This window comes from Terrapene carolina, unplaced genomic scaffold (assembly GCF_002925995.2).
Source record: "Terrapene carolina triunguis isolate 2854851 unplaced genomic scaffold, T_m_triunguis-2.0 Scaffold231, whole genome shotgun sequence".
Lineage (NCBI taxonomy): Eukaryota > Metazoa > Chordata > Testudines > Emydidae > Terrapene > Terrapene triunguis.
This window is the reverse complement of record NW_020664582.1, coordinates 18,878,816-18,950,904: the sequence shown is the minus strand read 5'-3', so window position 1 is coordinate 18,950,904 and position 72,089 is coordinate 18,878,816. Positions and strand designations below refer to the sequence as shown.

Below are 72,089 nucleotides of genomic sequence, written 5' to 3'. Positions count from 1 at the left end.
AGGGGAATAAAGACCCAGAGCGGCGCTGGAGCCAACGGGGCACAATTACAGTAATTAGTGAGATGGAAAGGGGCTGGCCTGGGCCTGCCACGCGTGTGTCTGGGCACCAGTTAGTGCTTGTGCTGCTACGTGGGAATGAGCGGCTGGAGCCAGAGCCCTGGCTGGGGGCAGGACCCAGGAAAAGAGGCCATTGGGGGTCATAGTCCCTGGCAGTCAGAAAGTCGCTATCAGCCCCGTAACCCTGAGGGCCCCAAGCATGCACCACTCAGTCGGTGACCCTAGCTGTGCCGCACACGGGGGGAGGGGACTTACCCAAGATCACCCAGCAAATCAATGGCACAACTGGAATAAAACCCAGGTGCCCTGGTTCCCGCTCAGTCCCCCACCCCACAGCTGCATGGAGAGAGGGAGAGGCTGCAGGGCCCAGCTCCCCACCACCCGCCTGCGCCCGCAGGTGTTCGCAGCTGTGCCCTCTCTGTACCCCAAGCACAGCCTGAATCCAGAAACCCCGCGTTGCACCAGTTTGGTTTAAGGGGGGGGCTTTAGCACGACTGAGTGAACCTGCTGCCGCCGGCTGGGTGGATGCGCTCACTCGTTTACATCAGGCTTGCATCAGTTTTCCTTAAACGAGGAGCAGGTTTAATCGAAAGCACAGTCAGCCACTCTGCCACCCAACCAAGGGCATCCCCAGCGCTTTCCCAGGCCGGTGAGGGGACAGGCCAGCCTGGGAGGAGGGCAAAGGCTCATGTGGCTGGCAGAGGAAATGCCCTAGGGCTCCATGTGGCTCTTTCAGCTCAGACCCTCCCCAGCGCCTGTCCCAGCGCAGAGCAGAGTTGCCGGGGAGAGCGAGGCATCTGCTCTGTGGCCTGTCTTCAGTAATAAGGCCCTGGGCATGGCTTTAGCTGGGCGTGAGGGGAGGCCAGGGCACCACTTCCCTGCGCTCAGAGCACTGATTAGGGAGCAGCCGTGGGAACACTGCTGGTCACCCCAAATACTCCCCCAGCCAGGCCCACTGCTGCTGGCTGGGGGGACTTCTCTGCTCTGCCCCACCCCCCTGGAGTCACAGGAACGGAGGCAAATGGAGGCAGGGTGGGCAGAGCTCGGCTCAGCTGGGGGGGTGTCACCTTTCCAGCCTGCTAATCCCACAATTGCATTAGTGCTGCCCCAGTTTAAGGTGATTATCCCATTATCCCTGGCGCACAGCACTCCCGGCTGGGACAGCAGCTGGAGAGAGGGCTGCTTCCCGACCCATGTGTGATCTCCTTTGGTGGGGGCCCGGGAGGGCTGAGGCTATGGGAGGGGCGGCTAGCAGCAGCGGAGGGGGAGAGGGCTGGGCTGGATGTGTTACAGGCCCAGCAAGGCCAGATGGCAGCCAGGTGTCTTCCCCTCTGCTGGTTGTGCCATGGCCTCTCCCCTGCTGGGTCCCTGCTGTGATACACCCAGCGTGGGGGCTGGGCTGGCAGCAGGGCGGAGCTCATCCCCCAGCGTGTCACTCGGTGCATGGCAGGCACGGTGCTGGGGGGGGGCCGTGTGTCTCTGGGGGTGTGTGAGTACGTGGTGGCAGTGCCTGGATCTGGTGAGTCACTGTCCAGCCTGGAGTCAGCAGGGCATGTGCAGGACGCAGGGGTACGTGCGCCCCATGCCCAGGGCTGGGAGTGCCCGGCTGTGCCCTAAATGCTGCCATTGGATGAAGGTGTGAGGAGCTGGCAGGGGGTGGCTCTGTTACCTCCGTGCAGCCTGGCTGGGAAGGGCGTGTGAGAGCCTTGTGGCTGGCCGGGATAATGGGGACCGGGGCACCGCCTTGTGAGGTGAGAGCTAAGCTTCATCCCTCTCTTCCGCTCCTAAGCCGAGCCAGAGCACGGCCTAGCTGGGTTTTCACAGCCTGGGCCCATGGGTGCTCCCGGCTCCCGCCAGTTCCGCCTCACACCCCGTGATGGAGAGCTCCAATGACGGCACTGAGGAGAGCCGTTTATCACTCTGAGTAATGGACTGAGAGGGGTTCATCGCTCGCCTTCCCGGAAGGGGAATTTGAGCCATCACTAAGAGCCTCTGCACACTGAATAATAAACGGCTCCTGGAGACAGCTGAGCGGGGAGCTGGCAGACGGGCATGGGGCTCAGACTTTAAAGGCACCAATCCCCCCCGCAACCCTGCCATGGGAGGGGCAGCAGGGGGGCCAGGCCTGTCTGGGATGCCAGCTCCAACGTGGAGTTGCAGTACAGCTCTGAGGGGACAAACACCTCTGCTGTCAAGCTCATTTCAGGCTGCCTGGTCCAGGCTCCACGCTTCCCATGGAGGGACACAGGGGGTGGCAGAATGCAGGCAGGACAGGGCAGGACTGTGCACTGTCTGCACATGGGAGGCAACCATGGCCCAGAGCATCTCTGGGGGGCTCCTTCTGACCCAGCCGAGGGGAGGTCTGTTGCTTGTGCACAGGAGTCTGGCTAGGACACCACTGAAGCGATAGGTTTGTTCTGATGCCCAGGCCCAGCACAGACACACGAGGAGCCCTACCCTAGACAAAGTGCTCCAGCTTACTGAGCCCTGCTGCTGGTTCCCGAGCCGTCCGCTGGCAGCCTGGGGCACAGGCTACGCCCACGCAGCTTGCTGGGGTGCTGGCGCGGCCAAGCGGGCTAGCAGCATTTCCATGCGAACAGGCGCGGGCAGGCAAGAGGCCCTCACAGCTCTCCCTGGCCAGGCATTCAGCAGTGAGCCCTGGGACGGGGGCTCCCAGCAGCATCTGTCCCCTCATCCCCAGACACATCGAGGGTACGGCTCCGATGGAGGCAACGCAATCGCGAGTGACAGGAGACGGGGCTCAGCCATATGGAGACAGGTAGGGTAATTAGGGTCCAATGTAAATCTTGGATGTAATGAGCACTAATTGCATTAGGATGGCCTGCATGGCTCCACAAAGGGGGCTGCGGCCTGGGGGAAGGAGGGGCAGCAGGTGCCTTGGAGGCAGCTCAGTGAGACTCTGTACAGAGTTACGAGACCAGCCGTGCTTCCTATAGGGCACCAGTAAAAGTCGCTGTGCTGGCCTCCCCCTCAGCTACGCCCCAACAGGAGCGGCTCCATGGCCACGGTGGCTCTCCCAGCAGTTGTCCCCCTTTGGTAGCAAGGCAAGACTATCTGACGTCTGGTGCAGGCTGGGGGCCCAGGACTCCCCCCGCAAGCAGGACCTGGGCCCTTCTAGGCTCCAGGGCAGGAAGGGGCCTGAGCCATGCTGGGCGTGGGTAGGAGCAGGCTGTGGTCCCTGCAAAGCCGATCTCAGCTCACAGCTGAGAGTGCTCGTGCTCTGGGGCCGGAGGCTGCAGCAGACTGGCTGGGTGGGAAGAGCTGGGAGGTTTGTGACTCAGGAGGGGATTGAATCAGGGGGCACAGGGGTCCTGTTTTGAGAAGATGGGGCCTGCTGAGGAAGGAGGGGAGACAAGGAGCGCAGCAGTGAAAATAAACAGAGAGAGGAAATGACTGTGAGGTGGGGGAGGAGAGAGACCAGAAGAGAGGCAGGAAATAGTTCTGCTGCTGCCCCGGAAAGTCCTGGGGCTGCCTGGGGGCAGCTCTCAGGATGTGTGTGTGCACGCAAAGCCCCAGGGAAGGCCGCTATGAAATGGCTGGTGAGCACAGGGCTGCGTGGCTTCCATCCTGACCTTGCTTCCTAGCTCTGGGGAGGTGATTCACTGCGGCTGCTACTGAGCTGGAGGGAAGGGAAGGAGAAAGGCAGCAGGTCCTGAATGCGCAGGGGGCAAGAGGGGGCAGAAAGCCGCCATGATCAGGACACACAGCTGGTCACTAGGCCGGGGGGCACCTGCCCACCTCCCCTGCCAACCCAGCTATTAGGAGGTGACAGACAGCCAGGGATCGTGTCACAAAACATGCCAGGGCCCTGAGCAAGAAGGGAAAGCTGCCCGTGGGGTTTGTAACCCCTGGGTCTGAGCTGAAAGTGCCCAGATGTGCCCTGGGTGTTCCCATGAGACATAACGGCTTCAGCGTGCCATAAAAGGAGCCGGACACTTGACATCAGGGGCTCAGAACCCAGCAGCAGCTGAAGAGCTCAGCTCCACGCCACATGGCAGAAGCCCTGCCCATGTGCCTCACCCTTCCCAACACCATCAGCCCTTCGCTCTCAGGCGCACACCGGCTCGGCTCTGCTCCGAGAAGGAAGCCGTCCTGCCCTATGACAGAGAATTTGGCTGTTTGAGTAGTGGCAGCACCAGCAGCCAAGTGGCATGGGACTGAGGCACCACAGGCTGGGCAGATCAGCTGTGCTGAGCGCGGCGATCTCGCCTGGGGCCGCTGCTTCCCTCTTTACTGCAAATGGGCTACACCCTGCTCTTGTTCCCAGGGAAAGTCCCGCAGCTCTTCCTGATCCCGCCAGGAAAGCTAGAGGAAAACGCAACACCCGCCCTCAGAATCCAGAGGCAAAAGCAGGGGGCCGTATTGGCTTGGGAGGCAGGAATACCAACCACCCTGTGAGATGAACCCCAGGTCTTCTCCCACACTCCACAGCTGAACCCCAAACTGTCCCCGGCCATCCCCCTGACTCCCAAGACTATCCCATCCTCCGAAGTGACCCCGGACCTCGCTAAGCTGTCCTGTGCTCACTTCCTGATGCCGGTGGGAGGAAACCAAGGTCCACTGGCCCTTGTGACCGAGCCGGGGCCTCAGCAGGCAGCTACGGCAATGGAAACGGCACCGCGCCGCAACACCCACCCATGGGAACAGGCGCGGCAGCAAGCCCCCATCCCAGTACAGCATCTGTCTCCAGCAGCATGACCACAGGGCTCCGGTGGAATCACCAGCCTCTCCCACTCAGCCGGCAAACGGCCCTTCCAAGCCTGTGTTTGGCCTTGTCAGGCTAATCCTCGCAGGGCTGGAGTGGCACTGAGAGCAGCCCGAGCGTGTGTCTGTCCGTTCACACTGTGGCGCTGCATGGCCTCCCTGGCTTTCGGAGAGGAAAATCCTGCAGGCTCCTGAGGCTGGAGCATGTGCAGGTGCCCGGGAGCAGCGGGCACAGGCTGCAAGGGGACCTGGGACAGATGCCTGGCGGGGCTGGGAAGTGCTGGCCCCCTGGGGTGGGGGAGCTCCCGGAGCCTTTGCTTCCCTGCCTTGTTGAACAGGGTGGGAAAACCTCTGAAGTGTGTCTCATGCCTGAGCAGGCGCAAGAACTGGTCAAGTGGGCGTAGGGCCTCCGAGTGCATGAGAGGCCCAGGCGAGTGGGTCCTGGGCTGCTCCTGGCCCTTGGCTGGGAGCATTCAGAGCACATACTAGAAGCAGGAGAGGAGAAAATAAACATATTTCCAGCAAAGAGAAACCCCCATCCCAGCCCCTGCCCTGGATGTCTGGGGATCCCGGTGGCCCTGCCTGGGGAGATTCTCCAGGGAGGCTGGGGGCCGAGGGCACACAGGGAGAGAGAGAAATCCACAGGGAAAGGAACATGAGTCAGGAGGAAGTGACTGGTCTCTCCGCCTGTGCTCCAGCCCTGCCGCCCACCCAGTCCTGTCCCGTCCCACTCCTGTGACTCACACCTGTGCCCAGACCAGCAGCCTCTGAACTTGGGGGGCGGGGGGATGCGGTGGACCAGGGCAGATGCAGGGATCCGTTAGGGCAGTGGTTCTCCACCAGGGGTACGCATACCCCGGGGGTTCGCACAGGGCTTCCAGGGGGTAACTCAACTCCTCTAGATATGGTGGAGTTTTACAGCAGGCCACATAGAACGCACCAGTGAACTCAGCACAAACTGACACTTCATCCAGACACACTTGTGTCCCCTGCTCTGGGTTCAAGTATCAGGGGGTAGCCGTGTTAGTCTGTATCTACAATAACAACAAGGAGTCTGGTGGCACCTTCAAGACGAACATTTATTTGGGCATAAGCGTTGGTGGGTTGTGCCCCCAAGTGTGGGCCCAGTGGCTGAGTCTGACAGTGGAGGCGGCGGGGGCCAGTGACAGGGCGCTGCCGGGAGGGGTTTTCAGTGAGGTGTAACTCGGGGTGCGCCGGGCAAATCACACCCCGAAGGGGCCCAGAGCCGCGGCCTTAGGGGCAGCCTGGCGCCCTGCGCAGACCCCCGCCCCGCGGGACCACAGCGCCGCCACGTGGGCACCGGGCGCGGGACAAGCGGCGGCGCCCCCGGCTGTGACGGGCGCTGACCGGACAGTCGCGGCCGGCGCACAGCGCAGGCGGCCGGGTCACCATGAGCTGCTGGGGCTGCTGCGGGAGGCCCGGCTCCAGGGGCGCAGGCGGAGCCGCGTCCCACGCGTGGGGCTACGGCCCCGAGGACGGCCCGGAGCGCTGGCATGAGCACTTCCCCCTGGCCCGGGGGCGGCGGCAGTCCCCCGTGGACATCCGGGCCCAGGACACCCGCTACGACGCCGCCCTGCGGCCGCTGCAGTTCAGCTACGAGGCGGCCGCGGCGCAGAGCCTCGCCAACAGCGGGCACACGGTGCAGGTGCAGTTCGGGGAGGGCGCGGCGCTGGCCGGGGGGCCCCTGGCGGGCCCCTACCGCCTGGCCCAGCTCCACCTGCACTGGGGCTCGGGGCCGGAGCAGGGCTCGGAGCACACGCTGGAGGGGCGCCGCTTCCCGGCCGAGCTGCACGTGGTGCACTGGCGGGCCCGCTCCCCGCGGCTGAGCGAGGCGCTGAGCCGCCCCGACGGGCTGGCCGTGGTGGCCGTGCTGCTGCGCCTGGGCGCGCCCTGCCCGGCCCTGCAGCCGCTGCTGGGGGCGCTGGGCTCCGTGCGCACCCGGGGCACCCGGGCGCCCTGCCCCGCCTTCCGGCCGCGGGAGCTGCTGCCCGCCGGCGGCGACTTCTGGACGTACCCGGGCTCGCTGACCACCCCGCCGCTGCTGGAGCGCGTCACCTGGCTGGTGCTGCGGGAGCCCGTGGCCATCGGCGCCGAGCAGCTGCGCGCCCTGCGCGGCCTCCTGAGCAGCGCGGCCGGCGAGCCGCCCTGCCCGCTGCAGGACAACTGGCGGCCGTGCCAGCCGCTGCACGGCCGGGAGCCGCGGGGCAACTTCCGCTGAGCGCCCGGCCCGGCCCGGCCCGGCCGGCGGCTGCTCAATAAACGCCCTGCCACGCTGCTCCCACGCTGCCTCCTTCCCCCGCGCAGGCCGGGCTCGGAGCGCCCCCCCGGACAGCGGCCTCTGCCCTCGGCGAGAGGGGAGCCGGGGCGGCAGGGGCACAGGAGAGGGGACGGCCGGGGTGCAGGGAAGGCACAAATCTCTGCCAGCCCTGGGACAACAGCTCTGGCCATACGCTAAACTCCCCCCAGTTGCGGGGTCTGTGGGGCACCCAGCCCCGAACATGGGGGGGGGGGGGTACAGGGAACTGCCCAGGGGCTACAGCAAGGGTGAAAGGGCCCTTCCCCGCACATTAGAAACCAACGACGCCCCCCCCCCCCCCTCATGATGAAGCTTTAACAAAATTCCCCCCAGGGCAGCACCCAGCACCCCCCCCCCCAGCAGGGGTAAAGAGCCCAGCCTACTGCCCCAGAATAGGTCCAGGTGTGACTTAAGAGGACAGTTTAATTAAAGGCAGCTCTGTATCTAAATAAACCCAAACAAGCTCCTTTTAAACCAAGCTGGGCATGGGTCCACAGGGCATTGAGTAAACCAGCTTGAAAACAGATGTAGGTTTCACTAGTACAGCTTTGACTCTCGCAAGTATCTTCCCTACGCCAGCACATGTGAGTTCTTCAGGGAGCTGAAGGACAGAGTTGTCCTTGCTGCCATTCAAGTGGCCTTGGAGTCCAACACTCTGCCAGCCCCCAGGCCAAACTCCCAGGCCTGGAGCACACAATGCTGGCACTAAGCAGCCCAGGTGGATAGTATGCCCCTCGTGAAAATGACCAGACATCGCCCCGTGCAGCAAGAAATGCAAGTCTTTCTTAGGACAGCGACAGCTAGAACTAAGACAAGAGGGGGAAGGGGAGAAGCACTCACACAGGTCTCTAACAACCTCCACACCCTGGCTGGTGAGTGTTTGAAAACAACCCCAAACAGAACTACGGTGATAGGCACCTGATAAGCTACATGGACAAAAGAGGGAGAGACACTATATATAATGAGGATGGCTTCATGTGACAATACCCACAACACCCAGTTAGCAGGGGAGAGATCTGAGTGCAAAGCTGTTACCATAACGCAGGCCTGCACAACATGCGGCCCGCGTGGGCTCTTTGTGCGGCCCACAGGGGGTGAGTAGGTGGGCTCACTGTGTGGCCCACAGGGGAAGGAGGGTTTGTTTCTGTGGGGTGGGTGGCACTAGGGGGGAGAGAAGGGGTTGTTTCAGGGGGGCTGGGTGGCACTGGGGGGGGTTGTGTTTCAGGGGGCTGCGCGGTGCTGGGGGGGGGGTTCAGCGGGGCCAGGGGGTTTCGGCCCTCAGCTGTTTTCTTTGGAGTAATACGGCCCTCGCCGCTTTACGAGTTGTGCAGGCCTGCCAGGGTTATGAAAGACTTAGACCACCAGGTGGCATCATAAGAAAACAAATGACAGAATTGGACCAGGAAGAGGCGCCTCAGAGCTAGGGCTGAAATGTTCCTCACGGTGGGGGAAAAGGGAACATTTGCTAAAGGAGAGAAAGAAAGAGAGAAGGAAGAGCAGGCCTCAGAGGTCTTGGCACATGCGCCAGAGAAAGGGGTTTGGAAAAGCCAGGCAGACTTGGGCTAGGAGACCTAGGGAAGATGGGAAATTGGGTGATAGGGACACATGCTAGAGCAGGCCTGCGAATGCAATAGGAAAGAAACCAACCCTAGCCAGTGACAGATCCAAATCCGCTTCCTCAACCTATTACAGCATCACCACCACTCTACTGACCTGAGACCTCAGCTGCGAGGGAGAAAGAGGCCAGATGACAGGCAGGTGAACTAGCTGGTGCAGGTGAAAGCAGGGCAGCCTGCAACAGGGACAAGCTTAGTATGGAAATATTGTATTACTTTGTACATCTGCCTTTCATCAGAGGAGCTCCAAGCGCTCTACAAACACCACTTAATTTAGAATCCGTATCCTTTTTTAGAGAGGGGGAACGCAAGGCACAGAAGTGACTCAATGGCTCACAAAAAAAAAAAATCTATAGCCCAGCCAGGAGTAGACCCCACATTTCCCAAGTGAGCACGAACACATCCTCCTCTCTGTGCATTCAAATATTGCTGTGATATCTGCAGCAACAGCAGCCTCCATTACTGTGATCTCCACTTACGTACTCTACTCCCCCCGTCCACCACAGCAGCTCCTTTTACACGGGTGTCGCTGGGGGAAGGAGTTACACGGCACAAAATGTGCCCAGTCAATTTGCCTTGGGAAACATCAGCACATTAACACCCCCCTCTTCAAATTCACTCCCTGAGCTCAGAGAGGCTTGTTTGCATAGAGGATTTATAAACAAACGGTCTAACTTAGGAGGAAAATAGCCTTTCTAAACCACACAGCAGTAGCAGAAAACCCACTTAGGTAAATGCCCAGAACAAAACCCAGACAGCAACAGTGGCATATGTTGTTAGAATCAGCTGTAGTGAGAGTCGGCTGAAGGCCTTCATGGTACAGGAGCAGTGAGGTTCCAATTATACACAGCACTGTGCAGAGACTTCAACAACTAACCCTCACAATAGGCTGGGGAGTGAGTAAATAGTGCCTCGAATGGCTAGGGAACCCACACAGGGTGGCTGGTCCAAGCTCACTCAGCAAGTCAGTGCAAGCAGGGCCGGCTCCAGCATTTCTGCCGCCCAAAGTGAAAAAGAAAAAGAAAAAAAAGCCGCGATCAGCGGCGGCAGTTCAGCAGCAGGTCCTTCGCTCCTAGAGGGAGTGAGGGACCTGCCGCCCCCGAATTGCTGCAGGTGCCGCCCCTCTCCCTTGGCCGCCCCAAGCACTTGCTTGTTAAGCTGGTGCCTGGAGCCGGCCCTGAGTGCAAGAGGGTGAGCGCGCCATCCGAACAGCCGCAGGTTTACCCCGATTCGGAATGAAAATGGATGGATTAGTGGATGAGTGTCTCATGTCTCTGCCTAGACCTAATTTACTCCAGCTAGGAGTTGCAAAGGCACACATACCGAGTGTGGGCTGGTAAGCGCCTTCCCGATCCTGTCATCTGCATGCAGAAGCTGCTCCTAGAGCCAGGCCAGCCGTATGAGGGGTCAGTCTCAAAGCGGGGAGGAAAGGAAGCATCAAGAAACAACTGATCATTTCAGACACAGCAGCATGGTTTGAGGATCTGTGGAGGCAGGATAGGCTGCAATGATCTGTCTGTCTCACATCTTCGAGGCTAGGCTGGCACTCCCCAGGTTGGAGAATGCGGTTCTAAGTCCCTAAGCCAGGCAGGGTGTCTTAGCCTTGCCTACAGTAGTTTTGCATCCTTTGCTCCAGTAGCTCAGATCCTGGAACCCTGACCAGTTTCCTCTCTAGTTCAAGAGAGCCAATGAAATTAGTTGCTTTTTCTGCAGTAGCCTGCCCTTGGAACAGAAACAGGCCAAACCCCATCCCTGCACAGGCCAAGCAATTTGAAGTACCCACCTCTGCTAGGACCTGGGTTCATCACCACGTAGAGAGCAGGACACCCAAGTGTTTTGGATGTGACATTGGACTGAAGCAGATGGTACGAACCCCAGCAAAGTGTGAAGTGCCCTGGTGCCAAGACCCAATTATTCAGGCAGTGTGGGCATCACTACAGGGATATGGCCATTGGTGGAGAACAGCCCCTCCTTAGTCTGCCAGGAACACACAGTTCCTATTATTCAACCCGTCTGTTTATTATACAGGCTCATACACCACCATCCCCCACCATCAGTTCACATGGCCAGAGCTCACCAACCCTACACTGGGTCTCTCCCCGCCTCCCCCCGGGGTTATCCTAGACTCAGAGCATTACAAAGTATTACCTCCACTGCTTTCCCTCTAAGAACTGCTGGGACAGTCTCAGCCAACTGCCTCCCCCAGGTTCAGCACAAAACCAAGCGAGAGGGAGAGAACGCCAGTGACCCCCTCAAGATACGATGCACACTTCCATAGCGTTTCACATCCTCACAGCTACCTCGCCCTTGGGGAGGGAGAGAATCACTCACCCCGACACTCTCAAGGGGCGTTTGGAGGCGGGAGGGGTAGGAATTACCTCCATTCACCATTACTAGTGGAAACCTGCCTTTTGTGTAAGGGTCTGTTTGCCAGGTCCCCTCCACTCCAAACGGGACTAGCTTGTAAGCCAATTGAGGAGGGAGGCAGGGAGAGGGGTGTGACAATCTCAGCCCCAAGTGAGAGATGGGGGGAGGTGTGGGGAGAACAGCTACCTCTCACATTAGGGGCCTGGCACCCCCAGAAGCTCTTCAAAGAGGAGGAGGGAGGAAGCAGAGGGGCGGGGAGCTCCACTCCTACAAAGCCTATTACATTTTCCACAGGTACCAGCTGTAAGAAGTGCCTAGCACACAGGGGCTCCGTGCACCACTGCAAAACAAGCACAATGCTTTGCATGGGCCTAGCGCTTTCCTGCAGGGCTCTCAAAGCACGTTGTGTATTTTACACCTGGAGAAACTTGTCCCAAACCCCAAAGGCAGTAGCAGAGCGCCACAGGAGTACTGATCAGTTCCCAGTTCTAGCCACTAGGGCATCCTGACCAAGCAAGCACTGCCAAAGAATCCCGACCATTTGAGAGCCAGCTGGGAAGGACTGGTATGGGGTTGGTGTTTACTCCAAGGACTCTTGAGATCTGTGGTTGGCGGCCCATACCCATGAGTGAGTGAGTGGTTTAGCACTAAGGCAGGCTGTAGGCCAGTCTGTGTTTACCAGCTCATTTGCAACGCAGGATGAGGGAAGTATTGTAACCTTGTGGCCGATACCGGGAAAAGAAAGCCCTTTGCACTTAGCTAATCTTTATATAGCACTTGTTGGTTGAAGGGTCCATGGTGCAGGGCCGGTTCTGGCCAACTCTGCTGAAATGTTACCTTCACCCCATTTTTTTTAAAAAGTGCATTGCAACAGGTGTAGCAAGTGTTGCATAAGCTTCTCCCCACTCAGCTCTGCCAATGGACCTCCATGCTCAGGGTTACCTCCTGCCCCAGAGCACCAGCCTAGCCCAAGGAGCCTCCTCTCACCCAGCAGCTGTGTCAATGCAATGCAACCCTGTCATCTCAGTCCTACCCCACACAGCTCTGACAACACACTCCTGCCCCCCAGCCCACCCGTGAGCTCATGGCTCCAGGCACCTCAGGCCTGACCAACACCACTTGGCTATGTTACGGACAGCAAGAGAAGAGGCATAGGGATTTCTAGGAAGCTCCCACATACAGTATGGGACACTTCATCGGTCTTTAAACTGCAGTGACATTTCCTAACTGTGCCAATTGTATTCCGATCCGATACAAACTTCACTAAAATGCAGAGAGCCACTGTCTGGGCTTCAGAGAACTCACTGTCCTATGTAAATTATCAAAGGAAAAAACTCAGGCTGCGTGAGGCAGAACAGAGCTATTGGACTGCTTGCTAGAAGGGCAAACTGCTAGCTTGTCAGTCCTAGTAATTATTGTAGGGCAGGATGGGGTTAATTGCTTCACTGTTGTAATAGCCTATGTACATCAGGCAAAAATATACCTCCACTGTTACAGCACATGCCATGTACCAAGGTGCTTAGATATCCCAGAGATGAGTGTGGGACAAGACTACAGGGAGCTCACTGGCCTGCTGCTTGTAAAAGAATGCTGCTTCAGCACGTATGCATGGACGGGGTCAAGACACCCGATCAGAAAGGTCACCCGTGTTAAAGAGTGGGGTGGTTTTAGGAGAGATGTCTCATACCTCGATGACAGAGCCCCAAACTCCTTCCACCAGAACATTTCACCAAGGTCTGGTAATGGAACAGACGGGTAGCTAGAAAACATGGACACTAAAAAGCAGTTTAGCTGGTCATTTCCAGTCTCTCCTTGGCCATTTCAAAGGTGATGGTGATTGCCGACCTGCACTACATCCAGCTTCCTCCTCCTGTTTTTGCGGTTTTCAATGCACTAGTTGTCACAGTCCGAGGAGGATAGAGATCGAGAGCAGGAGCCCAATCAGGCCAACAGTTATCAGTCATTCATAAGCCAGTTTAAGCTTTTGCAGAGCACCTATGAACAGCCACCTCCCTACTTCACTAGGGCCCTGTCACGTCAGAGACACTGCAGCAGCAGCATCATCTACGTAATAGCTTAATCACTTCCGTCCTGCAGCAGCCCTTGCCTAGTGAACAAGCTGCTAAAGTAGTCATCTGAGCTATTAGTCACAACTGCATGGCTGATGGGCCGCCGTGCTTGCCAGGCCCTGCTGCTAATCAGCCTTGCCTTCCCCTCATTCTGTATCAGCCTCAGACAGCACTCAGACCTGAGCCTCTCCCTTACACAGTGGTCTTTTCGAAGGTGCTTTCCAGCACATACATCCACAAAAGATCTCATGTATATTTTCCCATCAAGCATGGCAGATGCACAGGATCATTCTTTCTTCTCTGCCTGCAGTCTGTCATTATTGATCAGCCCACACCTCATCATAATCAGCCTGGCTGAGGTTGAACATCTTAGCCAAATTCAGCCCTGTTTGATCTGCTCCATCATTTAAATGGAGAGAGATTGATTGGGCACAGTGGAAAGGGGGAGGGTGACTTTTAAAAATAAATAAATGTTGTAGGTCACCTAGGACATGCAAAGAAACACTACTGAAAGACCTGCCTTTAAGTGAGAGTCTAGAGATTTAGAAAGTAAAAGGAGGCTGAATAAATTGCACTCAGGGCTAAACTTGCTGTAAAGGGATTTATTTTTGTTCAGTGCAGCCCTACCATAATGAATCCTAGAGCCGTCTGACAGAATTACATCTAATCTTACAAGAGACAAACAGCAGAGTGGCTAGTTTTCATCTTACAGTCAGACTGCACATGCTCCCTTTCCACAGAGGCAGCCAAACCAGGGAGCTGAAACCGGCTGCAAACTGAACCTCTAGTAGCATTAGGTATAAATACTTATTAGATACATGCACCAAAACCAGGAGGACATTTTGGGGTGCAGGGCGGGAAATGCAGATCCAAGAGGTGAAACTACTCTCCAGATGAAAAGGGACAGTTGAGAGATGGGAGACAGACAAAAGCCTAAGAAAATACCCCACAATACAGCTGCATGCTCTGGTAGTGATTAGGAGCAAGGCCCTATTGCAGGAATTAATTTCACTCAAATGTGGCTAGTGAAATAGAGGAGAATCAGGTCATCCAGCTGAGACCACTTGAACACACGGACTGCAGACTGCTGCTGGTTTTAGGAAGGTTGTGACCATTCTAAGATCTATAGAGGGGAGAGGTACAATTTAATTATTAATTTAAAAACTGTTCATGCAACATTAAGGCTGAAATATCCAGCATTCAGGGTCAGGCACTTCCAGGTGAGTCAGTCACACTTCTGCAGTATACATTAACAATACAAACCCCTGAACCAGCCCTGTGAAATCCTACTGAACCAGAACAGGTAAGGGAAAGTACATTTATTATTGTAAACAATGGGCAAGTAGATTTTGTGCCTGGACTGATTTCACTTGCACCTGACAGATCACACCAGCATAGGGGAGCCTCTTGTGACATGGAATAGCTTAGTGACTCCTACACTACTGTCCTGCCGGCTGCACCACTGCATCTTGGTGACCTCAGCAGCTAGAACAGCCTCTTTGGGGCCAAGTGCAGTCAAGAACTAAAAGCATCCTGAAGGCTGCTCGGAGTTGCACTGGAGACTGGACCAATGCCAGGATAGCCCGATTTGGGGAAGCTCAACGGTGACTTAAAGCTACCTTTGTGGGTCCAATACCCACCCGTGCTCCTCAGTTGATTTTGTGACTCCTACTCCTAACCAAACGATCCAATCTTACACCAAGTCCAGTTATTCTCCCTGAAGCTTTTGTACCTTTGAGTCCTGACAATGCTACATCTACAGATATTACCTCTATGAGCTATTTAGACTCCTAAGCCCCATTTTCAAAAGTGGTTCAGGTACTTAGGAGCCTAAAGATACATTTACAGTGCAAAAATCCCCGTGTTCTTAATTGGAGTCAGCTATCAAGTTAAACAGCAGCATAGGCACTGCAACTCAACTTTTCACTTGGGTTAGCAGGGGAGTGTTGGCTACCCTTCAGACTTCAACTCACTCGGCGAGTCTGAGTTCAAGCGGAGCTGCCATATCGTCACTTATAATTTAACCCAAGCCAGCTAACCAGATTGTGTGGGGGTTTTTGCAGTGTTAACATACACAGTCTCACTGGGTTTGTCTGCACCGCAGCTTGGAGAGAGTCTCCAGCCCAGGTAGACAGACTTCCACTGGCATGCTAAAAATAGCTACGTGCACTCTGCGGCTCTGGCAGAGCCTCAGGTGAGGCACAGGAGCTCAGACCCAGAGCATAGGGTGGAGGTGAGCTCACGTGGTTAGCCCAAGTCTCTGCCGTAGCTGTAACATCCACCTCACTAGCATGAGCGTCTCCCCGGGCTGGGAAGCTCACTCCAGCTGTAGTGTAGACGTAACCACCACCAGTCCATGGGACTCAGAGGAGTTTTTGAGTGTTTCCTTTAAACCTTCATAAATTACACAAAATGGTGAATGTGTGTGTACTGTGCCACACTAACCTAAGCCTCTAGCTTTACACTGCTTCAGCCAAGATTCAACATGACTGTTTTGAGGCCCCTTTTCATCTGAATTTCTATTGTCTGAGGGTTTGCACATGTACAGAATGAGTGTCATGCTTGGCCGGCTTTTCAATTTCTACTTTCCAAAATGAACCAGAAGTGTTATTTCAAGTTTTATTCTTACAATAGAAGTGTTTATTTCCACAGAAACTATGAAAGTAGCACCTTTCACACACACACACACACACACACACACACCCACCCCCACCCCCTGCTGTAGCCTTATCTATTATAAGTATTTACTGTCTTGTAACATGCAGTGTGATAGCATAACTAATGTTACAAAAGACTGTTAGAATTAAACATTCACTGAAGTTAAGAACATAAGAACATAAGTTTTTAGAAATAAAGTAAAATAAAAGTTCATTTCAGAACGGTGTACCACCAAGTGCATTTCATAAGACAGTACTGAAGATGGAATATTTGTGATGACTCCATCTGAAGAGAGATGTAGCAAAAATAGGAGTTTAGAGACCGTCAATAAAGAATTAAACAGCAGAGGGATTTGTATACGAGAGACTGATTCAGAGAGGCAGTGAATAAGCCCACAGATAATAGAGTATTAAGTCAATGATACATATAGCACAGGTAAATTGGGTGCTCCTGTTTATCCTCTCCATTACAGCATGAGCAAGGGACAGCCAATGAAACTGAAAGGCAAACATTTTCAGCTGATAAAAGGAAACACTTGTATACACGGTGAACAAAAACTCGAACTCTGCCACACCACATCACCTCCTAAGTGAAATTCCAAAAAGGAGACACTTAAGTGGATCAGCACACATCCAGAGTTACACTAAATAGGCCATCTTTATTTAAGGGATTTAAACCCTCATGCCAACCACTCACCATCAGAGCTAGGAAGACACTTCACCTAAGAGGTATGCCAGAATGGTGCACTATATGGTTTCTTACATCTTCTCTTAAGTATCTGGTACTGCCCAGGTTAGACACAGGATACTGGACTAGATAGACCACTGCTGTGACAACTCCTGAGCATTTCACTTGGCTACTTAGGACAATTTATTACAAAACAGGATGCAGAAAGCAATCTGCACTTGGCCACAGGAGATGGATTAGATTATCTAACAGGTTTTTCCATCCATAACGTCTGTGCCCAGCTGGAGCGACCATTTGCAGTGCTACCGTACATATCGTTGATGGCTCTCCCCCCACTCCATGTATGCATGTTACATCAAAACTATTGATCAAATGATGTAGAAGCATGGGACATGTGATAAAGGGTGTGCTACACCCCCTAGCCAGGGCACCATCTGCTTGGCTGCAATATTAATTCAGAAATCAAAGCCAGAATGCAGGGCTCCAGGGCAGCAGGCAAGAGAAAAACAGCCTTGCTAAACCCATGGGCAGAAATGATCCTGAGAGTATGAAATGCTCCTTCCACTACCAAAGCATTTATGTTACACAACTCTGCTTTCACTGCTACTTCGCACTTTATTCCTTTGCAATCTTAAAAGTGAAGATTGCCACACAGTGCTGCTTTAATAGCTCCCAAGGATCACACTTAAAAAAGATAACCATTGAAACTGGTAACTTGTGATTAACTTAGCACTCCAAGACATGTCAGTTTACTTAGTTACTTTGCAATTAGGGAAATCTTGCACTTCTCATACAATGCATACATTTAAATGTCAAAGGAATCTTTAAGCACCTCTTAACCTTAACATGTTTGCAACATTGGTTTTTTAAACCAGGTTGCAAAACCACTGCCAGGATAGCACAGCCAACTTCTATGAGGAATCAAGAAACAGAGACCATCTTTTAGGATTCATTTGGGAAATATTCTCAGCTTGTCTAGTACTAAATGAAAGCTCTCAAAGTGTCAAGTTTTAAATAAAAGCTTCCGGGAAATTTTAAATAAAAGTGTAGTATAGATTTACCTTGTGTCTAAAACATAGCCCCACTAGTTTAGCATCTTTTCTCTGACAGACCAGTACCAAATGCTTCAGAGGAAGCTGCAAGAAGTGGATAATTATGGAATAACTAATTGATAGGGGGTATGTCTTCTTACCCACAACAGTCAGTGATTGTCTTATGCCCTGAGGCATGGCATCACTTTTTTATAATCCTAATGTAACTGTGGAGTTCTCATTATCTAAATCAATAGCTAACCCTTTTTTGAATTCTACTAAGCCTTTGCTATCTAGGTACAGAGCAGTTTTCAAAAACCCATATGATGCCTGCCAGCTTGTTTAAGGATGAAGGCTGTTTCTTAAGGCAGGCATCACTTGGAGGATTAATTAGAATTGCCATCCATGGGCATATAACACAACTAGATTCCCTAGTGCCAATACTCCCATGGATTAAATCAATGTCACTCAGCCAAAATGTCTGAGATGTTACTGCTTCACCTTGATAAATGGATTTGAGACTTGCTTTTAATTTCTCTTTTAAAAACTGGAAAAGTTTCTGACTTTTTCTTTTCAGAAATATGAGGTTTGGACAGGGGCCAGAGGAGGAGAAAGTTTTATTGTGGGACTAATTATATCCTAGTGTGACTTGACTGCTTTAGTTTTAGTCTGTCCTCAGGATATCAGAAGCCCCAAGTGAATTAATGGCTTGTACCCAATTGCCTTGAAATGAGGTCATATTAGTTAGATAAAATACTACAATAACCTTATTACAATTTGCCAATGTGCCAGTAATAGTCACACTTCAAACAGTTATTGCTAGTGTAGCTCTACTCTGGGTTCCTCAAGTAACAGCAATTTCCCACCGAAGTGTATTCCTTATTCGGACCAGGGCCCCACAACGCTGACGCAATGCAAACCGAGTAAGAGACAGACCCTGCCTCAAAGAGCTCACAATCTAGTCTGTCCTCTCCAGGTCATTCAGAGCAGAGTTTTATAACCAGTAAAAATCCATGTGTGCATTTGTTCAGGGAGGACAGCAGATCACGATGGGCACAGGGCCAAAGCTCCATTCATATTTAAACTGGTGACATTCGGCATGGCTAGATCTCACCAACATTAGGAGTTTGATCACATCTCTAGAAATGGCAGTGAAATATTGTCCCATGCCAAAATAAGGTGCCAAGGCACTGAAGGGAAGCACTTCATGAAAAATATAGGCAGCAGTCTAGGACTGACTAGAAAATAAGAATAAATCTGAGAAGGATACAGGAGTTTTGATAGACTTGGAGCAACACAGATGCCAAGTTTCCAAAAGATCTCCTTTGGCCATTGTGGCCAAGAGGAAACCCAATGGATCACTGAAAGGAGTAGTATTTATATTGAGTAACACACAGCTTGCAACAGCCAATAGGTGACATGACTCACAGTCTACCTTGCTACTGCTGCTCTAGAGGCTCAAAAGAACCATTAAAAGTGAAGGGATTTCAGCAGTCTCATGCCAAGGAGCTAAAACCCAGCTATGGAAATCCTGCAGCAATAGATCATCTTTAGAGAGTGGGACATTCACAGCTCATCAGTAGCGAAGTCTAGTGTTATGTGTATTAGACTGCACAACTTAAACCACTGCTGTGGTCTGTAACCCGGAAGGACTTGGCAGGGCTGCTTCACCAGCACTCACTCACTTTTAACCCCCCCCCCCCCAGATCAAGAGGCAGAAAATCTGCCAATGCTTTTCAGTTCAGGACATGAGCTAAGCTGACACAAGCGCTGCCTTGCATCAAGAACTCAAACTCTTTCCCAACATACAACAGCACCAGGGGGATTCAGAGTGGAGAAGAGGTTACAACACAAACACAACCCCCCCCTTGCTGATGAAAGCAAGCATCCAGCGGAGAAGCAGCATTTCAGCTTAATCCCAATTGAACCAAGGGAGAGCTTCAGAGAAGGCCCTAGAGACTTGGGAACTCCTTGTAGTCTGCAGCCGTTTGGGCACGATGCTCAGTGCCTTTGGTTTAGCTTGTTAATCATTTGCGTTTACTACATTCCCCAACTGGTTGGCAACTTAGTTCTGGGGTGTTTTAACTCCTCTCGCTGTGGGGGTGTTCATACAAGCTCTTAATATTTGCACACAGTCTCTCATTACTACAGCTATACAAGCTATACAAGACATCAGTGAAGCAGAAAGGGATTTATGGACAAGCAGGTAGATTTTAACCCTTCCTTGACTTCCTACTCCTATCCTGTGCCCTTCAAAGATACAGCAACACTTGGAACAGATCAAATAAATTCCAACAGAGTTCTTTTTTAGTGACCTATGAAGAACCATCTGCATAAGCAGTTCAGACCTCCTAATGTACAGGAGATACATATTTCAAGGACTGTCCTCCCCCAGTAGATAACAGTTTACAATTAACGTTCCTGTGTTTGTGGAGAAGATGAGAGACCAATGGTATAGACGGAATATTTTTTCCAGTGGCGGAACCAGACATCCACACCAGTCCAAAATACCCAGAGTTCTGAGATCAGGGGAATGATGATACACAGCCTGAAAGATACAAGTTAGTATCAGTGGGATTTAAACGTTCATTGAGTGCATTTCCAGCAAGTCCAGGAGGGATGATTTGAAGCCAATACAGTCCCTTTCTCTGCTCAGGGAAAGATGGACTTTGCCTATGCTCTAGTTTCATCATGTAAATTAGATGTATATTCATTATAAACTGGAAAAAGCGCCCCTGGCTATAACCTTCAGTTATAGGAGAGAATCCTGCAAACTTTTAAAATCCAGGTTTAAAAATTATACTAGTAAATGAAAAACCTTGTGTGGCTATGACACACCCAAGTTACTTGCTGCAGGAATAAAGGGAGTCTCCACAGTTTCACCTTTCCAAACAGACACGTCACCTTGGATTTAGTTTGCCCTTACATGGAAAGGGCATACAATCTAATAACTTCTGAAAGTCACACAGCAGGTGAGCAATGGAGCAGACCTTCCAACTAGCACAAGCTTTGTCCCTCTCCGCAAAGATTTTTATTCTCTCTGCCTTGTTAAAATAAGGTGTGAAAGTACCCTTTTAGAATCTTTTAAAAATCTCACCCTGAATCTTCCTCCTATTCTCCTCCTGAGAAGTAAGAGGTAAACGCCAGTACATTTTACTAACTGGCAAGTCACAGTTTATTTGAGATGGAGGAGGTGGTAGATTAGTCTGCCTTGCCATAGCCACTTTGCCCATTTTCCAATTGGAGTGTTGTAGAACAAAAAAATCTGTTTACTTTGGGGTTTGCTGAGACCTGACCTACCCAACCCCTGTGGGCGTCTCCAATGGGGTAAGGTGGTTTCTTTTCAATATTCCTTTATGCTAGATTCATAAGGGGATTCAGCTTCTAAGATCAGCCAGAGCAAGGTGCGCTTGGGAAAACTGGAGCTGCTCCCAAGAACTGGAGCGCACCACAGACCAATGGGTTAATGGGAAGTTTCTCACTGAACACTCACAAAAGATGTTTACTTTGAAGAGGTGCTCAACTTGCCTATGCAGCACCTTGTTTCTGCTTCATTCAAAGCCTTCCACTGGCAAAGCACTCATACTGGCATCTGGGGAGAGTTCATCTCCACTCTACCTGAAAAATGCAGTGGAGAGGAGACAGGAGGACAGTGACAGTAACTTTCAAGTTTTCAAGGTAAGAACAATTTTTCATGACATCAAACTAAAAGGGAAATAACATCCCCACAGCTCTCGAGATAGAAAGACCAGGAATGGAGAAAACCCAGCCCCAAAACAGACTTCTTCAGGAATTTCACCATTTTTTGGCCTGCAGTTTTCCACACGACATAATAGTCTCACAGAATTTCTTAGTGCTTTTACTGCAAAAGGATATCTAGGATGCTCCTAAAGTATTTGAACTCCCAGATGCAGCCCTTCCCAAATTTTTCTGGGAACATGTTTGGCCAGAAGTTAGACTATTACAGCAAACGTCCATCCTGAAGCCACTGGTTACATCAGTTGAATACCATAGGCCCAGCAAGCCTCATTCATTCGCACTGCATAAAAACAGCAGAAGGGGCAGAGGGAACAGGACTTTTTGGCTTTACTTTTTATTTTTCCTGAAGACCAAAAGAAAGAAAAAAAATTGAAAAGATTCTCGTTATACCCGTAGCACATGAGCAGCAGCGTATATAATCAGTATGTGTTTTAATGAAATACAGCAGCAATTCCCGATTCTCTCCACAGCAAACATTTCTGTTTGGTTTCTACGGGAATGGCCGAGTTCTGTGGAGACATCTTTCACATCATAAGCTTCAGAAAAGGTTCTCTAAGAAAGAAAATTCACAAGGGTCATCATAAAATGTTAACTTTGGACTGTAACAAATTGGGCTGATGATTTAACAGCTTCAAAGCCTCTGCTCAATAGAAAAGATACAGCAGAGACGGAAGTTTCCCATTGGAAGCCTTTACACCACTTTCACACTTATCCCCTCTCTGCTCTGTTTAGTAACAACCTCCATTGGGCAGAAGTCAGTCCTTAGAAACCAGCAGAAGTGTCCGCATAGCAATAGTCTGCTGAACCAGTGTAGTGCATTAGGAGGGGATAGATTATGGTGCTGACAGCACAGCATAAAATAGTCCAGAGCTCACTGAGAAAAACACATGAAATATTTAGCTCCTTACTTTTCCCCCCAAAGGAAAGAATTCTTCCATAAATGTCCAAGACTGATTTCACCCATATACAGTCATGGAAATGGGGAAGAGATTTGCATCAGAGGTCATAAGTGCTTGACCTTTCAGTGGAGAAGGAGTGGAAAGCTGGAAGTGCTCTAATCGGAACAGTGGTGTAAATTCCAATGGAAGACACCCATCTATGTCAAAGACTCAAGTGAAAGCTTAGAGTTTACAAAAGTGCTGTACAAATTAAACACATGCAAAACCGTGTTCCACTAGCTAGGGAGACTTTCACAGCATTCAATATTGCATGGAACAGGACCAGAATGCTCTATTTTCCTTAGAGCCAGTTACTCATCTTTGTATTAGTAAAATTATAGCAGGAACTGGAAGAAGGAAAAATATCAAACTGAATGAATACTGCAAAGTGTTTCTAGAAGTCCAAAGCATGGCTCCTACTAACCACACCAGAGCATCACTCTGCACAAGACAGTCCCAAAATAAAAAGATTCTACCAAATGATACTAAGTACCACTCTGTCCTTTGTCATCATTTGAGCAATCGTGCATGTCCAGTGGGGCCCTTTATTGGGCCCTTAATTGCTGGGTTCATGTTGGAGTAAAGGTTTCTTTTACAGGTTGTGTCTATAAACTAAGCACGTAAGTGAACAAAAACATTGATTAAAAAAAGGGTAAAAATCTCTTAAGTATAAGAAAAAGCTGTTAGTCATACACTGACGCAGAAATGTAGTTATTTTCAATAAAAATTGGACTCCGAACAAGGCAAAATATCTGAGTAGGTTTTAATAGCAAAATTGTTCTTATTTTTTGAACAGGCTAATGGAATGTCCTACCTGGATGTGTCTTGAATATTTTTGCTTCACAGTCCTGCTGCACCAGGCCAAAGTCTCAGAGGTGATGATTCTATTTGCAGTTATTAGTGCAGAACAACTCATGACAAGACTCTCAGACTATCTTCCATGGCTTACTGTAACATTAGCATAACTTCAGACATTTAAACCACTTTTTGTCAAGAGCCAAAACATGGGGTTTCACTAGCTCTCTGTTTTGGGGGGAGGGCAGAAGGAGAATCACAGTCTGGGGTTTGTATTTGCAGCAGGCTAATGAACTGAATAAAAAGTAGGTATTTCAGTAGCAGAACACCTTACGATAACTAACTTAGTGGGAAATGTTAAAGTCATAGCACAGCCCTAGATCAATTTGGAGGAGGGGAAAAGGCGACAGGGAAAATGGAAGGGAAGCAGCTTCAGACTCAATCCTTGGCTTCCAAGATAATGTATTCAGAAAAATATTGCATGAAAAGCCTTAGGTTTTAGTTCTTTCATAGATGTATATTTACCAGTTTTCACAAAGACTGCAGGAATACGATTATAAACAATAAATTAGGACTTCATGTTGCTATCATTTGGCATAACACAATCAGGCAATTTTTCCTTTTAAATATAAGGCAACACAAGCCAACACATAATTTAATCCGTCTTTAGTCAGACTGCTTAACTTTGCTAAAGAGTAATCACTAAAGAACGGTTTATAGTACGCTTAAAAGAATTTAAATAATGTCATGGTGTAAGTGTACTATCTTACGCAAGGAATCAGAAAACGTACTCTGCTAAGCTTTGAAACCTAAATATTTGTTACAGCCCAGAACTACACGTCTAAATTAAAAGATACAAATAAATGTTTTCTAATTTTTTCCATTTACGAAAATCTTTAAGAATCTCTAGCCAACTATGACATCACTTCAAAACTTGTAAGTTTGTTGTGGTTTTTTTTTTTTTGTTTTTTTTTTAATTTTGTATGATGTCTTAAGATTTTAAATCATGCTCATTAAGGAAAGTTCAAGGAGCAAATACTTAAGGCTTTGTTTTTCAAAGGGCTGTGAGGGAGGCCAGTGAATGGCAGAGGCCAGTGGGTTCACTCATACACAATGCTACTCAAACCCACACTACCAGGCGACATTCATACAGAAATATTACACTTAAAAGTTACAGTGTAGAGCAATATTTTTAGCCAGTGTACATATAAAGAATCAATGCATTTACTTTTTTTTAAATTCCAAACTCGACTGTGATCATTATGTTCAAGTATTAGTCTCACTTACAGAGATGAGAAACGTCCTACTTACAATAAATTTAGCTTCAAAAGAAGGGATGTTTCAATATGCTGAAGAGAATGAGACACTGAGGTTATCCAATAGTTAGTGTTCTATTGGTCACCAACTCATTTAGCTGCTTTAGGTGACGTGGGGAGGGAAGAGAAGTAGTTAGGCACAGAGAATCTGGGAAAAGAGTACTTTAAAAATAGCTTAAATGGTAATTCCCAGATATGAGAACTGTTCTATCATATCGATGGTGGTGCTTTAACATACAAGAATATAGAGTTGTAAGTCCCACCATGTCTCATGGCTAGAGCTTCATTTCATAGCAAATACCTTTCATTTCATTGATGCTGTCGGAATGTGAGAACGCCATGCCAGTCACTATGTGCCCTTACCTTTACAGTGGAGACAGACTTCTAAATATGATGATCTACCCTGAAATTAATTCTACCTACTGGAGGAGCAACTGAACCCTTTGTGGGGTCGTCAATGGGTCTAGATTCCTGGAATAAAACCTCAATACAGCACTTTGTATCAGGAAATCCAGACTCCTAGCAGCGAGGGGTTCAGACATAGTTAGCTTTAAAATGGTGAAGTGGAAGCAAAGAGGGAAGGAGGCAGCTACTATTGCAGCTATGTACCCTACATCCTAAAACTGCCACTCCCATACCCTGTCCTCAACAATATGTCCAGAAGATCTGTGAGGGACTTTTGACTCTGGAGACAGACCCAAGTCAAAATGATAAATGCAGAACTCTCTGCAAGAGCTAGCAAAAAGCTTCTTCCTATGTTAATGCCTAAATATATAACCCTAGCTAAATCCTTTCAAAGGTAGGCTTCCTTTTCAATTAAATAAGCCTCTAGACAGTGCAAATGGTCAATGTTTAATGCATTTAATGAAACAGGCTTTAGAGTTGAAAATAAGCCCTACTTCCTGACAAATTCTGTTGCTCTTAATCCGCAGAGGACATTTAGATGGAAATGTAAGCATCTATGCTACCTAGCTCTTTAAAGAGCTGGCTATCAGATGCAACTGTGAACCCTGCAGCAACTTAATAGTCCAGCAAGTAGTCACCAAGCAGAAGGCAAAAGCTGAGCAAAGAGGATTCTGTGGTGAAGAAACAGCTGTGGGGTGCAGTAGTGTAATCAAGTTATTTGAAACAAAAGACATGTTATATATTTGATGCCAACAGGAGAAAATGTGGATGTAAAGCTTTTAAATATACATTAAGTCTTGTTTCAATGATTATAATGATCACACAAGTTTGCAAATTAAAAATACTTTGCTTATTAATTAAAATTAAGACTAAACCTCTAATTTTGTCTGTGAAAGTGACTGCAGCCTATCTATACCCCGGGTGCTGAATATGAAGATTTCGACTATCAGTTGGTTCAGGCGCTCGGTTCATGGGAGGGCGATGGACTTTTCCCAGCACAGCCATACTCTGATCTCTGAAGCAAGCCTGCTGGAAGTCCCCACTTAGGTAATCCATGGTCTGCATCACGCTATTCTGGCTGGATGAACCAGCTCCGGCTCTATAATGAGCTCCTGCTGCACAATCTAGTGGTGCCCCTGCTGGCTGTCCTCCATGAAAAGGCATGGCAAGGTCCTGTGAGCCAGAGCTGTCACTGTTCGGTGTGGGCAGAATGTTATTCCATATGGGCTGGAAATAGTGCCCATTAGTATATGGCAAGGGTCCCTGCAATCCATTCACAGGTGGGGAAGGTGTAGGCTTCTCAATAGGAGGCTTTAAGTTGAAAGACTGGCCCATGCACAGTTCTTGAGGGTAGTTTGAAGTTTTACCAGGAAAACCTTGCCCTGCAATCTCTCTCTGAGGGTGCTTCCCCGCAAGTCCAGTAGGTCCAGCAGCATCGCCACACATTTGCTGGAGATGTGCAAGCTGATGCTGGTTCCATGCAACCGATTTCATTTCATTCTGGTATGCAGAGGGCACCCTGTGGATGTTTACCATGGGTACATTAACAGAGGCAGAAGAAGGAATAGCAGCAGCATGATCTACAGGGTTTCCTACACAGGAAGGCATGGGAGTGGGAACATTGTGAGTAGATACCCTGGTACTTGCATTGATAAGCAGGTTGCGACTTATGGGGCTAGGGTTTGCAATCTGTCCCTCACATACTGAGGTAGTGCTAATGCCAGCTCTGGCCTGGCAGAACTGGTTAATCTGGTGCACGATGCTGCTCAGGTCTGGTGGCTGGTTCTGCTGCAGAGTGGCAGCCATAGAGAGGGGAATGGTTGAGGTAGACACGGTCACATTCGGCGGCGCATCTGCATCCGGCATCTTTCTGCTTCCATGTAAACCTGGCTGCAGCAAAGTGTTTGCAGGGTGCTGCAGAGTCTGATGTGCCACGGTCTGAGGATGCTGCAAGCTCTGTGGCTGCTGCATATTCTGAGGGTGCTGCAAAGTCTGCGGCTGCGGTATACCCTGAGGGTGTGTTAAGCTTTGTGGCTGCAGCATACCCTGAGGGTGCTGCAAAGTCTGTGGCTGCGGTATACTCTGGGGGTGTGGCAGAGTCTGTGCATGCTGAAGGGCCTGCTGGCGAGCAAGCGCCTGGGGGTGGTTTAAAGTGCTAGGTGCAACGTATGGTGTGGAAGGGGGATTCATCATTGCTTCCGGCAGCAGACGTGCGCGTGTTCCGTCAAAGTCTTTGATCATTCCTTTAGCTGGAGATTTGACTATCGCGAGCAGGCCTGTTTTTGTGGTGGGCTGAGACGGGTAAGGACTATACCTCTGGCCTGAAGTATCAAGTCCATTCACAGTACGGCGTATGTGTTTCCTCTGGGGAACTTTGACGCTGTTTGGAAAAATTTTTATAGTCAGTGGATTGTTGGCAACCTTCTTAGCATAAGCATCCAATTCTGCTGGGGTAGGATACTGCGCAGATCTCATCTTCTGTGTAGTGTCCCCTGTGGAGAAAGAGGGAATCCGTCAGTACTGACCCTGGTAAGAAACTGCTTTCGCTCAGAACAAGCAAGTTATGGTAAAAAAGCATTCAAAAGAGAAAAGAGCTGTATCTTCCCCAAACCAGCGGGCAAGCACCAGTTATCTGATTCTCTTCATCAGTGGAAACCAACATGACGCACCACTCAACTTCAGGCAAGACCAGCCTGAAGGGAGTAAAAATTGAACCAAACCATTTCTTAAACTACGTTTATTCAGAAAATGCTTGTAGTTACATTAATCCTTGAAGAGTAATGGACAAAACAGATGTGCCGTTACAAACATATCAGATGGCCTGCACCTCAGAGTATTTTCTACGCAGGATAAGGTGGGAGAAATGCCACAGCCTAATGGATATTCTCTGAATTTAAGTCTCCCTATCCCCCATTCTTAATCCGTTCTTGGAATCCTGAGCTTCTAGTTTAGGAAACAGAGAAAGCAGTTAGCGAACAGAATGGAAAAATGCACAGAATGTTGGTGTGAGCCCCATATAAAGTCACTTCAACTAAAAACTTCTTGATTTTCAATTTCAGCATTATTCTGAAATTGAGGCATTAAAATTTTTTTAAACTGTCGTCTTTGGCAAATACGCAAAGGTTCTTTGAGAAGTCTTTAGCAATTCTAGTTTCGCCAGGTTATATTGTATAATTCCCATTCTGGTACAGATGCATTATTTTGTGCCTTTCAACTCTATCCATCCCTACCCAACTAATCTCCATATTCACTATGACGGTCAGTTTGGGAGAGTATCCTAACAACAAACAGTTAAAGTCAGGGTACCACAAAAGATCCTAAAGGCACAACTATCTACCACATGTGGGCAAAATTATTCCAGACAGTCATCCTGTTCCATTTATTCTCACTTAGCAGATATCCACCTGGCTGAAGGTTGAGCACCAGGCTGTCATTTGTTCATTTCAGCAAAGGCCGTCTGAAAATCTAGGAGGGTGGAATGCGCCTGTAGATTGCTGTAGTCTCATTCCACGCAGACCGCACTTTTCCCTTCACAGCTATACTGGCTGCCTCTCATAAGCTATTGCTTTAAAAGCAATTTTATAAATCTTCCAATATAGGCTTGTGTCTTCCTCAATCCCATTCCCTTTTTGCTTGATTTTTCACCTTGCAGATTTTGTCCACCAAAAAAGCAGCTCCCCTCTAATAGAACAAGACGTTCAGCTCCTACGCATGCGCCTCCTCCACAGATCCTCCACATGCTACTGCGGTGCTTTGCTGGTAGGGGGTTCTGCAGCTGACTTCTCCAGAGCTCAGCAGGGCCATTGCCAGTGCGCTTGGTACCTCACTGTCCCAAGCAGAAGAGACCTAGGAACTACAGCTCACCAGAGATCAGGCTGCTACCAGGGAGGCAAATCTCTGCTTGAACATATGCACTTGATTATAGCCGTTTGGAAAACAAACAACAAGAAGTTACCTACCAAGTACGGTTAAGGTCTAAGCAGCATTACTAGCTCCCTTTCAATCACTGTCTACAGAGCATATGATTTTATCCTCTAAAACTGAAGGCAGGGAATTGCTTCTATAAGAAAAGCTGTCCTTAGAAACCAAGGGCAATGCAGGAGATGATGGGATGGATACCAAAAGGAGAAGCAGTTATAACGAAATTAAACATATCCTCTGTAAAATGGGAATATTTATAAGCTAGTTGTTTCTTTAGCACAGCATGCACTCAGCTATGCCAGCTGGCAGTTTACCTATCCATCTTCATTGTTTCTGAGATGTCTCTCACCATGGTGTTTAAGCACTGGCATCTACCACCCTCCCTACTAATAAGAGAAATATCAAATGAGTATTTCATTAACCTAAACATCCTCTTTGTTCTCATGTCTCACCTCACCCTGTTATGCAGGTTCTAGCTTCCTTTTTGACTGAGCTCTTGCATTTCTAATGAAGTCAGGAATATCTCCAAGTTAGGCTTAGCAAGGCTACTCCTCTGTTGCCAGGTTTCTGTCAGAAGCTCTCAAAACTTTGTTGGCTTTATTTTTAGCAGGTTCTTCTATTCCTTCTGATCTTCTCTGCCTTTTCCAGAGATGCCTACCCTGGAAACATGCTAGGTAATTCTGATGAAAGAGTAACTGATCAGGCTGAAGGGAATCCATGCCTTTCTGCACCATGGGCTGTGTGAAACTTGGCCAATTTCAGTTAGTTTCTACTTAACACTTCAAGACATCTTTCTTTTACATTCTATGGAAAAACTAGACAAGAATTTCAGAAGTCCAATATCAAACTGGGTAATAAATGTTATTAGTGATATAGTATATTGGATAGTTTGCCACCTTTCCAGTCTTGGGTGTACTTTGACAATGCATTACAAGGGAAGCAGTTAAAATATTGATCACATTTTAATATGCAAAACTGAACAGTTTGCGTCTATCATCTATAGCTCTGAACCCCAGAGTTCCTTAAATAGTTTTACTTTAAGAGTGAAAACAAGCCTCAGTTCAAGTTAAACATGTGCCAAGATGAAACCTGATGTTCCATCTTAAGTAACTGACAAACCATTTTTCATATCCCCTTTGAACAGGCCTCTCTGAAGTGAACAATCAATTCCCTCACCTTCCCCCTTCTTTCCTATGTAATTCTAGTTTACAAAGTCAATGCCTCTCTTGCCCCGAACTAGCTAAAACATCCATAATTTATTTAGGACTGATCAAGAGAACGTATTCCTGAGGCTCCCATATACGACATAAAATGTAATTATGTTACACCAGTAGTTTTTCTTCACAGTAGACTCTAATCTTTGTTGGATCAATTTGGGCAACAAAACAGAGAAAACTGTGAATAAGTCAGAAACAGGAATTAAGGTGTACTCAGGGGACCTGAAGAACCAGTACAGGGATTCCAAGACTACAGTGAAGCAGTCATGGGGATTAGGTAGGATAGAAAAAACAACAGATTAGCTCAGTTGACTAAATGCATGGGAAAATATCAAGCATAATTTAAACAAAATGTGTCTTTGCTGTCCAACATGCCCATCACTTGTGATCAGTTCAGATTTCTGTGCCAGTCCATACAACAATTAGATGTGCACCTCTCAATATCAGAAATATTTTCTGGTTAGCAATGGCATGTGTGTCTGCTTAATTTCAGTATGAAATTAACATTTTTCTTTATGTGCATTTCACATTAGGGCTTTAAACCACAGCTTTGTAACCTACTTTTGGTTATGTTTTCATTAAAATTCATTAAAGTATAACAAGCCTTAAGGATCCTTACAATAATCAAATTCAAAACAAAAAAAGAAGAGCTATACCCAATTCCTGGGTAAAGCTCTCAACCGCTGCAATTTTTCTGTAGATTTAATGAGAGTCCTCAGTCTTTGGGCAGGAGTTAATTTTAGCCTGTGGATTTGTCTTTTAGTCCAGGAATATAAAACCCACACTTAGACTCAACTGTGGCTACTCCACCATCATCTCAATCAATCCTTTTCTTTTAAGGGCCTGAGGCACCTGTCTTTACAGCATCAGAAACTATGATAATTGCCCAATAAAAAGGCATTTTGCTTTTTTGACAATGCATTCTTTGCCTCAAGTATTTTGATATTGTCTTCGGTTTTATATTTACGAAGCAGAAGGAAAGACAGAACGCAGATAAGAGACCAATGAGAAATCCCACACATGGGTGAAGGACAAATTTCAGGGTTACTCTGCTTTCTCTTGAAATCTTACAAAATTGAGTTTTTTTGGTTGTTTTTTTTTTTGCAAAGTCTTTAAAATATATATACATTGTTATCAGTTTCAAAAAAGACAAAATATTTACATGTCATCTAGTAGCTCCTCCTTCATACAGTATCCTTAGGAAAAAAGCCCTTAATTTGGAGGTGGACAGAAAAGAAGGTAACTATGTAGAGCTTTAAATAGAATGCAAGACCAATGTGATCCAGAGAGCTGTATCTAGAAAAAATTCCTCAGGCTTTCTGAACTTATATTACTAAAGGTTATCTGGTATAGTTATACAGTTTCTTAAAGCTTCTATAAAAAGCATGGGACTATTTCAAATCCTCTTCCCCAGCCATCCCCAAACAACAACAAAAGCCACTCATTGTTCATTAAAAATGCTTATTAACTCAGCTTTCCTTTGGCCAGGAGCAAGACTATTTATGCATATACTGGATTTGGAGAAATGCACCAAATAATCTTATACACATCTGCTGCAGAGGGGGCATCTTGATTTTCAATATAAATCAGAGCTAACTGGAACTGCTAAGCATTAGTGCCGTTTAAACGTCTGCCAGCTACTTTATGTGCTAAATTCTTTTAAACACAGTACCTAAACTCTTCACTAAGGGCTTGTCTACACTAGGAAAATTAGTGAGCAGCAAGCTAGGGTGCAAATGTATAGTGCACTAGCTACTCAGCACTAACTCCGTGTGGACACCCTTATTGAGCACTTCTTGGACAGCTTAGCTTAATGCGCTTCCAAAGTGCAGTAAATTATTGTGCACCAAGACATGCAGTGAACAGCAAGAGTAAATGTGGGAGTAGCTACTGCAGGCTTTTTCCCTGTGTAGACAAGGCCTAAATGAGGTTATGATAGTGCTTTCAGTCCAGTGTTAAGCAGTGCCTGGAAAGAGCTGGCAATATCAAGCTAAGAGATGCTAGCCTGTTACCTTTAGAAAATATAGAACTAATGCAGTATGAAATTGGCCCACAGTTCACACCCTCATCTCACCAAACAAATATATTAAAAGATTTCACTAATTTGCCCTTTCAGTATGAAGCTTTCCAATACTCTGAAGTGATCTCCAACCAAGGAAGCCTTGTAACAAATTGTAGGTTTTCTTTGTGAGAAAGTGCACTAAGTTCTATCCCCTCCCACGCCATTTTAGTCAGCAATACTTCAATTGAAAAGACAAAATGCAACATATATTATTAAGATGGAAAGGGGAAAAAAAAAGGGGGGGGGGGGGGATTGCCATGGGCTGGCAGTCTACTTGCATATCACATTGTGAAAGCCCCTTTCTGGGCACATCGTCTTGCTCCAACCACAGAAACCTACTGCTAGAAGGGGCTTTGAGAAGTTGCCCAGCCCCTTCCACTGAGACAGGACAAATTATACCTAGACCCTCTCTCACAGGAGTTTATCTAACTGTTCTTAAAACCGACAATGATGGGGATGCCACGACCTCCCTTGGCAGCCTATCCCAGTGCTTAACTATCCAAAAATGTTTTTTCTAATAACCTAAATTTCCCTTGCTGCAGATTAAGTACTTTACTTCTTGTCCTACCTTCAGTGGACACGGAAAACTGATCAGGCTCTTTAGAACAGCCCTTAACATATTTGAGGACCGTTATTAGGGCCCCACTCAGTCTTCTTTTCACAAGATTAAACATGCCCAGTTTTTTTTTTAGCCTCCCCATATAGGTCAGCTTTTCTAACCTTTTATTATTTTTGTTGCTCTCCTCTGGACTCTCTCCAGTTTGTACATATCCTTCCTGAAGCGTGGGGTCCAGAACTGGACATAGTATTCTATCTGAGGACTCACCAGCGTTGAATAGAGCAGGACAATCTCCTCCCATGTCTGACATAGTATTCTGGGGTGTATTAACAGAAGTGTCCTATTAGCCTTTTTCGCACCTGCACCACAGTGTTGGCTCACAAGGCTTGTCTGCACATCCAGAGCTCTCCTGTCAGCATAATAAAACCACCTCCACAAGTGGCAGGAGCTAGGTTGGCAGGAGAAGCTCTCCCGCCGACATAGACCTGTCCACACAGGCACTTATGTCTGTGTAACTTATGTCGCTCAGGGGGGTGGTTTATTCACCTCCCGAGCAACATAAGCCATGCCAACATAAGCCGTAGCGTAGTCATAGCCAGAGTCAACTTGTGATTCACTAGACCCCCACATCTTTTCCAACAGTATTACCATCTAACCAGTTATTCTAGATTTTGTAGTTGTGCATTAGATTTTTTCCTTCCTAAGTGTAGTACTTTGCACTTGTCTATACTGAATTTCATCTTGTTGATTTCAAACCAATTCTCCAACTTTCAAGGTTGTTTTGAATTCAAATCCTGTCTTCAAAAAGTGCCAGGTTGGTGTCATCTGCAAAATTTATAAAAAGATACTTGCACAATGGAGTGGAGAGTATTAGTGAAAATATTGAATAGACCAGACCCAGAACAGACCCCATGAGATCTCACTAGAAAACCCCCCCCCCAGCTTGACAGCAAATCATTGACACTACTTTTCAGTTTTGCACCCACTTTATAGTAATTTAAACTAGATCACATTTCCCTAGTTTGCTTATGAGAATGTCACGTGGGACTGTCAAAACCATTACTCTTAAATCAAGATATATCACATCTACAACTTCCCTATCCACTAGGACAGCAACCCTGTCAAGGGAGGAAATTAGATTGATTTGGCATGATTTGTTCTTGACAAACCCGCACTGACTATACTTATAACCCTATTATCCTCTAGATGCTTAAAAATTGATTGTTTGATAATTTGTTCCAGTATCTTTCCAGGTACCAATGTTAGGCTGACTGGTCTATAGTTTCACAGGCCCTCTTTATTCCCCTTTTGAAAGATAGGTGCTATGTATGCCCTTCTCCAGTCCTCTGGGACCTAATCCATTCGCCATGAGTTCTCAGAAATAATTGCTAATGGTTCCGAGATTACTAAAGGAACTAGCTGAAGCACCCTAAATTTCATCAGGCCCTGATGACTTGAATACATCTAAATATTCTTTAACTTGTTCTTTCCCTAGGCTGGCTTGCAGTCCTTCCCACTGCTTGTTAATATTAACTGTGTTAACGCCACAACTGTTACTGCAATTACAAAGCACATTTGGGGAAATTACAAATATTGTGATGTAAGAGACACACGTGTCTCTTACAATTTGTTCTCTCCTGGCAGGCCCCACTTACATAACTAGCAGACTATTACCTTTACTCAACATTCCCGTGCCAAAATGAATTAGCAAGTCATGGACCATAACATGTTGTTTAGTTTGACTATAATTGGAGTGTAAATTATTTGATTTGAAAAGATGATAGCAAGTCCAAAATCAAAAGCTAAACGAAGAGACATGAATTTCCCCCGTGTACAAGTTGCAGATACTAGGGACAGGCTAAAGTACATTTCTGTAAGGAGATCTTTATACCCAGTTCTTTAATAAACACTCTTGGAATAGTTTCTTATTTGCCACCCCAACAGTGGAATCAATTTGTGACTCAAGTGATCTCAGAAGGATGAGGGGAAGTGGGGGGAACAAAGAGAGGATGATTTAAACCATTCCCTTAATAAACTAATGCTGGCATCTGAATAGAAGGTTCACCTGAAATATTAGTGCAAATGTCACAGGAACGAAAGAGGTTAGTGAAAGTGAATTTGTTTGTTTGTTACTGCTGTACTCTATGCAAGAATTTTCAGAGCCACAGGAAAGACAGCAGGATGGAGAGACAGCACTCTGAATACTGGAAATACTGGCCAGATTACAACTATTTGTGTTTTATCAGAATGCGATACAACCCTATATCAACAAAACAAACTTCAACAACTCTGCATTAAGAATGATTTAACTTCTATTGGTGCCTGCTTTTCAATTCAATTTGGTGAAAAGGAACCAGAAAAAAAATTATATTAAGAGTCAAATCAATAGGCACAGTTTCACTGCCTAATGCTTTTAGTAAAGAGGCAAGAATTTAAGCGTGTTGTACTATGTTAAGTGTGTTGTACTATGAACTATGATTAAAATTAACCTCTCAAACGCTGGAAAGGGAGGGCTAGCTGCTAATGCTTGAACTTTGATAGCTGTTTCTCACAACCATTATTGATTAATGCCTTGAAGGCACGACAAAACATAAAAGACAAATATTCAATAGATTTTCCGCTGTACCTAAACGTTTATTTCATAGCTATCCCAGTGCCAGATTTAACAATTAACCACACCCTGAAGGCAAAGCCTCACTCACATTTCTGAAGTCCAGTGTTCATCTGCGGGTAAGAGAGAAGCTGAAAGGAGAGGTCACCTGGTCCTGGCAGACAGGCCAGCATGGCAGACAGGCACTAACACAACATGGGGCATTCACTCCTCCGCACACTGCAACAAAAGAGACACAATTCAAGGTTCTAATACACGGATGAGTACTGTGATGAAATAGAAGCAAACAGCCATCCCTATGTGAAAGAGGGACTGGACCCATGGTTCACCGATGCAATTTAATTAGCAGTATTGTTGATAAAGTATATCTTATACTTATCTATAGAAACAATGTGCTTTCCAACTGTTGTGATGGTTAAACTGACATTTTAAAATGGCACATCTGTACATCAATTGGGAAATGAAAAACGCTGACACTCAGTGTTCACCTGTATTGGAAGGTTTCTACCATTTAACCTACAAACTACAAATTTTGGCACTTGTATTTGCAGGATTATTCTGAAGGGGAAAAAAGTTTTCGATTTCCTATGACAGGCCCTCCTACTGTGGTTCTAATGAATTGCATAAAAAAAAGTTACCACACTGCTGTTCAAAGATAAGACATAAAACAGCTATAGTCCGTGAGTAATGGAGAAAGCTGCACAACTGCAACCTAATAAACCCAGGCAATAAAGTTATTTTATCTATAAGCAAAACAGCTTCCCTGAAGGTTACAAGACGGATGAATAACCCATATCCAGAGTTATGTGGCATGTAGCACATTGCACAGAGGAGCAAAACTGACATACACTATGTTCCCTTTCAGGGTTACAAAACTCCCCTAACAGGGAACCTATACTGCCTTTTCAGCCTTGGATCTAAACAGATCAAACCTACTTCTAAAATGAAGGAAGATAGAAACTGTAGGTGCACATCAGCTATCTACCTAAAGAGGATAATTCTTTTATAAGCATTTATACCTAGGCACAGAGTTAAGAAATGGCTTTTGCAGCACAGATAACTCAGTCTTTAAATCTCTTCATAACACTAACAAGACTCAGCTAGTGGGACTGACACTGCAGACATATCTGCTTAGGTTTCATCCTGCGAGGACACAATGGTAGAAAACGCAAGCTGATTGTCCAGCACCATGTCAGGGTGGCTAAGACTAACCTGTGTTTTAAAACGTACTGTGAAGGTAACACAGAGAGAGGTCAACAAATGAAAAATGATCAACTATCACCAAGAAGCCATACCAAGTACTGTATATCCTGACTTTAATGGAATGCAGCAGCCCATTTATCAGCATGGCAGGTCAGCAGATAAGTGATGATGGGGTTTTGTTTGCTCCAGGTAAATAATTTTAAAATAAATACTGGGAAAAAAAAAAAGTTAAACTGATATTCTTGCACCATTTAGAGAAGCACAAATAGCCATGAACTCTCCTTAAACAAAAACAAGCACCTTCAGAAAAAGCAGCCTTCTATGCAAGGTGCTTGCCACTCCAACAAGATGCCTTTGGGGAAATAAAGGCAGTGGAATGCATGCACTTACTAGCCACCACACTAACAGGTTAATCCCTTTTGCTCCAGGTGCTGTTCTCTCAGAGAGCAGATGTTTCACTGGAATTTCAGCACCGCACAGGTAAATTATTTAAGGGAATGATGAACTTGAAACCTGCTAACAGAAGGCAGGCCAAAATCTGGGTCTCCACAGGGATGTGTATGGGTGAAAAATATAGGCGGGTAGGACTTTTAGGCCTCGTCTATACATTAAAGTTGTACAGTTAAATTTTAGAGTGCCTTGTGTCAGTTCTGCTTACATTTATTCCCAGTTAATGTCAAACTAAACCAAAATACGAGTGTCCATGCAAACTGGTGCAAATCCCTAACTATACTGGTTTGAAATCGCACCTTTAGTTAAATTGATGCTATATTCTCATGTTAACAAGATCTTAGTGATAATATCTAAAGCTCAGACTGTTCAAGGTAGATTTTGTAGAAGAAAAGTGATGGACTTCACAACTGAATCTAAGTTTTCTAACAAAATTCTTTTCAAGCAGTTGGGAGCACTTGAAACAAACCTCTACCCCTACAAGGAAACAATTGAGAACAAACATCCTGTATCCTAGCAAGGAAGTTTAGCAACTTCTGTGGTCTAATGGGATCAGCTATGGCCTTGGCAGTTAGAAGAAACTTTAAGGGCATGGCTACACTAAAGAGTTTACAGCTGTGCCGCTGTAAGCTCTCTAAATCAGCTGCTCTAAGCTGACAGGAGCTCCCCCTGTGGCTTAACTACTCTAGCCCCTGCGAGCAGCAGAAGCTATGTCAGAGGGAGAAGATCTTCCACCGACATAGCACTGTCCACACCAGCACTTATGTCAGTGTAATTTACGTTGCTCGGGGGGTGGTTTATTCACACCCCTGAGTGACAGAAGTTATGCTGACATAAGCTGTAGAGTAGACATAGCCTAACAGTAGCGGGCAATGACGAACATTTGTAGCATTCTATGTTGTTCTCATCTTCAAGAACCTTGGGCTATCAACAAGAAGGTAGAGGTTCTTTGGAGCTCCAGGGGTACCAGAGCTCCATGGGGATGCCTTTTTGGAGAGTACTACAAATTTCTGAATTTGAAACTGGATTTGACTAGACCAGTTCCCATTAGATCAATGGGACTGACATCAATGATACACAAGTTGTGTGCACACACTCCATGACATACCCACCGTAAAGCACACATGCCCAAACAGCTTTGTGTTGAAGTGACAGTTTTAATAAATGAAACTGAATTATCATTTCACCACTACCATGCATTACAGGCCATGTGGTGTAACCCAGAAGCATGGATCTTCACACTAAATTTTGTTAAAACAGAACTTTCTGTGGGGTGGAAGGGTCCCAGAACTTGGGCTTCAGCCCAAGCCTGAACATCTACACCACAATTAAACAGCCCCTGTGCCCGAGCCTAAGTCAGCTGTCACAGGCCAGTTGCAGGTTAATTGCAGTGTAGACATAACCAAAGATATCCATGTCATAACAGTTGGTCAATTTGTACAATACATTAACTTGTTTATTGAGCCAACTGATTGATCAAAGGTTGATCAAAACCAAGCACCGGAAATCCTATAGGTTTTTCTCTGCAAATATTTATTTATGAAAAAGCTGTATCTTCATAGCATGAATACTTTCAAAATATTATCAGCAAGTCTCCCAGGTATATTGTCAACTAAGTTACATGTGCAAACAAGTGCCAGTTGTGAGTAGTGTAGAAGTGGAGCTCACCATAATTTTGTGCACTGAAAGCCAGCATGACAATTCTATGCTACTGATCAAGGCAGACAAGCCCAAAACAGACAGCCCTTTGAAAACCTAGAGAAATATAAATACTCAGAACTCTCCAGGCAGTGCAGAATTCAGATAATTATGCAAAACACCAAGAGAACAACTTCATTTTGGCTCTATATTTAATCATTAGTAGATGGTAATAACTGCATTAAACTCATAAATCTTGCATTTTCTTTAAGACCTCTAAACCTGAACCTGTAATTTGTCTCAGCCTGTAACAGACTGAGTTCTCAATGGGATTTAAAAAAACCCTCAGTGCTGGCACATCCAGAGCTTAAATTAATTATTTTAGGAAGAGACACGTTGCTTGGCCTCTACATTTAAGAAACTTATTCACAAATATAAACAAAGCTGCAGAATTCCATGAGAACTTTCCTGGCATCCTGTAGACAGTTCCCTCCTCCAAATTATGCCCATCATAATGAAAGAATGAAAGACAAAACAAGCATTCAGATGCCTTTTAATCCAAAAATGACAAAACCATTGTAAATTGCCACAGACTTTGGCATTCTTCCTTTATATACTTTTACTGCTTCACCTGAGTAAGCAAAAGCTCAGATTCAGCAGAAAGTATCTACACTCTCTTTCCTCACTCCTCTATTAGTTTCACAAGTCTGGCATAACTGAGGCCTGTTTCTCAGTGAAGAGTAGACAATGAACAAAGATGACAGAGTTCCAATGCAAACTTCAGCAATGCAGAAGATTTTAATCAATCATCATCATCATGTCCTGTAAGCACCTCATTTGTACTCTGTTAAAAACAGCGGCTAATCCAGGATCTGGTGCTCTCTCTTATGTCATGGTTAAAACAGCTCTTAGCCTCTAATGTTTTATGTAACAATTTTTGTACGTACTCCCCCTTAAAAAAAAAAGAGCACCACCATATAAAGTACAAACTGCACTAACAATACTTTATGACTGAACAAGTAACACTTCCGAGAGTGAGATATGCAGAGGATGTATTTAACTGTTCAGTCTTTAAATAGTATTATAGTCTTAAAGTATTGTGACTCTTAGGAGCAAACCTCTTGCTAAAATGCCACTGAGCACATCAATGCCTTACACATACCCACAGCAATGAACAGGATAATGACACATTAAAAATGTGAGCAAGTGGCTAAGAGCAACCCAAGACAGCATTAAGTTTAGAGTAGTCAGACTCCTATCATAGGAAAGCAGCATTTCCTTGGTGTCCAAAGCATACCAATTTACATAGTTAAGAATTCCATTTCATCTACAACTTACAAAGAGCTTCTGTTTGCTAAAAGGCTGCAAAACTAAGCTTTGCCTAGTTCATTCTATGTAGGAGCCCACAAGCTAAGTTACTCATTTTAAATATAGGAGATCTGTATATAGGAGATTTGTGATGACAAAGGCAAAACAGATCTTAAAGGAAGAGTTTTATTTATATGAATTTTTTTTAAAAATGGAAGCGTTTTAAAAGAATTACCACCTTTTCTTGGTCTCCACTGTAGGCTGACTGCCAATAATTTAATTCATAATGGCCAGGGAACTAGTGGATATTAAGAGAAGCAATGTAAGTGTTCTGGCTGTGCTAAGAAAACATATTATGGAGGAGCTGGTTATGACTACATAGTTAAAGTACAAAATGGAGCTTAAGACAATCTCTCTCTTTTTTTTTTTTTAATGAAAAATACAGTATTCCCGCCCCCTGAACGTACTCTGAGAACACAATGAATATTCTAAGATTTTACAAGTAAATTCATTAGCTGATCAGTTAAAAATGAACATGTCTTCTAATAAATTTAGTATGTCAGGGTTTTTTTTGTCCTTAATGATCTCCATAATGGATTAATGCAAACACTTTATCTGTTATAATTACATAGGCTAGAGACAGGGTCAGCTAACTCTTAAGTGGACCATTGGGACAGAAGCAACTCAACCCTTCCTCACCAGCTGAAATAAAAGCATCAATTCTATTGGTTGGAATGACTCAGCGGTAGGAGAGACTGAACCAGGCCCAACTGTCACTGTCTATGAAGACTCCAGGGCTGCATACTAGCTTGGGCATCAGGGCTTCCTTTGAGCAGCATTGTTGGGGGAACTGAGGTAGCGATAGAGGACACAGTCTGAGCTTTCTTTGCTCCCTCCCAATGCTCTTCACTCGCTATCACAGCCCGCCAATTTGCTGTGTTAGCACTAAATCTGCTCTTAAAAGTTAAATATAAAAATAGATTTAAAGCTGACACTACATATAATCAAATCACTAGCAGTCTCTTTGGGCTTCTTGTTCCCGAAATTTAAAATTTTTTTTTTAAACGAAAATTCCCAGACAAAAAACTCCATTAGTGATTTTTTTGAAGTCAGAAGATAAAAACACTGACTCTTTAAAAATCAATCACATCTAATCTGGGACCACAACACTAGACTGCCATCATAATAAAAGTGTAGTTATTATAGGACATCACTATAGGGCCGAGTTAGGGCTGTTTGGATGCCTTAACTGAATTTTTTTTTCAGCTTAATTCTGAGTTTTCTGGATTTATAATGCTTTGTTTTGGACTAATCGAACACCCCTAGTATGTTTTTTTACCATTAAGTTGCCAATATATTGAGATGAAGAAGGCTGAGAGTATGTATGGTTTTGTCTGGGTAGTAGAAAGCATTCTGTACCCCATTCCCAGAGTGGACTCAACTATTTCAATGAGGAGTCCTTGTGGCACCTTAGAGACTAACAAATTTAATTGGGCATAAGCTTTCGTGGGCTAGAACCAGTTCTAGCCCACAAAAGCTTATGCCCAAATAAATTTGTTAGTCTCTAAGGTGCCACAAGGACCTCGCTGTTTTTGCTGATACAGACGGACATGGCTACCACTCTGAAACCTGTCAACTATTTCAGCTGTCACAGGGCAAGGAGACCTACACTTAACTTCATCCTAAACCAAGGTATCTATGGAAGGGCTCCATCAGTTTTAGCAAGAGACTTCTCAGAGGTTGCCATAGTAGAACTTAACATTTCAAGAAAATTCTATGCTTATCAACCAGAAAATAACAAACTTCAGAGACAGCAGCTCTATTGGGGAACATAGATGCCTCTGGTGTCTTGTACAGCATAGAGTAAATTACTTGTTCTTAACAGCCCAGTGCTAGCAGTAAAGTCCCATTACTCTAATTTACAAATTCTGCCACTAATAAATAGATCAAATGCTCAAATTAAAAGTTTTTGCTGAGCGTTCAAACATACCATACTGCCTGAAACTCTCACACAGGCAAAGGAAATGGTCCCCACAAAACTGACATAGGCCAATGAAATATGAGAAACAGGTCTGATTTAGAAAAAAGTAAGCTGGTGAAGTCTAACTTTAGACTCATGAAAATAAACATGCATGTTTGAAATTCCAGCATTAACTATAGACCTTCACAACTGAGGTCACAAAGCTCAGATTTGAGAAGGCAACAAAAACCACCCACACAAAAGAAAAGCTCAAATCTATTTAAAGTTTCCAGCACCCTGGGGTCCCTTAAGCCCTGTGAGGGCTTTAAGTACTTATGGCTCATGGATGTGCTTCACTTCTTCCCCTTATTCATATAGAAGCTGCATTAAATTTCATAAATAGTAACAATGTATTATGACTATGACAAAATCCCAAATACACACTGCATAACAAAATTCAGCCTGTATAAAATGCTCCAGGACAAACTAGGGTTGTAAAGTTGCTTTGGTACAAGCCTATGTAAGTGCCTGCTACAAACTAACTGCATGCAAGCTGATTTTCATGCTCCTAGTGAAACTGTCTTGTTTACTCCCAGTTAAGATACTAAAGACAAAACTACGGACTACTCAAGACTGAGGCTCATTCCTTTTTGCTCTCCCAAAGTACCCCATAGTCTAATTTTTGAAGTATATATTATGTTCTCCTGAGCACATTCATACCAGTTACATGGGCAGGAATTGTTTACATAATTCACACAATATTGACAGGAAGAATTCTATATTTTCAAAAAGGTCAGGGCATTACAAATGTCATTTGAGAAGGCCAGTGACTTAAGAATCAGCATATTTAAGTAGTAGTAGTTAGGGGTTACGTTTTTGTCTCCTTTCATAATACACACCAAGTGGCATTGCATTACATTTTAAGAGCATACACGCACACCACAGGCCATCCCCGCTAGCCAACATTGGTATTTATTACAATTTCAGTCAGTTTCATCACTTGATACAAAGTCTAGATTGATATCATCAGCATATCTCCCAGACTCCCTGCTCTCCCCTTCTCCCATTTTCCACGACCCCTGCATTTCTGGAAACCCACAAGGAAACATTCTTGTGTAGGATCTCTGCTGTAACCTACTAGAGGAACAATATATTTGACATATCTAACCATTTTTCATAACTAAACTATCAAACCAGCACTGTATTCACAGACAACATGCAACAACCTTTAAACATTTTATAAGCAGAAAATTGCAAAGTAACATTACAGAGGAGGCGGCTTTTCTTGATACGGCAATAAATCACTCTAGCAAGTTTATCTGGGGGTAAACAAGGAGAGAAGCAATGAACAATGGAGAGCTGCCTTCTGTATGAGCTGAAGTGTCATATCAGCTTCTACCAATATAACGTTTTTTGATGGTCTGAATCAAGGTCCTCTTCTAGATCTCTGTAAGAGGTTCAATAAAATCAATGTTGCTCCTTGCAGTTTAATTAACATTTGGCTTGTAAACAATTTCACTTTTAGGCTGACCACCATTTATAATGTTACTCAGGCAACAAAATTAATTAGTTTGAAAAGCAAGAAAGAAGAAACTGAAATGTATATGGGTCCACTTTTTGCCCTTTTTCCCAACCCACTGAAGGCAACACTCAAAACAGAAAACTAAGGGGCTTTAAAGTTAGAGTTCATGAAACAAACACTGGCAACATTACAATCCTTATGGACTTGAAAGCTATCAAGAAGGGCTACCTGGCTTCAAATCAATATCTGTAATTTTGAACAGATGTTAAAAGGCACCCAAAAGACTAAAATATCACACCTATAATCTCATAACAGGTATGCATTACTGTGAATAGGAGTACTTGTGGCACCTTGGAGACTAACAAATTTATTTGAGCATAAGCTTTCGTGCTTTTCATGCATCCGAAGAAGTGGGATGTAGCCCACGAAAGCTTATGCTCAAATAAATTTGTTAGTCTCTAAGGTGCCACAAGTAATCCTGTTCTTTTTGCGGATACAGACTAAACACGGCTGCTACTCTGAAACCTGTCATTACTGTGAATGACATCAGTACCATCAAATCCATTTTACTGTGATAAAGCAGCAAGCTCCAATATATGATTTTTGAAATATAAAAAGCCATTTTAGGCTGGTCTTAATAGATTATTTTAAAATACAGCACTACATGTCTGCTGAAGAGTAGAACAGTAGATTTTAATTGTAAAATGGAGTTTTACATCGCTTCTGGCCTTTGGTCTAAATGAGGACTTAAAAAAAAAAAAAAAAAAAGAAAGAGCAATGCGTCACTTCAGTTATTAAAATCCATCCAACTTGTACTTTAGCCTTGGGATAACCACCGCCAACAAACTGACTTGGAACTAATGATCACTGCTATCTGCAATAAATGTTAATTAGACATAATTGAACTAAAGCCCTAATCGGAATGACGCTGTTGCTGGCAAGAAGCGTACTCCTGCTTGTACTCTGCAAAGGAAGCTGCTAGCAATGATGTGGACAAACAGGAAATTGCTTGTGTGGCTCACCCATTGCAAATCAGCATGCAATTCCACTAGTGCCTGGTTAGTTGGGCCAAAATAAAGCCATTAACAATGCTTCTCACTAAATATGTTTTAACAAAAACCAAAACACAAAGGTGCAGAGTTTCTAAAATACGTAAAGTTTCAGTCTAACTTCATAACTACCTAGATCCAAAATGGCAGCACCCGATTAATTCCATAATGTATCTACTGACTATGTAGAAAGGTTAACTCAAAAGATAGTAAATTATCAGTACTAAAAGTATCTGAAAAAACTCAATAGCTTGTCCTGTTATAGGAGTGGGCGTCTCTGACCTCTGCTGCAATGGAGCCAATTAACTGCATTTAGTGCTCAGACCCACACAGGTGGTTGAGGGAAGGGGAGCTTCTAGCTTAATTTCTGCTGGTTGGCCCATTTATATTTTGCATTTTTGTTAGCCAGACCAGAAAATGGTTCCACCCATTTACAGCTTACTTCCAATTTTAATTATTAACTCTTTGTCCTTCATCCAGGCATCTCAACGAACCTTACTAACACTACTTTGGCCTCCCAACCACTCTGAGACAGGCATGAATTGCGCATATCCCATTTTACAGATGCATAAAATCAAGACAAAAATTAAATAGAAGGAAGGCTGGTCTTGTAATTAAGACACTGGGTTGGACTCATGAGACCTGGGTATAAATCCTGGTTCTGCCATGTGATCTTAGGCAAGTCATTTAGTCACTCTGTGCTTCAACTGTCACTTATACAAGGGATGATCTCTTTCTTGTCAGGTATGAGAGGATAAATTAAAGTTTGCAAGGTGCTCTATACTCCAGTGATGGGGGCCCTATTACATGAACTGAGGCTTTGGAGGAAGTGGCAGAGCAAGGGACAGAACATGGAAGTCTAGCTTCTCAATCCCCTCCTTTAGCCACTATTCCTCTAACTGCAATGTTTCAGAACAAGACAGCATTTCTCATCTCACATAAAGATCAAAGAGTAGGGTAGATAATATTCCCCTTTATGCCCACACCCCAAATCTATGGTTCATTTTAGTGGATTGAAAGCATCCATATTATGGGAAATCTATTTTTAGAGTTAATTTTGCACTTTTAAATATGCAATGTGAGCTGCCAGGCAACAAGATGTAGGTAGTAGCTCCTACCAGGTGTTGAAGGTCTATCCTTAGGCTAGGATAAAGAAGGGGAGATGTAGAATAGACAGTAAGCAGAATGACTACAGGGCCTGGCCAAGGCTCCAAAGCTGTATTTAGAGCACTCTATCACACTCGAAACAAACATGCTATTGCCCAGTCTGGGGTTAAGCAGAGAGACTACTTGGACCCTGAAAGTTTGGAAAGAAAAAGGAAAATCAACTTGTTTATATCCAAAAAGTGGTCTGTATTAATTTACTCAGAATTCATTGAATTCCTCTTCCCTTTATAAAGGGACTTTCAAAACAAAGGCCTTCTAACACTACATCCATGTTATGATAGACATTATATGGAACATGGACCAAAGACTATAGTATCAACATTATAAATATTATAGTATCTGTATGGGCCAGAGATTGTATTTTGGCTCCAGGGGGCAGTTACAGGAGTTTCCTAAAGGAACAAAAATCACTGGGGTGTAATTAAGGTCAGTAACCAGTTTGGAGAAGTCTCATCCCCTGGGGGAAACTGCATATACCAGTGTGACTGGATGGAGATGTCTGGCAAACAAACAACTGAAACCTGTATAAAGTGGCCATGTAAGAGTACCTGAAATACTCTGAAACCTGGCAGGGTCTCCATGTGGAAGATGGGTGACACCTGGTAAGTCAGAAATGCAGATAAATTGTTTATTGTTTTAACAGTATGTTTCTTCTGTAATGATTCTGTTTTAAATAAATAATACTTTGCTTTATGATGGCAGGTTGGTCATTGGTTAACCCTGTCATTGCCTGAGAAAACAGGACTGCATGTGCTGAACCAAAGCCAACTTGCTATGGTGATTACAGGGAGTTGCAGGAAGAACTGCAGCCTAACTCCCCAGTCTAGAGGGAGAGTGGTGTTGGACGCCATCGTCTAGTGACAGCTAGAAGCTTGAGAACTAAGGCCACGCCATCAGGGAAGCTACAAAGGGGGTCAGAGGTGCCATTGACTCAGGAACGGTGAGACGTTACCCACCAACGAAGTGTAGACATCCTGCAGTGGATTGTGACAACTGTTTCATAGTGACCAACACTACACAGAAGTTTTGAAGGAAACTGTATCCAAGGTAGTGCTGTAATGTAGGTAGACAGAGTGCAGTTATCAAAATCAGAATTTGGCCAGAACACTAGGCTAAATTCCCTACTCTTAAAAGATGTCACAAGGGCTCTTCAATGACTAATATAATATCCTAGGAAAATGCCCTCCAGATTCCTGACCAGATCTTTGAAACAACAAAAGGCATCCATCTTCTTCAGGGCAGGGATCATGCCACTATTTCATAGATATTTGCACAGCACCTACCTACCAAGTCGTGGAAGCTATTGGAAGCTAAATAATTCCATAACAAATGGATTAAGATTGGTTAAAGTGTAACATCTGCCCAATGCAAACCTTAAAAAGAAAGAAAATATCAAGTTATGGGAAACCTCTTAACCGCATAATTCCTACAGAGCATATTTTCACAGACAGTGAAAGATTCTGCATCGTCACAAGGAACTTATTCCTGCCTGCAAGTGATAAGGAAACATACTACACATTAATCTCCCTTACAGTATAAGGCAAAACTCAATTACAACCCCAGCAACATTAACAAACATATGTGCAGAGGTTAACTGCTGTGTTTATGGGAAAAGCATGAAGCTGTAATTAAGGATTTGTATTTTATTGTAAGGGACATAGCTGTGTTGCATGTAATATTTCTTCACTCCACTTCCAGAGTCAAAACTCCTAGGTCCCAGTCTCCCCTGCTCTAACTACTAACCACTCTCCCCTCTAAAGCTGGGAACAGAACCAGGAGTTCCAATTCCCAGCATTCTATTGGTGTCAAGCAAATAGTTGTGTAAGCCATTAGTAAACACTGTGTGATATTTCTCTCTAATGGCTGCTCCACACACAAGATATGTTACTCCTGTAGTTGAAGGAACAGAGGATTAATGTGGTGAATTGAAGGTCAAGGATTCAAACCCTGATCTTGAATCATATTGAGAGTGGGGCGGCCCTGGTGGCTGCATACGACAATCTGTTTGTTCCAGTTTTTTCTTTTAAAAACTCATTAACAAAGTAAAATTTACTCAGGGTGACACTAGCTTGGCCTGCTTTGGGTAGCTTCAGTTTACTCACCATAGGTTTTGGGAAATGGTAGCCATCCCGAGTAAGGAAAATTGTGACTATAAGAAGACAGTTAATTAATATTTTCCTGTGCTTAATTACAACCAAATTTCTTCAAAATGTACATTCAAACCAACAGGCAACAAGTTTTAACTATATGTAAAGTGTGAAGAATAACTCAGCCATTTAGTAGCCAGACACTGCAGAAGGAAAACACTCCTAGTTTTTAAATTAATTTTAACTTAAACCAAACAGATCTAGTTGAAAATAAACAGAAAATCCAATCTTTATCCACAGATTATGTACTGTAAATTTGGGGAGGAGACACTAGTCTCCATACGAAACAAAATGAAAAGCCAAGTCCAGCCTTAGTAAGAAAGGTGCTTCGGCACCTTTATAGTACAGCAGGCCTGATGCATGCTGGGAGAGGACTTTATAGTCAGTGCTGGGTAGATGCCTGTGACATGTGGACATGTTCAATAAAGCTGATAGTTGCTTCAGTATTAAATTATGTTAGTATTGAATTTAAGGTCCCAGCTGCCATACAACTGTGTAACCCAATTATAATGCAGTAGTTTCTTGGGTGGGAGGAACAGTAGATTTGTGATTAAGATACAAGACTGCAGATCTAGGTTTTATTCCTTGCTCTGCAGCAGACATCCTGTGTGACGCTGGACGAGACACCCTCTCTACAGCTGTTTCTCCATCTATAAAATGGGGATGTTCTAGGAATTCTTTGGGAAGTTCCTTGGCCTGCATTATACAGGAAGTCAGACTAGATAATCACAGTGGTCTCTCCTGGCCTTGGAATCTATGAATCTATACTTTCTTGCTTCACAGGGCAGGTGGTGAGGCTTAGTATTTGGAACGTGCTTTGAGACCCTCAAATGGAAGTTGCTATACAAGTATTCTCAGTAGTAGTAAACTTTGCTAGACACCTGCTACTCAGAGGTTGATACAAGAGGGGTGGACCAACACCAGGAAGATTTAGGAGCAGCCTCCTGCCTTCAGCTATTGGGAAGGGTGAAGGTACTGAGTGATCTACCATGGTATTAGCCCAGACCTATTTTTCATATCAGCCTCCATTTAGTAAATTTCTGAGAAACAGGAAGGCCACCCTTTAAAGCTTCTGAATGGGAAAAAAGGGCATACACACACTCACCCACACGTCTACCACCTCCTAGCTACCCTGAGCAAGGGTCTCTGTATTTGAAACTTTCCCCAGGAGCAGAACAGACCTGCTTCTTCTTGCCAGTTTTGCTGTTACCCACAGTTCAGAATAGCAACAGAGAAACTGCCCAGAACATGCAAGAGACTTTTGGAAGCCTAAAGTATTAGCAGAGCCAGAAATTTCTGTCTGCAGACTCAAGAAGGCAGAACTTCAGAGTATGACCTGATGCAGATTCTCATTAGAAAGAAATCTGTGGTTGCAGAGAGAAAGCTTAAATTCTTCTGAAGCTTTCCCACTTACCAGATAAAATTTCCTACTTACCTTTGATCAGTAGTTTTTTCAAGTTCTGATGACAAATTATGTGTAGACAGAATCAAACCATGTTGCAACTACGCTATAACCTGGAAAAGGTGGGCAGGGTGTGTGGGACCAAAGCCAAATAGTGTCACATTTGACAAATGCCCCAACATCATAATTGCAGCTGTAGCATAGATGACAGGACTTCAGTGCATTAATTCGCAGAACTCCCAGTAATCTGGGATGTAACAAACCAAAAAAGTTAAGACCACTATTTTACATCTCCTACAAAGAGAGATGTCTCCAGAAACACACAACCTCTTAATCTTAGGACTATGCAAGGGCACTGGTCCAGTATTGATTGAGAAAGAGCACCACTTATGGCCCCGTCCCCGAACCACTACAGTAACTCCTCATTTAAAGTCGTCCCAGTTAAGGTTGTTTCATTGCTGATCAATTAGGGAACATGCTTATTTAAAGTTGTGCAATGCTCCCTTCTAACGTTGTTGGGCAGCTGCCTGCTTTGTCCACTACTTGCAGGAAGAGCAGCCCGTTGCAGCTAACTGGTGGGGGCTTGTAACCAGGGTGGACCGGCAGCCCCCCCCCCCCCCCATCAGCTCCCCGCTCCCCTAAGTTCCCTGTGCTGCAGCCGCTCAGCAGGCTATCAATCAGCAGTTCAGCTGTCCTTCCCCCCACTGCCATGTGCTGCTCCTTCTGCCTTGGAGTTGCTCCCAGAGACTCCTGCTTGCTGTGCAGAGGGAGGGGGCGCTAATGTCAGGGTGTCCCCCTCCCCCCTGCACCCCGCTTACCCCTTCTCCATATAGAGCCGGGAGGGGACACAGACGGAGAGAGCCAGAGAGAGCTTGGGGCAGCAGCTGCTGTCTCAACTTCCTGATCCACTTAAAAAGACAATGCACTTAAGAGTGGGTCAGCTTACTTAAAGGGGCAGTGTGCATCTCTCTCCCCCACACACAAGGTGTCTCTCTGTCGGCTATGCTGTCTCCCCTCCCTCGTATTCGTGCTGCCTTGTGTGAGAGGCTACAACAACGTGTTGAGGGCTCAGCCAAGTGCTAGTTCATCATTTAGCAGCAAGGCATTCCCTGGGAAATATCCCTCCCTCTTCACCACCTCAACCAAGCTTCACAATCATCATAGCTGTGAACAGTATTAAATTGTTTAAAACGTATACTGTGTGTATATCTATATAATATATAGGTTTTTGTCTGGTGAAAAAAATTTCCCTGGAACCTAACCTCCCCCTCCCCCCATTTACATTAATTCTTATGAGGAAATTGGATTTGCTTAACATCGTTTCGCTTAAAGTTGCATTTTTCAGGAACATAACGTTGTAGTTAAGTGAGGAGTTACTGTATCTCCTAATATTAACCTCCAGGCAAATTTGACCATGAAGAAACTGACCTGCCTGAAAAACACTCTCTCAAGGTGGCGGAAAGGTAAAATCTTCCACTTTCATTTAACTGCATTCATATGGCTTATAACTATGTGATTGATAAATGCTCTACAGAAATTATAATTAATGTTTTTTCTTGGAAGACATGCTCAAATCTTTGGCACTGGTACCTTTAATGAAAAGCAATTATCAACTTGCTTTGACTAGCTGAATCTGCCTCTTTAATGCAAAGAGAGAGAGACTGATTAAAGCAATATTCTGGAAAAGTAATGCACACAACAAAATTCAAGAATGCTGTCAAATGCAGTGCTGATTTTGAAAAGGATGACACTAATCAGAATTTTCATCCAGCTTGGCAGAAATATGTGCTTTATGGTTTTCCTGGAGCTCTTTCACCTATGATGCAACTCAGCAGGAAATTAACAGATGTGCCCTTACACAACTAAATTTAGAATTGTTTTTTGGGGCATTAGAAATGGAACCCAAAATTTTACATAAACCACTTGAATGGCAACAATCTCTCACCTCTGCCTGCACTACTGAGCCATATTAAAATGCATAGTGAATTACCATATTTGTATAATTCAGTTTGTCCTATTGACTGCTTACAAAGTAGACAAAAATAAAGTGCCTAGAGACTATTGAATGCTATTTTCTTAAGTCTAATGTTGCTTTCTACAGTTGATATATGCTAAAAGCTTTCATTTAAGAGAAAAGGCTTGACATTAAAGCAAATTTTATGACAGTATTAACTACTGATGTGCTTAGCCAACCTTCAGTAGGCAAGTTAAAGTCTGAAATCGAAAGCTTTATCACCAGAACTGACTCACTATACGTCCAACACAGAACTTTATATTCCTTATGTTGACTTGAATTTAAAGGCTAAAATATTTCCATTAAGCATGTAAGTCTGTTTTCCATTACTGAAGAGTCCTGCTCTTTTTCCATGTCTTACGGCACAGATAAAAGACAGCATAAATTACATTTGTTGATAAAGAGGAAGGAACAAGATGCAGTATTTCCTGGGAGTAAGACAAAAGGTGCTCAGGTGCTGACTCCCAGAGCAGATCAAGAAATTGTAAAACTAGAAATCAGAGCAGTTCTGAAAAAACTTCCTCATACTTCAGACAACACAGTGAGAAAAAAATGTGATGGAACTGAATCCTAGCGATACAGACTCACTAAACAAATCAAGGTAGCTCAGATACAATGTGGGATAAGCTATTTTCAGAGGAGTGAAGGGAAACTGAAGAGGTAAAGTAACATTTTTTAAATGTATTGTCTCCATTGATCCCCTCTGACAGTGCATGACCTGCCAACAGAACCCATTTCAAAGCAAACACCGAAGGAGTGCATTACCTATATTACCATAGCCCCTGGGAGCCCCAGTCATGGACCAGGACCCCATTGTGTTAGGTGCTGTACAAACACAGAACAATAGGGCAGTGTCTACCCCAGAATGCTCCTATCTAAGTAAAAGACAAGAGACAAAAAGATGGATACAGACAGATAGGGAAACATGTTGCTCCAGCATTCTGGAGCCAAGGGCACACCTTTTAAATCTCTAATAGAGGGAGAAGAGTCAGTGGGGATCTGCAGAGGGAACAAGTTCAAAACACAAGTAGTACTTCAATAAGTAACCTATTATTCCTTTGTGATATTGCTCCCACAGATCCCTCAGAGATACTAGTTAGCGGTGACAATCCTTAGGAAAAGGGCCGCGTACTGTTAATTGAAAAGAGACGTGAACATTTTCTCCTAGAATGAAGCATTCAATGGGATTTGTGATAAATACTGACAGAGTGATGCTTTGGAAAGGTGGGACTCAACTGTAGGTATCTCAACAAATGGCACTCAACAAATAGATGGTAAAGAAGCTGCTATCCACTCCTCCCGTAGAACGAGCTTTAAGTTCTCCTCATACAGGATCTTCAGTAAGCACAGACCATCTGTATACAAAAATGGATCTGTTTAGAGTGCATCTGGACTGAAAAGTACTGGCTCTTTTCTCTAATTATACACCATAATAAAACTGAGGGGAAAAAAAACAAACAACTTTCTACTGCCAAGGAAATAACCAATAGCCTTCTTCATATTCAAGGGGCACCATCAAGCCTAACATGGAAGATCAAGAGGCTCAGCAAAGTGTTTGCTTTAAAGGAAATTTGGAGGCCACCAGAGTCAAGATCTTGGGATAGGATTTTAGAACTCAATCCTTACAAAATTTGTACAAGGACAACCTGTCACCAAAACTTACCATTATGAATCTCTCCTGGCAATTGCTATAGTTGGAAGGAAAGGATCTTTCAACAGAGGTGCAAGAAGGAGCAGGTGTCCTCATACAATTGAGAACCAAGATTTTAATCCCCCATATTCCCAGGTAACGATTTTGAATATACACATTGATCAAACTTTGTAGTGGGGATGTGAAGTATCTGTCTACACAATACTGACATAAATCGAAATGGAGGGAGAAGATGAGGCTCGGTGTCCATTTTCTCAAGGCAGGAATGGGGGTATAGTTGGATGTGGGGACTTCTGCACTTTTGTTTCTAGGATGCTGGAGCACAGTGACAGGCACACATTCCTCCAACAGCTAGCTGCTTTGAAATGGGGTCTGTCTCCACGGATCAGGAGACAATCTCACAGTGGAGATGTGAGAGTAAGGTCGTGAAGAAGAAACCCTATTCCCAAAGTATTGCACCAGTACTGCAATTCTCTAAATGCCAGGTGTTCCTTGCCTATTTCAGCCATCTGAAGGCCAGGTTAGGCAAATCTTCTGTTTTTTTACAATCTGATCTTAACACTCCTGTGCTGTACTTTACAGACAGGCCCTCGATCCACAGCACATAATAATATCTTCACTTACATAAAAAGTACTCTATGATCTCACACCATTCTGTTCAGAAGACTTTTTCCTTCCTACAGTGAAACTTCAAGTGCCGGCTTGGTTTTGCTGGTGATACAGGAGACTGCAGATGCTCCATTTGGAGAAGCACACCTCGTGATTTTTTTTTTTTTTTTTTTAAATATACTGACCTCACTTTAGTCAAGACTTTCAAATCATTTTCAAAATTTCAGTTTCAAGAGGCTCACATTAACTTCTGCAGCAGCTTTTATATTGCTTTCATTTATGCCTAAAATATGTTTAACTCATAAGGCCTACTAAGTTCCTACCTTAACTTTTCATGTGCAGTTTGTAATATAATTATGCAACAGACTCAGATCTCATTTCAATGTGCAGTGTCTATAAATGTTACTAAAATGCATTTAACAGTCAACAAATCCAAAGCATTTTCCACTACTGCTCACTCTTCAATTTTCACTTACAGTAGATCAAACTCCTATCATGCAGAATTTAAAGGAAATCTTCCATGCAAAAGGAAGATAGCTCACGCAGACACATTCTTATTTGCAATAAGATGAATATCTTTCATGGAAAACCTATTTAAAAAGAGTGCCTTAGTATTTTATTTTTTAACAGGCCTGTTAAAGTTTAACCATGTTGGGAAACTGCTTTTCTTTGCTCTATACTGCCAGCATAAGACATTTACATAATACACAAAACATATATAATTACTTTCCTGAATCCTGCTTCAATGGACTTTCACCCCCAATTTCACAGGAAGATTCTTAAATTGGGAATTTATTTATGCCAGTATTTTGCACTGTCCTATTTTCTCAGACATGTTAGATAATAACTTTTGAAAACTGTTAAACTGAGGAAAAAGTAACCCTAAAAAACTGTCCTAGCTAATTCAGACAAAATATAAACACTTCAACAAGCCAGAAAGCAGTCAAAATTTTAAAATAAGGAATTCTTTTACTTCATCTTAATCTATGGTCAAACAAGTAAACTGTATACTAAACTGATCTAGGAAAGATGCTAATGACATTGTTGTCTCTTATTTATCACTGGAGACCTAATCTAGCACGTGTCCGTGAAATGATGGCCCTGTGACACCAGGCGCTTTAAAACTGGATCACTCAGTACACACACATACATACACACACACACACACCCCCAATTCTTGAACAAGCAATTCCAGGCTGCTTTGCCAGCAAATTCTGGCCGGTACAGTTTGAAAGTGCATAGTTCTGGCACTCACAAAGAGCAGACCTGTAAATGACATCTTGAGGATTAAACTGATTGAGATGCAATGCGCCTAGCAACCATTCATTAAGAGAGTTCAGAAACAGGCCAGCAATCTATTCCACCTCCTTATCTGAGCAGTAAACAGATAATAGTCTCCACTGTGTCCTCTACCCTCTATTTCAGACACATTGTAAACAGCTTTCTCAAACGTTAAGCCTCCTACAGTAAATCTCATGGAATAACCCCCTCTCTAAACACACACAGGATTTAATTTCAGCAAGTGTCTGACAAGCTTGAAACAGCTAAAAAACTATCGTAATGCAAATCTCCATGTGAATGTATTCACAGTTCTGCTTTGTCCACTATTCTCTCACCTTGAGCACCAAGAGCCCATCCCCAACCTTAAAACCCCCCCAACATTTAATCATGCAAGATTTTGGCACTGCTACTCCAATCGTTAAGAAACTCAATAACAATCTTATTCCTTTCCTTCAACTTCTGAAAGGAATCAATTTATATTTCTGAAGGCTTTGATATAGGTTCTCTCTTAGGGAAGAGAACAAAAGTCACTTTTCCTCCCATTAAGCCCTCTGCTCATAAATAACCAGGACAGAACGAAAATGGCATAGGAGAAAATTAAACCAGCTACTTCAGTCTCAGTAGTGCAATGTGTTTCAACCACTTAGCTATAGAGATTATGGTAAGTCATGATTTCACATAATTGTTTCCTCATAAGTAAACATTTGATGGTTTCCTATTTTGCATCTAAGTTAAATGATAGAGATTAGTGTAGACCTCCTATGATTATATAGCTGAATGTTTCATCTTCTGAGTACAGTTTTTGGGAAATCACTGACATACAGCATATTACTACTATTACATTTTTAAGATAAAAAATTAAACAGAAAATAAATTAATGCCATGTAATACATTTTCATAAAGGTAGGGTGGCTGAATACTCTCACAGATGAAAAATGTGAGCCCCATCAACATTTGTGACTTTACCTTTATTAGGAAGTCAAAGGTACTTGATGACTCAACGGTTCCTACGCAATTCAATGCCTTATAAGTGTCTCCAGCCGACACTGCCACTTCACCTACTCAACTAAATCTCATATTTAAAAATAATTAAAAAAAAGCTTTTAAAAACCCAGTGTTGCAATAGCTGCTGCAATGTTCATTTGTGTTTTAGAGTTAACAGGCTTCCCAAACATTGCACTTTAATACACAAAAACTAACTTCCTATTAGAGAATGAAATAAACATGATGATGCAACAGTTACTAACCTGGTATCATGGGTGGGAAGAAAAAAAATTCATCAAACGTATCTGAAGGAGCTAGCAAATGTAGCTTACTTTCTTAAGTGGAAGATCTCAGTTAATTAAGAACAGATCTTTCTGCTTTAAGTTTACAGTTTTTGTGGCTGCTGAACCTAAGCCATGCCAATGCTGCGATAAGAACCTACTCGTCTCTAATACAGCACCATATTACTGACTGCCTTCTGGTGACAATGATCTCTGGAAGCTTTGCTTCACTTACTAGAATGAACTCCGTATCACTTTAATTAATATCTCCAAAGTGCCTGAAAAAAACTGATATTCAACTCTTAGCATTTTGCACCTGATATTAGTCATGCCAGCTCTTGGCTAATCAACATAAAAGATATACTTGTTCCACGTTTAGTTGGAAATGCCTAATTACAGAAAGTTTACAATCAGCATAGCCACCTAATTAGCACATGCACCAGCTGGTTACAAAGCATTAATTTTAAAGCTTTACATTTGAAATCCATTTAGGAATTATTTTAAAGTGTCAAAATCAGCACTACCCTGATTTCTGCTGGATTCAAATGCTCTTCCTTGTCTTACAGGATAGCTCCAAAGTTATGATACGGTAAGGTCGCTTAGGCCCAAACCAGAAGTGAAGTATCTCAAATCTGCTTGACTTGCTAGAGCCAGGTTCAGGCAAAACTAGATGGACAGTACAGAATGCAAACCAGAAAATCAAAGCCAAGAGTCCTGTCTACAGACCGAACAGGGAAAGTTTAAAAAGGGATGGGTTTAATTGTAATCCTTCCAATCAAAATTAATAGGGTCAAGTTAAATTCGGCGGGAGGAGGCATTTCACAGATGCTAAGGAATCGTCTATTTGCCTGAAAGGAGGAGGAAGATACCAGGAAAATCGGGGATCACCGGGTTTCTGCAGGAGAAAAAGGAGAGGAAGTCCATAAACGCAGTGGCCAGGGAGGGACTCCTCCAAGGCAGGCTAAGCTCTGCGTGGCGACCCCGCCGCTGGAGCCCTGCCCCAGGGGGGTCTGCGTGCAGGGGTCGGGCGGGCTCGGTTTTACCCCCATCAACGGGGCCGCATCCCGAGCCGGACAGGAACCCGCCGCCGGAAAGGGGCCCTTGCAGGCCGCCGCCCCCACCCTGCTCCCCTGCACCCCAGGCGTGCGGAGCAGAACCGGGCTGCTCCCTGCCGGAGCCTTACCGGGGCGCAGCTCGGAGAGGCGGTGCAGGCAGCCCCCATAGTCGGGGCCGCGGGAGCCGCGGCTGCTGCACCGGGCTCGGCGCTTTGCATCCTCTTTGCAAACTCAGCTCCCAGCAGCTCGGCTCCCGCAGCGCCGGAAACCGGCCCCGCCCCGGCCCTGACGGATGGCGGCCTCCCGCCAATGGCAGCCGCCGGCCGGGCCGGGCCGAGCCGAGCCGAGCCGAGCGGCAGGCGGGGCCCTTTGTTAGCGCTCCCGGAGCGGCGCCCCGCTCGGCCGGGCTGCACCTGCCGCGGGCCTTTGCGCCGCACCGCCCGCGCCAGCCCCAGCCGCGTCCCCCAGCAGGCCGGGCAAGCGGCGAGCCCGCAGCCGGCCCCCGGACTGCGGAGGTGAATTTCCATCCTTTCAGGGTGACGCGCCCAGGCCCTAAGCGCTTCCTGCCCCAACGCCGCCGGGCTCCCAGCCCGGACTCTGGAGCCAGGCGTGGGCAGTGAGACTCCTGCACGCTGTCGCCCCCAGGCTTTTGTGAAATGGGGTCTACGTGCCCTCCTGCACTGGAAGAATTTAACAGCAGTTCTGTAAGAGTTTAAGAGTTCATTGTTTAAAAAGGGAAGGCTTGATGCTTGTAAAGATAACCCTGAGGACGCGAGCCACGTTGGCACTGATTTGGTATTGTCTTCTTGAGTCTGGGGCCAGACAGCTCCTTCGGGGCTGCCACTACTCTGAGCTTTGCCACCTAGCGCCTCTGGTCTGTTTCATTGCTGCTGTGCAGAACCTGGGGGACTGCGCTGACCCTCTCAACAATACGATTAGAAAGCTCTTCACTGCGGAATTACTCAGAGGGAAAGGGGGCTTAAAAACACAAACTGAGGGAGATTACAGACCTGTTCCATTCTCTTAAAGCAGGCAAAAGTAGTGGAAACCCTTCCTCCCCTCCCACTCATCCCCATACACACAAAAGAGGGGTAAAGTAGCAGAGACCCTCCTTTTTGGCAACATTCAGAAGGTCTGGGAGGAAGGGTGCAGACTCCCCCTTCCAATTTAGTGAGGGGCACACAATACTAGCCAGAACTGATATGAAAGCTGGACCCACTGGGATCTGGAGCACAAGGTTGAAGCACGGCTTAAGTTAGGCCTGGCTGACTCCCCCTTAATGACAGAGGGGCATTCAGGCCAATCCTGAGCAGAGGTGCAATTCATTAGGTCACAACAGTTGGAGTAAGGATCTGGGCATAGGCCCCCACTGTGGAGTGAATTTTTCATTCTATTTCTTTTTATAGAGTGGTTTTCATTTTAGTTCATGTTATTTCACATTTGCAAAAAACACAAGATTATATAAATAAGCATCCAACAAATGTTTCCAATCTTGTGCATTACATAGGAAGGGACTGAAGGTTCAACTTCATTAACATTAATAGGAGACTTGGCCTGAAAGATGGACTACAGGGTAATATGATCAGTACTTTTAAAGCAGCACACAGAAAATTTTCCAAATTATGTATCTTATTTATAGTAAAATATAGTGATCAAGGCACAAGCTTCCATCTTGATCAATAGATGCAAAGGAAAACAAAATTAGTTTGTTATTCGAGTCCACTGGAAATTAAAGTATACTATATAATTAACATTAACTGTTGAAGATGATTTTGTAATGGTTACCTTTTTTGATTGCCAATGCTTTCTAATCGTTCAGCCTACTCTTTCAGTCCTAATTTGACTTGTCAAATTAGGCCTCCTGCTGGGAAGTATTAAAATTGCAGTCCCCCATTGAGACAACTACCTCTTTCACTAAACAGATACTGAATCAGTAATGCATTCCTAAATAAATGCTTTACATTCTTTGACATTGTCATTTAGTAAACATTTAGAAAGTTTAATTATTGAGTTTTCCTTAAAGCATTTCACAGTAACACAGCTGATGCATTAAGAGGCTTCCATAAATACTTTTATCAGCTCTAATCTTCTCGCAAAACCTGAGGACTCCAATAATGCTCTGCAATTCTATAGCACCTTCCAACATTAATGAAATAATCTTCAACACTCCTGTGAGATATGATCATATTGTACAGCTGGAGGACCAGAAGCACAAATAGATGAATTGCACAGCCATGAGGGGCTGAGTACTTCAGGTCCCACAACGTCAAAATATGGGGTTCAGAATCTGGAAATCAGGGTATGTTCCCCTCTCTACCACTGGACTTGTGGAGAAGGTGCAGAGACCTACACCAGGTCCAAACTCACATGCCCAATGCTATACAGTCAGTGACACAATGAGAACTGAACTCTGAGACAAACTTCCATACCTGTGCATTAATCACTAAACTGTAAGTGACTGTTATAATGGGAAGTTACTCCTGCTTAATTTTGGTTTTGATATATTTGCAGGTGGCTGGAGGACAAATTTATTCTAAATTTTCTTTGAAGTAAATGTGATATTTGTTGAAAAACTTAACATGTATAAAATTAGTTCAACATTTCTCAAAACACTACTGTAACCAACAGTTGGAATCTGTAGCAAATATATGATGCATTACCTTTAGGTATATTTACTACCTTATTTTCTGTACCATGTGCATAAAAATAGAGTTTTAGCTGGGCCTTCAAAAGCTACAATTCATTTTTTCCAGCTCCAGGTGTTCCTGACAGACTTAACTCTGAAAGTTTACATGTGCAAACTCATCTAGATTAAATAAAAACATATCTTGCACCATTACTTAACTTTTTTGAAAAAGTTAAGGAAATTAATGTTTCCCAAAAATAAAATATTCTCAAGTCCTCTATATGACAGTAATATACCAGTAACAAATCAGGAAGCTATATATTCTTTAAATGGTCTACAAAATTGGGAAGGACATGATAGTTTCCTCCCAGTAAGAAAAAGCAAAGCCGAGAGTAGTATTTTAACTGGTAACCAAAACATCTCTACCCACTCTACTCTATTCAGTACTAACAAAATTAAGAGATCAGAGTGCTTCATACAGAGAGAATTTTCTGGTACAATAAACATTACACTCTGTTCATGCCCTTATCAGACCATTGGGCACAAGCTGATTTCTCTATCATTGTGCCATAGTTCTAACAGATCAAGGTTTTCCTGCATAAACTGTCCAGGGTTCTAGGAGGATCTGTGTGACCTTCCCTGAGAAGTTAGATTCATAGCACTTTTTGAAAGACTGAGGGAGAAACTCCTTTGTCCTAGCCTATTACATCTCCCAGAACAGGTTGTCAATTTTAAGGATGTGTATAAGATCATATAATGGCTACCATATGTTCTTACACAGTCACTGCACTTCCAGCATCAAACTCAATAGTATGAGATTTTAATTGAGCATTTATTTGGAAAGTCCCAGTGGTGTAAGACATAGCTTATGGGAAAAAACGAAAACACTAAACTTTTAGTACGATTTTCACCCATACACCAAGTTTTATGCATTTTCATAGGAGATACTACAACAGAATAAAATCAAATTTAATTGCCTTTTAAATAACTGCAACAGCTACTTTAATTTTGTTTCAACAGCAGTAAGTTATTCATAAATCAAATAGTTCACATGCTAGCGCAGAATGACAAGTAAATAGAGCAGAACACATTCAAGCAGAATATAAACCCTACATATGAAAGGCAATTTTTCTTAAACATGGTGCACAGCCATTTTACAAATGTTACAAATAAACTACCAAGATGCAGGCACTCTAAGCCTTAATCTTCATTAATCCTGGGATGTCAGACAATTCTGGAACATCAAGGGAGGAAAAAAACCTACTGATGGAAAGATACCTTGCCAAATTGGACCATGTTAAATGGGAGTAAGTATCTACAATTCCTCTAAAATAAATGCTTTCAAAGTGACCTGTTCCAAAACAAGTAATTTCTAAATTCAAACATTTGAAGCCTTTACAGGAGGGGAAAAAAAAGTGGTATGAACAGAAAGAACATGGAAAATTGGTTAGAGATACTTTTGTTAGCCTGCTTTGGCCTTTTCATGTGGTTGGTTTTCATAGATATTAGTTCACAAGTGCTCACAACTGTGGGGAATTTAATAATAAAGGAGATATGAATTAAGAGCTCTAGTAAGAATACATTATCAACTATGTACAGATGAAAAAAAATGAAAGCCAGCATCCTGGAAGAATTTCCAGTAGTTGAAGATAAAAACTAACTAAATAAGAGTAAACCTCTGAATTGTGAGCAATTTGGCAGACTTAAATGAACAACCAAATATCCTCTCAGCACTGAAGCCAATGCCTTCTACTTGTATTTAAAATGGCACTGTTCTCAAAAAGCACTGGAGGACTTAGTTTCCATGCAATCCTATTATCTCACAGAATTGGGGAGGGGGAGCAAATACAGCCATAAAGAAGGAAGACAATTATAACCAACATAAAGCCAACATTAGACTCTCAGATGGTTCTACACATAATTTTTCATCAGTTAGAGGAGATTGCATTCAATGTATCTTCTGATTATTATAGACATAAAACAGAGAAAAGAAGGAACCTTAAGATCGGTGCAATTTAAGAGATGGTACCAAGAGAAACAATGACAGAACAAATGGATGTTTTAAAACCATTGACCTGGCTGAATGGAAAAGTGATTGGGTAATTACAAAGGACTGTCCTTTCCAGATGTTGTTCCACTGCATATTTGCCATAGAATACAAGCGGTGGAAATTTACCTCAGAGATTAGTAATACTGTCTCACTTTTAAACTCATATGATGCTCTTTCCTTTCCACAGTAATTTTTATTTAATATGACTATGGCTTAACTTGAATCTTGGTATTAAAATAAAGATAATGCTGGATTATAGTCTTTTGGAAAGTGCTGTATGCTGTGCATTCAGGGATGGATGGAGACAACACAATATCCATAAAGGATAAGACTGCAATATACAAGTCATCTCAAATGCAGGCTCGAAGTTTTGAGTGTGCAAGCAAGAATATGGATGGCATGATACAGCAAGTCATGTTGTTATACAATGGTAGCAGAGAATGGAAAAAATCCATTACTGAATACTGAAAAAACAAATATGCTCTCTGATGAAAACAGGTAAAAATACATGAATACAATGAGCTTTTCATTCGTTGTTCCTCTGGAGGTTAGTCATTTTGCTCTGCCAGGAACCCCATGCCCACCACACACGAGATTATTTGTGGGGAGCTGAACTTGGTTATTATTTTAGCAGTGAAACAAAGAAAAAGGAGAACACCAAAGTACTTTACCTCTTCTCAGTACAATACATTACAGGTTACATGAGAAGCAAGATTCTAGGGGGGAAAAAAATTGATACTGGACTCACTATGAATAGCAAAGCACATCACTTCACTTACTTCCACTTTCTCTCACATAGTTCCAAAATTAGAAACAATCAGAATCCTACTGGAAACAATATACAGCATCTTAATTGGGTTGCCTGTACTAAATACGTCAGCAACGTATCACTTTGCATATCATTTTTTGACTTCCTGGTTTAAAAAAAATAAAAAAAACTTTAATGGTTAACCTTTTTCTTTGTAACGCTACTACTTTAGCCATTGTGACAAAATAAGAGTTTCAATTTTTACTTACACTGCAGACTTAACGACGCTGAAGATTTGTTTCACTCACTGAAGACAATCTAACACATACAATTCTATTAATAAGAATAGGAACATGCTTAATAAAATTCTACCTAGAATTATGTCTAAGATTAGAATTTATAGTGTTACATTTATAGTAAATACAATTTCTAATAAATTGTCCTAGAGTAGATCCATCTACTAATCTATTTAGGTGTTTTGATTAGTTTAGTTATTTATATAATGTATATGGATGCACTTAAATTTCATTGTTCTATATTCAAAAAGCACAGCAGAGTTCTTCAAATTTTACAGAAGCTATTCTATCTTAATTTGGGTCAACCACAGTAGACCATGCCAATTTAGAATATTGTATTGAAAAATCTCTCCTGCCCACTCCCCCTCAAAGATAGATAAAGCTATCCAAGCAAGACTTATTCGATGTCAAAAGCAGACCTTAACTAATTAAATTGTGCCCTTCAGGAGTTATTCCACAAACCAGGATATCTGTATTTTTTCACATGTTCTGGAGAGGCTAATTTTCAGATATGTGATAAGATTCTGAATATTATGAGCACAAGCAATTCATAATCCCTGTGCACAAGAACAGAAGCATGTTTGTAACAAGGTTATCTGAAATACAAAATGAACAGGAGGCTCTGAAATAATGAACAGATATAAGTATCCTACCAGTAGTAGAGAAATGGTGGCAGTAAGTATTCGATCCCCTGCACCTCAGTAGTTTTTAAAAGATGCATGTTTCAAAAAGCATTGTTACTAACACTAAATATAACAAAGCTTTTGAAAAAGAAAGTAGTATGAAGATTTAGCCTTCACATAGACTGAGCTGAAGAAGTCAATCAATCAATCTGTCATACCCAAATTCATGTGGTGCCAGGCAAGCATAACTGTCAGAACTATTCTCACTAGCATAAGTCAGTATTTGGAATAGCAATAAGACTCTTTTGGGAGAGGTTATCTTTCTTATGAAGAATGTTATCCAAACTCCTCTCAAACAACAACATGCAATTAAAAATATATATACGGTATACTCCCACATCCAGATTGCTAGGCTTAGAAACTATTACTGGGAAAGTTAAAAATACCACTGGGAAAAGGGAATATTATGCCACCCCCCTGCCCCAGTACAATTTGCAAGTATTAACCCCATCAATTTACAGTGTGAAAAAAGTTTAAAATACTTGTGCAGTGCTCTGAAGATGAAAGGCACTGTAGGGGAGACTGTGAAACCCTTATTCATATTACATCATGAGTAATCCCACGAAAGTCAACTGGCCTATTTATACACTCAGGTACTACTCAGTGTGATAAATATATCACAATGTGGCCCTATATAAGTATTCAGTTACACCAGATACTACCATCGTCTGTGGAAAAAATATGCACTTTAAGCATTTATCTAGTAATCCCAGCCATTTGATCACTAATCCTTTGGCAGACAAGATTTTGGGATATGTTCTCAGTGGCATTTTTGGAAGTTCCATAAAGCCCAGCATATGGACTGGGTGGTCCTTGGAGTAACTGAGTCAGGCAGGAAACACAAGAAGGTCCCCAAAAGTCCATTTTGCATCCTTACATTTTTACTTTGGGAAAGTTTATGGACTGTATTATCCAGGAGGTCAGACTAAATGATCACAATGGTCTGTCTGGCCTTGGAATCTATGAATCTACCAACCTGTTAAATTAGTTATTTCTCTCACTATTAAGAGTTGGTCCATCCACCAAGACAGACAAAGCAATTTATGGAGAATGCAGAACGTCTTGGTTGTGTGGATTAGTTGGTGGGTGTTGGGGTGCAGGAGTCATTTGCTCTTGCACCCTCATGCGCTGTCCAAAAATGACCAGAAGTCAAGAGTGGAGGAGAGGTTGATGAGAACAGAAAAAGCAGAGTGACAGAAAAACATAGTACTCAGTAAAGAGGAACATATTGCAGACCTTAAATCCCTCATGCAGTCATGAATGTGAATACGGAAGAGTAGACATGCTAAGGCATGTGCACATTTCACAGCAGGCTGCATTTCTGGAAAATGCAGATACTTCATGGTTTGAAAGAACCTAATTTCACCTCTTGAACCTCCCCTCAGCAACAGTCGCCAATGCAAATATAGGTAAATAGGTATCTACTAGATGAGAACTTTAAACATAAATAAAACTTGCTTGCCTTACAATTATAGAAAACATATACAGCTAGAGAAAAACATTCCTAAGTGGGCATTTACCAACCTCTTTTTTCAAATGTTATTAGCAGAGACACTTTTGGCAAACTGTTCTACAGATGAAGCACTGTGGATCTGTTTGGAATATGGAGAGAAGGGGGAACCCACACCATGCCCTTATGCAAAATGCTATTTATTTTGCCAGAGGTATGTTGTTTACTCCACTGAGAAAATTCACAACATGATGGATAGAGCATTAAAAGCAAGGTCATTATTTAATGTCAACATTAAAGCGGTACAGATTCCTGTAAGTACCTTCAGGCAGTGTGCGTAGTCTTATCTCAGGATAAAATAGAATTTTTTACACTTCAAAATCCATGTATACAGCAATTTATATGAAGAGTAAAAACTGAGGAGATGCCAGCATCTTCCAGCAATAATCTCTCCTATGTTGTTCTTTAGATTTGTCTATTTTTGCTCATTTCTTGTTTCAGTGATATACATCCTTTTCTCTTCTGACTCTGTGGAAGGACTTCAGTATAATTCAGTGCAGTTTCTTCATATATTTTCAATTTTTCATACCATTCTTTCAAGTAGGCTCATAAATTTGAAGTCAATTAATCTAATGCTCCCCCAGCTCTTGCTTTCTCTGACTCGGTCAGTCTTTCCCTGAGAGATGCCAGCTCTTTAGCCTCTCCGTCTCAGACTAGATTTAATTTCTATTATGAGAACTGTGGTGTAGATCCCTTTACAGGGAACCCAAAGAGGTAGGTCATTGTAAGAAAAAAAACAAACAACAAAACATAGGTCCATCTCTTGCTGAAAGTCTCATCTCCCTTATCTCCCAATCTGTCCTGTTTTGGCCTGGATCTTCCTCTCCTCAAAAATATGAATGTTACTTCAGGACAGTTAATTCTCCAACTGCCCCACTAAAGGAAGTCTGGCTTCCTCCCTACCCTCCAACATTCATTTGTTCTTCTCTCTCTCAACAGACCCTCTGATACTACAATTAAATTTATTCTACTTATAAAATACATCTCATATTATATATGTTATACTTCCCCAGATTTACCACCACACTGAATTTTCATAAGAGCAGAATACTTATTGCTCACCTAAAGTTACGAGTCTTGGACTGACAGCGCAAGTTCTTACAGAAAAATAAAATGTCTGATCAGAAACATACCTATTCATAGATTTAAAGGAAAGAAGGGCCCACTATGATGATCTACTCTGACCTCCTGCAGAACACAGGCCATGGGATTTTACTCAGCAATTCTAGAACTAGAAGACATTATTTTTTCCTATTGCATACCTGGAAACTATCAAGCCCAGTATGCCTAATAAGATTTACCCTATTACAGTGACATCACATTGGCTCTTGTGGAAATGACATCACAGAGGAATCCAACAGAGCAATAAACTATTAAGAGAACCTGTGTTTTTATAATCAGAGGAAAAAGTCCTTCAGCAGAAAAATATTTATTTAGAAACCTAACGGTTTTCCATGAGGCTTCAGTGGCTAATGAAAGGAAATAATTTATGTCATCTTAATAAACATGAACAATAAACTATTGTTATTAAACCCCGGTGTAGCAGGGCTATGCACAGCCTATATCCACAATTTATTTTAAAAGGCATACACAGTAATTTAAAGCAGAGCCAACAGGAAAGCATACCACATACACCTATAAACCATTCAGGTCCTGCTCTGGAAAATCATGTATTGCATACCCAAAGGCAGTGAAATAGTTAACTTGCTGAGTGGGCCGGAAACAGACAAGTAAACCTCTGCAATGCGAATGATTTTCATTATGGTTTGGTATTTATTGTACATACTTTTCCTGCCAGGAAGCTTCAAAATTTGCCAAAAGGAAAGAATTTACAAAATCTTGATTAATATGAGCCTTTGTGACTCATATTTCCGCATTACAACATCAGTAAAGATCACAAACCACTTACATGCTTTATCAGGAATAAACGTGCATTAGCACTGTTGTACAGTAACTAACTAATGATTCCCCTTCCTGTTCCAAACCCAACAAGAGTAATTTTTTATTACAGTGCTGATACATTAGAGCAAATCTAACACCACATTCCTCGGCATAAGGACATTTTATAGTTAGTAAAAGTGGTTCAAAACCACCCTCTCTCTGCAAGGACTCAAATGTGTGTGCACACCTCATAAAAAGGCTCATGAAGGTCCTCCCCTTTCTTTGCCTTTCTAAAAAAGAACTGACCTCACTCTTCCTGAAAGAATATGGGACTAGTTCCCCAAAGGCAGATACAGTAGTCTCTGCTAGGAAAGAACCAGAGCTAACCTATTGTGTTCAGTCCCTGAAAAGGGTACATGTGTCCTGGACCTGGTCAAGAAGCCATTTTCTTTCTGAAAATATCGTCTTGGATTTTCCTGACTTTGTTTCTTTTAAAAAGGATCAGCTGAGCCTGTTCCCTTGTTCCAAAATTATTACACACACTTCTAAAACATCAATCACATAATTGGGAAATACAGCTTCTTACAAAGGGGTGGGTAGGACCAAGATTCTCCTTTCCATCCTCTAACAGTACAATCCACAAAATTATACTGGGGAAACTCACCCACATAATTAGAGGAAAACCAGAATAAAGAGGTGTTTGCATTATGCTGTGAAGGAAGCAAAACTTTTACCCAAGCCTCTATAAGCAGCAAATTCCACAGCTGAAGGTTCTAGATTGAGAATGCCCTGGCTCTGACAAATCCACAGTGGTGCCTAATAAACAAAACATCCCTGGTAATCACAGCTGTGGTCACTGACATAGATCACACTTCAATTAGGATTCTAGATAATGGACAGGACATTGAATTAAACCTAGAATTGACTTAGCAGCTATCATAGACAATGGAGCCAGTTTGTCCTGCCTAGAAGTGGAACACTGGATTCTGAACAAGCTGAATCTTCTAGGTGGTCTTTATGGTCAGTTCCAGAAAGAGCATGTTGCAGAGGTCTACCTAAGGTGACAAAGGCAAGATCACCATGGCTAGGTTCACATCTGAGGGGAAAGGACAGTCTTTTTGTCAGTGAAAGAATTGTTATATTTCTGGTCACTGATGCCAGGTCTTAACCCACAAGCCGATGAGATAATAGGCCACTTTGGACAAGTCGCATTTTATCAACTCTCGCTCAATGACATGGAACAATTCTCTGTTTTTCGTTATAGTTCTTGCCACCGTGGCATTTTACCCCGGTTAGGGAACCGTGTGTAAACTCTATTCCAGCCTAACCGGTTTCAAACAGAGTTAGGGTTTGCCAGTGTGAACAGGAGGGAACTGTTACAGATTCTAGTCAGGTCCAGGTAACAACCCACACTGCCGCCCTACCCACGGCAGACATCGGTTTGGATGGGATGAGTTTCGAGCAAGAGACGAGCCCGGAACGGGACCAAGAGGGGGCATCGCAAAGCAGCACAGAAAGCCAGGCCCAGGGACTGCAGCCCCGATTCCTTTGTCACGCCGACCGGACTCCTCGCCGGCTCTCTGCCGCCCCACGTCCGCTGTGGTGAGAGCCGAGCCCCGCCAGGCCTTGCCGAGCCCGCCCGCCCGCCGCGCGGGGTCTCTGCTCCCGCCGACGGGCCGGGGACCCGCCAGGCGAGAGCGCTGCTGTCACCAAGGGCAGAGATGGGAGTTTCCGACTCCTTCCTCCCCCCGCACGAAACCGCCCCGGGGGCGTGACAGGCCCGTGGCCGCCGGTCTGTGCCCCCCGGGGGCAGCGGGGCCGCGCTGCGCGTCCCACGGACCCCGAGAGCCCCCTCCCCGCGGGGGGGGCGGCCCCGGCCAATAGAGACCGGCCGGCGCCCCCCGGCCCGGCCCGGCCCGGCCCGCACTTACTCTCGGTGTCCCTGCCCGGGCCTCATGGCGCCGCCGCTCGCTGCTCCCCGGCCCCGCTCTCGCTGTGGTGGCTGCGCCAGGCCACCACCAGCAGCCTCTTGCGCATGCGCTCTCACCGCCAAGCGCGATGCCGGTTGCGTCCTGGCGCAGGCGCGTTCCCCTCCCCCTCGGGGCCCGCGCAGGCGCACTTCATAGCCGGGGTGGGAGGGGTCCTTTAGCTTTTGTCACTGGGGTGTCCCCAGACGTGCCTGACGGAAACGTGCGGGCGCCGAGCAGCAGCTCCCTGAGCCCCAGCCCTCAGCCCGACTCGCCGCGTCCGCAGACTGCGGGTGCTGGGGCCAGACTCCCCCCCCGGCCGGGGTGGCCATACCGCTGCCTGCCCTCGCCGTGCTCCGCCTATGGCCGTTGTCACGGCGCCGAGGCGGGCGCGAGGGCCCTGGCAGCACCAACCCCCCCACACACACACACAGCGCCCAACGCAGCCCCACCCCCAGCTCGGGCTGAGCTCCTCGGGGCGGGGCGCTGACTCCAGGCCCTGGCTGGAAGGAGTTGCCATTATATACAGGGGTTACGGTTTGGTTCAACGGCTCTCAGCAACCCCCCCCCCACACACACACACACACCCACCCACCCACAATACAAATTGTCCCAGCAGCCCTGCTTGCATGGGAATGAAGCTGCCCTAGTGATTTTAGCTCTACCGTTCCCTGGAGCCAAGGCCTCCCTTCCCCATAATGCACTAAAGCTGGTCTACCCCCCCAGCGCCCTTCGTCTGTGGCGGAATAGCCGTATAGGGCACAGGGCTCCTGGGAGGGCCACAGCTTGAACAGCAACGCTGTGCTTTGTAGCGGTATAGGAAAGCTAGCCCCACCCCCAAAACAGGCTATACGGTAAAAGTGCAGCTTTGGTAGCGTACCTGCGTCTACACTAGGGACTTCTGCAAGTGTGACTACAGTGGTCAGGGATTACACCCTGATCAACCTATGGCTGCAGAAGCTGGTAGTGTAGACATGGCCTTATATAGATACACCACCAGCCTGCTATAGAGGGAAGCTCTGTGCTGGTGGGAGCGGATGCTGAATGACACGGGTTGCACCAAGGCCCTGAAGATGACACTAGTTGGCACACCACCTCATCCTGCCCCAGTGTAAGGGGAGCCAAGGTGAGCAGCAAGGAGCTGCTTGTTGAGATTCAGTTGTTTATGCTGTAAATAAACAGCTTCTCTTCTCTAGGGCTGATAAAGCAACAGGTTTTTTATTTATTTTTGGTATTTCAAATACTTTTCAAAATGCTTAGGAACTGCCCAGAGGTCAGACCCTACACAGCTCCTAAGGCAAAAACCTCTCCTCCTTTACCTTAGATTATAAATCTTGTCATCTGTGCACATACACCACTATGTACACATAGGCCACACTCAGCACGGGGACCAAAAGGTGCTACTGTAATAGAAGTACAAGTAATAATCCAGAGCCAAGGCTTGGTACCCAGACCTGCTGGGCACTGCTGCAGAACAGTAATTAGCATAAGGGGAAACAAAAGTGAAAGCAACTCTGCTGTGCAGTGCATGAAGGGACCATACATCCTTCAAAAGACAGCATGGACTTTGCTCCTCCAGTCCAATCTAGCTGCGCTATCCCACTTACCTCCATCCTTTCATAGCTAGCAGCTCAGGACAGAATTGTGCTATATTCTGTCTGGAATGTGCAGTGGGCACTACCATAAACAGGATAATCTCCCCTCTACTAGCAACAGGCTAATTAAACCTGTTTGAGTCTGTTTCCCCAAATGTAAAATGGAGAGAATACAAACCTACGGTAACAGGAAAGGGAGGTGGAACCTGTTGCATATAGTTTACAAAACACAGCTTTTTTGGCCCTTGGCGTTGACATTTTGGTCACAGGCCCAAGTGACATTGAGAGAGTTTAAAAGCTTATTTAAAACCCGTTTCCTAATATGCTACTAGGCCTATATAGGCAGTGGGATAAACCTTTCAGACAATACTAAGGTGACAGAACCACTCTTACATGAGGAATGAGGCTGAAGGGTTTTCTACCCCTGTGTAGAAAAACAAGGTGACAGATAAGCGGAATATTTAGTCTCAGCTAAATTGAGGGCTTGGGAGCAGCATTCATCACTTTAGACAGCTAACAAATTGCTACACCACCTGCCATCAAAGAATGGAGCAGGTGCAGCCCATCCGGAAAGACTGACAGTTCACACCTTTGGAAGGAAGAGGAAAGGGAGGGCATCTTTTAGAGAAAGTAATGGCAGCCTAGCCTGAGGATGCACTGGCAGCCAGAAGGATGTAGACTGTTGCCACAACTGTTACTAGGAGCCAGAGAATTCAGTCAGCATTAAACGTTAGCCATCTTGTCCACACTTTGTTGGGACTCTCCTTGACAGCACATCTCCCTCCCAACCAGCCCTCAGAATTAATTCCTTACACCCAGGGGGAACTGCGGTTCTTTGCTTCCTTCCAAGGTGGCTGGTCTACTGCTCTCTCCGGCTGTTTCACCTGCCTCTTGCACACCGAGGCAAGTGAATGCTTTTCCTACCTAGCAGTGAGATGAGGCTTGACTTCCTATTAAGGGCTTGTTGCATGTGCTGGACTTGCAGCACAAGTAATTGTAAGTGCACGTTACAGGGGGTCACTTGTGTTTCCATACCAGGGAAAGCCAGGACTCTGCGCTGTATAGCTGATATGGCAGTTACTCGCATATCATAAATCATTACGCCTTGCTTTCTCATTTCGGTCCCTATCATTGGCTGCAAAGCAGATGCCCCATGGGGGTTAGTTACCAGCATTGATATATGGGGCATTTGTCCACTCTACAGGCCTTGAAGTCAGTTGCACGATCGGTTAAACAGGTGCATCCTCCCTAGAAGGTTCTGCTCAGACGTGATGAAGTTTGGGCTTCAGTCCAAGAAAGTGTCCACATTCTTGTCCTTGTAGAAGAGGGAGGAATGGCGCATGCACTTGCCAGCCAGCGTAGAGCTCAAACCTGCCACTCCATCATTTTTGGTTTTATTTCATGAGTGATGATTTACTGATCCCCTTTGTACCATGATACAGATTCCTCTCAGGCTGCTGGCACCAGGAAGAGACCGCAGACATGCCAGCCATTGACTGGTAATGATGTAAGATCCTGTCCAATTTTAGTTGCATCTTTGCAACCGTAGGTTGAGCCATGGGAATGCAGCTAGCAATACTGTCATCTCTGCCCTCAGCCTAATGGTATTTTCACACTATTTAAGTGAGAACGCATAGCATTTGTAGAGCCCAGAGTGACACAGGGCTCTCAGTACAGCTGCTACCACCACCATAAACATTAGGTGCAATCTCTTACTGTAAAATAAGGACATTCTTAGACAAACAAGGTCAGTTAGAAAGTTACCACCCGTTCAGAACCTTACCAATAACTGAAATCAAACCTCAGTCTGTGACATGTAAGTGTTTTCCAAGAGACAAACAAGACTCCTAAGCTTTTTCTGAAGACTATCAGCACAGCATCTAGATGCCAGGCATTACTCCT

At 44.7% G+C, this 72,089-nt stretch overlaps 2 protein-coding genes across 3 annotated transcripts; one reads left to right on the top strand and one right to left on the bottom strand.

The window, feature by feature from the left end:
• The first annotated feature begins 6,193 nt into the window (after window positions 1-6,193).
• On the top strand, window positions 6,194-7,021 carry LOC112111613 (carbonic anhydrase-like). Its single transcript, XM_024207098.2, has one exon. The coding sequence runs from the start codon at window positions 6,194-6,196 to the stop codon at window positions 7,019-7,021; it is 828 nt and encodes a 275-aa protein (XP_024062866.2).
• Window positions 7,022-23,576: 16,555 nt separating this feature from the next.
• Window positions 23,577-68,638, bottom strand: FAM222B (family with sequence similarity 222 member B). 2 transcript variants are annotated; one of them, XM_024207067.1, is made up of 3 exons: window positions 68,557-68,638; window positions 35,202-35,329; window positions 23,577-27,232 (listed from the first exon to the last, which is right to left on the bottom strand). In XM_024207067.1, the coding sequence occupies exons 2-3, from the start codon at window positions 35,281-35,283 to the stop codon at window positions 25,647-25,649; spliced, it is 1,668 nt and encodes a 555-aa protein (XP_024062835.1). In that variant the 5' UTR covers window positions 35,284-35,329; window positions 68,557-68,638; the 3' UTR covers window positions 23,577-25,646. The 2 variants fall into 2 exon arrangements, with proteins under 2 accessions (XP_024062835.1, XP_024062836.1); XM_024207068.2 differs by lacking the exon at window positions 68,557-68,638 and adding an exon at window positions 56,960-57,042.
• Between the last annotated feature and the right edge of the window lie 3,451 nt (window positions 68,639-72,089).

Bases quoted from the DNA above. Each gene is read 5' to 3' on its own strand.
- LOC112111613 (XM_024207098.2), top strand. From the start codon at position 6,194: ATGAGCTGCTGGGGCTGCTGCGGGAGGCCCGGCTCCAGGGGCGCAGGC.
- FAM222B (XM_024207067.1), bottom strand. From the start codon at position 35,283: ATGCTGGCCTGTCTGCCAGGACCAGGTGACCTCTCCTTTCAGCTTCTC. The intron at 27,233-35,201 runs GTGAGTGAGGCT...CTTTCTCCACAG, and splicing joins GAACACTGGACTTCAGAAAT to GGGACACTACACAGAAGATG.